This window comes from Coptis chinensis, chromosome 6 (genome assembly GCF_015680905.1).
Source record: "Coptis chinensis isolate HL-2020 chromosome 6, ASM1568090v1, whole genome shotgun sequence".
In the NCBI taxonomy this organism is placed as follows: domain Eukaryota; kingdom Viridiplantae; phylum Streptophyta; class Magnoliopsida; order Ranunculales; family Ranunculaceae; genus Coptis; species Coptis chinensis.
Genome location: NC_141461.1, coordinates 85285823 through 85357911, shown reverse-complemented (window position 1 = coordinate 85357911; position 72089 = coordinate 85285823). Strand labels below are relative to the sequence as shown.

Sequence of the window (72089 nt, the reverse complement as noted above, 5' to 3'; positions counted from 1 at the left end):
ATTTTCCTGTAGAAGGTGAAGTTAAGTCAATTGAGAGTTTTGTATATCACATTAGTGCTTCCGACGATGTCGTCCCTACACTAGTACATATCCTTCTAATGGAAGAAGACAAAGATCACAATTTTGACTCTTTGAACATAACTGAACTAGAGAAAGAATTTTCAACCCTGCCTTCTGACCATAGAAGAGATGGACTAAACCTCACAATAGACGAGATAGATGAATTCCTCAAAGTTGGAGATGAATACCATAATTATATGGATGCGAACAACCTAGATGAGGAATTCGACGAGTTTTTAAGAGCCTGTGATGATCCACCTTCTAAAGCACTACCTAGAGCACCACCCTACCACCATCCACCTGAGTTAATCCCTCATAAAATCCAATCATTCTTCCCACCCTTTTCTTCTAACACTTATCCACATTCCAAGTATTTTCCAAAACCATTCATTTACTCACGATCATTCACTTGGACACTTTCTTATTCAACTAAGTTGCGTCGTAGAAAGTTTTGGAGCTTGATTATGTTTAGTGGTGCATTCCATGTTAACTATTTATGGAAAGATCCACAATTGTTTAGATTATTGATATATGGGAAACTACATGTAAATACATATATATATCACTTTAAGTCTAGGGAATCTGACTTTAAAAGACCCACGTTTTTAAACAAATTTTTACAAACCTGTTTTCAAAAATTTGTTTGGGGGTGGGGTGTTTGGTTTTTCCATGCTTGATCACTAAACTTCATATTCTTATCCCCACCTCGCTCCCTTTAAGAGTAGCTAGATTTCTCCTTGTTTGTTGTTTTGATGTTGTTTTTTATTATTTTTAGTAGATAGGATGTTACGTTGTTAAATTCCGTAGTTAACTTTCAATTTGGTAGTTAAATGTTGTTTGAAATTCAATTTTAATATAATGTTGTTCTTTTCAAATTGTGCATGGATTTTATTGTTAATCCCACCTTCCCGAATTGTTTTATTTTATCATGATTTGTAGAAGATCCTCCATTTTAGAGTTTGTTTTGGAGTGAAGGTTGAGAATATTGTCGTAATTGGCATACCTATGATTAGATGTGGTAGGATGAAATCTAAGAGAGTTTAGAAGTTACTAGTCTAAATCCAGTATAAAAGATATTAGGGTTGTTATAGAATTAAGAATATGAGTTGTTTCCGTTTTCGGGTTCGGAAATTTTATTGTTTCCGGAAATTGCCTTAAAGCTTTTTGGCAACCTACCGATTTGTTTTAACAATTCAAAACCTATAAAAACTTCATTCATTCTACACTCACAACCCACACTACACCTAACTTCCATCTCTCACCTTTCACTCCCCGTTTCCGTTGTTCTTCACCATTTTCACAAATCGGCACCTCATTGAGGACATTTTCTATTTTACACATTTGTCAGAATTTTTGTATGCAGGCGCTCAGGCTTCAAGGTGAGTGACTTGCTCAAACACTGGAATTCCAAAATCATCGAGCGACCCGCACCCCAAGTGGAAGCGCAGGCGCACCTCGTGTGAACACGGAAAATTCGGTTTTCTGGGTTGTTCGGGTGATTTGCAGCTGTTCCAAAGCGTAGTTTTGAGATGACATCTCCTACAATAATACCGGAACAGTCTTTGAAGATTTGTTTCAAAGCACTACTTATGGTGCTTGGTTTTGTGAGGTGATCACACACGTGAAATTTTGGGAACCGCTTATGGTTCTTGCTAGCATTTGTTCTTGGACTTGTCATGCCCATTTGAAATACAAGACCTGATGCTATTGGGTAGATAATATGCATGTCTACACTTATGACTTTTGCATGAGGCTTATGGGGCGGGCATTTTTCGATATCGAGGACCAAGGCGAATATAAGCGTCGCCTTTGGTAGCTTGTCCATGAACATAGGAACTGTTATGTTTTGGATCATGCTAAACATTTTAGGGAATGACATTTTTTTCTTACGTGAATGATGCCACTTGCAGCGTCTTCCTTGCTTTTACGGGGACGTATGTGCCATGACCTTCCGAGAACCTTGATGTCTAGTTTAGCACGAGCCCGTAGCATGAGGCATAAGTATCTTCTTATGCCTGTTTTAGTTTTGTATTATGCTATGTTTCTTCCCTATTTTTGTGCCCGTTCCGCGGATTGGGTTGGGGTCGAAATTGTGAGACCCACCAATTGTATTATCCGATCTTTACGTGTAATGACTTGGCAAGGGTGGAGGATACAACCTCATCAGGTTGCACCTTACACCCCGTCGACCAAGTGGGCTTAACAAGTTAGCATCCGTAGATGATAAAAGGCGGCAAACTTGGCAAATTATAATGGCATGGAAGGATCGCGAAGGAACCTCACTTCTTTATAGAAGAGGAGGATGGCGAGTAAATCTTTGAAGTGGAGGTAAGTTTTAGTTTAGGTTAGTGTGCGCTTATGTCCCAAGCAATTTAATTATGTTACCCCATAATGGGTGGAACTCTTATAGAGTTGCGTCAGTTTTTTATTTCCTATATTAGTATGTTCTAACCTTGTTTTGCAAATGTTTCAGAATTTCCGCGGCGTTTCCATGGTATTTTTCTACCCTCTTTATTTAAATGCTTTGAGGACAAAGCATGCTTCTTGTGGGGGGGCATAGAAACATGTGTAATTAAGGCATCTGTTAGGATATAGATATGTATAATATGCATTTGTTTTCAAGTTAAAAATTTCAAAAATATAAATAAATAAGTTTATGCTATACACTTAGGAATATTGGTATTGTTTTCTTTTATGCTCTTAACAATCTAGAAGTCTCAATAGCTTTTGCATCGAGAATAATTGTTAGAAACTTAGGTTAATATGTAGGTAATTATCTTTGCATCTATCTATAAATATATTACATGAGTATCTATGATTGTTAGCGATAAGTTTTGAAATCTAGGCTAGAGTACTTATTCTACAAATCCTGTGAGAATATAGCCTAAAGCCTTATATGAAATGAAAACATTTGAGAAATGACACAAGGGAGAAGTAAAATCAGGATAGAGAAATCACCGTCCACTTGCTTGATCACTATGCCATATTCTAAGCGAGAATTTAGGCCCTCTTTGGATCGATATAGCCAGAAATTCAAACCTATGAATTATTTTCCGCTAATTAAGCCCCTCGAGCCTTTCTTTAGCCTTCCATAAACCACAATTCCTTTACCCCTGTTACAAAAACAAAACAAAATAAAAAAATTCAACTTACCCAATCTAGAATAAGTCCGAAAATAGAATGAGTGAAGAAAGAAGAAGAGAAAAACACGTGTAAACAAAAATTAGTTAGTTGCTTGAAAAAAAAAAGAAGTTTCCATCCAAGGAAAAAAAAAAAAATATAGAAATAAATAAAAACTCCAAAAATAGAATAAAAGGGAGTCAAAAGCCAAAGAAAAGAAAAACAAAAAATATGGCTAAGGATGGAAACAAAGTATAGAAGCAAAAAAGAAAATAACAAGGTTTTTCTAAGTTACATAATATGAAGACTCTATTATATCGAGTTGTCCTTTTGAATATCCATTTCCTTCCTTCTTAAATCATCTCCTAATCCCCGAACACCTAATAAAGACCTCTAGCTCAATTAGGAATAGGTTAGTGTGATAGTAAGTGGCGGATGTGTTTGATCGACTCCGGCTTCCTTGTTTGTCATTGAGATTGTAAGGTAAAGTGTGCCCACCGCATTAACTGGAGTAAATAAACTTGAAGTGGAAAAATCGAGTGGTTTTGTCTTGACATTTATGTGAGGACCTACTTAAGGGCGCTATTCGAGAGTTTCAGAAACAAACACGCTAGGCATTTCATAGTATTACTCATAGTCTATATATTTGTATCATAGATGATTGATTATTATGCATATATTAGTTTAGGTTTTGACTTGGTTATTCTTATTCAATTCTAGTGAGATGTATAGATAGTTGAGACATGAATGAGGAAACAATAGTTTTCTTTCTTAGTCGTTGTAGTATATATATGAAGTTTGTGAGTACCTTCATCGAAAAACTCTCACGAGGCTATAACTTCGTCTACTAGGGAATTCCTAGTGGTTTTAAGGCCTTGTTGCGTGATATGGTCAATGCAATCTTTCGATTGAAATGAGAGTAGTTAGAACTCCATTTTTGGTCACTTATTCTAATTTCTCATATTTGCTTGAGGACAAGCAAAATGCTGTTTGGGGTGGTTTGATAAGAGCCCAAAACTGTAGTTTTAACCCCTTAACAATCGTACTTTTTAGACCCAATTATGTGAATAATAAGTAAGAGTTAATCCGATTCGTGTTTTATGCATTTAGGGCTTCAAAGTTCATTATGTGCAGAAATGTGCCACTTTTAGCGAGATAAAGGAGCAAAGGTCGGTTGCTAAGGAGTTACGTGATTAAAGGCCAATTTCCAAGAAGACAAAGCCTCTCTAAAGCCCGGTCCAAAAGATGAAAAGTCAAAGTCCACGCGGGCAGAAACAGTGCACAAAGTCAACAGAACTTATGAAGACCATATCTTTGGACTCAGACCTCAGAATTGGGCCTACCTTATGTCAAAACGACTGGCTCGGAAAGGGCTTTCCAATGGTCCAAGCCTTGGCCCAAGAAGAGGAGCAGAAGTGGACAAAAAGTCTATCGAAGTCAACTGCAGCTGAAGAGGCCTTTTTGGACTGAAAGTATTGGGTTTTCGGCCTGATTCTCTGGCCCAAAACATGGCTCCAAGCCCATGCACGATTTTTGGATCTGAACATATAAAAACAAAAGCTTAGTTCTTTGTTAAGGGTAGATAGTTAGGTTAGAAAATAAGTTAGGTTAGGAAGCTAATGTTAATGGAGTTTAGGGTTAGAATAATTTTTAGATCTAGAATTAAATCTCCATTTTAATTAGTTTTCATTTCCCTTGTTTTAATTTAAAGTATTAAAATATTGTTATTGATTCATTAGATAAATTAAGTAGTTTATTATTGATCAAATTCGATTTTGTCATTTATCTATTGCTTAGATCTAATTTCATTTCTTGGTTGTTAGTAATTTCGTAGTTATTGATGTTGGGTTGAATTATTGTTTAGTTAAATTTCATAAAGTTAGAATCTTTAGATTATGTTGTATTCAATTTCATATAGATATGATAGTATAATGATATTAGAAATTTCACATCACACACTACTCTCATTGTTCACCATTGTTCCTTGTGTCGAGTAGTTGAATTCTATTTAAGTCTTGAAGGTTTAAGAGTGGAGCGAATCGACTCTACGATATTACGCCGTTATTGAGAGTAGGAATATTGATATAAACACGTATTTACGTATTATGATTATTTGTGTTTACGCATAGATAGTTAGAATACGTAAAATCACTGTTATCAGTGACGCTCCCAAAATGCTAGCTATCAACCATAGTGACGCCCCCAAAAGGCTAACTATCAACAAAAACGCCCCCAAAAGGCGTACAATCAACTTAACACCAACGCTAGGGTTAAGCTTGATTCAACTGTAATTACCACTCAAATGCTAATTAACAGTCAAATCCAATCCAAGGTACCCCTAAAAAGACCACAAATCAACTTAAGGCCTATGATAGGGTTAAGCTTGATTCAACTGTAATTACCACTCAAAGGCTAATTATCAGTCAAATCCAATCTACGAACTACGATCTATGCACTACGAGATACGACATACGATTTACGATCTACGCGTTATAAGCCACGATCTGCGCACTACAACGTAGGACCTACCATATCAACTCCCAACAAAGCTCTAAGCAACAAACGACATCCAGCCTACACACACAGAAAAATCAATTCGCAACAATCTCCATTTTCAACCAAGTAAGACACGCGGTCTCCTTTATTATCTTTCTTTACACCACTATTCTACAAACAGTGATATAAAGAAAGGGGGCAATGTCAGTACCTTCCACTCTCAACCACTCGTGACAGACCACGTGTTCAGACTACAAGCAGGTCGTGCATACGACCTAAAGTCAGGTCGTCCAAACGACTTAAGAAATGTAACCGATGCAAGGTAGTCAACAGTATCATTAATGACAGATCATTACTTCATAACGGAAGGAGTAAAAGCAATCATCAAGACAACGCAAAAGGAGGATCTACACCTATTAAAGGAGACGTCTTCTCCATTCTCAAGGGAGGCTAACATTCTCTCTATCTCCAACTCAATCACTCAAAATGAACTACATCTAACTTGATTCCAGTTTATCAGAGAACTAGATACGTAAGCAACTCAGAACACCGACCTGAGTTCAGTCAAACATCTTATACAAACCCTATTCTCCGAGATTGTAAGGTCGTGGCTGTTGTACCTCTACACTACCTAAACAGTAAACATAAGAGATTATTGTGACATTAATTTTATTTGCCCAATCAATCAAAATCTTGGGGTAAAGCATTTCTACTGTTTAGATGAACCGGTTATAACTTCTTTCAGGAGAATATGATTATAGTGTATGAAGTATGAACTACACTTACATCTAAAGTTTTGTTACTTACACATGCATTTAATTAGTGAACAAAGCTTAAGGAGTTATTGTGCTTGAAATGAGTTGGTAAGATCCAATGGTTCTGTCACAATGAAGTTGGTGTTTGCTCTTCCGCATCTAATTAACCAATCCCTAAGTGGATCATTGACCTTCTGATAAGCCTTTAGCACAAAGGGCGCAGCTGCAATGTTAACTTCTATAACTTCTATTATTGTGCTTGATGTGGGAAATGGAGGTATGACAACAGACAAAATATGTATCCCATACATCTCTCTCTTTGTCTCTCCATAGGCATTCTTTTTATGGCTTATTTTGACATTCAATGCTTAGGCACCTCTTCTCATTTGAGTGATGTGCTGTAACAAGAAAAACAAACTTTAGAGAGCCTTGGAGTATGGAGATCAGAGTTGTTAACTAAGGTGAGAAGAAGGTATCCAGTTTTGATTTACTTTAGTCGCATTATTTAAATTCTTGTATACTGGAACAGTTTTCGCTTGATGTTGCAAGAAAAGAAGGTTCAAACCAAAGGTGTGATCTTGATGTACAAAAGAAACCCATCATTACTGTCGACAATTTATCGCTTTGTTCTGCTCTATACCGTAGTAACTTGGGATGTGGGAAACGGTGGGTTACTTCCTATATCTCCGTACTTTCTTTTAATTTATATATATTTTATTATATATGATTTTGTATATGACATACTATTATCATATGAATGAATGTTCAGGCACCTCTTCTAATCGGAGTGATGTTCAGAATACCTTAGATATACTTGGGAATAAGGAGGTCATATTTAACCAAGGTGCATAGTTGTATAAGACTTTGATTTAGTTTTGGTCACATTTTCTTAGTTCTACTAAATGTGAACGGTTCCACTTTGTGTTCAAGCATAGAAGAAAAAGATGGAAGGTGTGATTTTGAGGTACAGAAGAATCAATCCACCTTTACCATATAGATCTAATGCTTTGTTATACTCTATATTGGAGCCGACACTTTAACTATAGGAGACTGGCAATACTTCTCTCAAAAGGGTAAGCAAGTTATGGCGTTTTGGGATCTGATGTTTTTGGTGATTTTTGCTGAATTAAGAAAAGGTAAGGAAAGGAGGATGTGAATGCAGGTTATGGCAGAAGTCCAGTTATGTCTAGTCCATGTTGTTTGGTTATTTAAGTACACATTTGGTGCAGAAATATTTGTCAATCTGTTTTCACAAATGGATTTATAAGCTCAAAATGGTTGGAGCGCTCTTAATTGAGAGGTTGATGGATCAAATCCATCTGGATCCAATTAAGAAAGAATTCGATGTTGACAGTGTTAGTAGACACAAGACAAACGAAAAAAGGGTGTTTCTATGCTGTTTTGGTAATTCTTCTATACTTTTATTTTAATTCCTTTTTGAAGGTATTTGCCATTTGCCTATCATACAAAGTTAGGGTGATAGACTCACAGTATGATATTGATGATGTTGGGTTTGTGGAACCGTCGAGTTTTGCTCGGTGTCCGATCATGTTGCCTTCATGTTCTTTTAAGTTTGGAGAAGAGGGCGCGCCACGCGCTCTACTACAACCAAACTAAGGCGCTCCATGCGCTGAAGCTACTGGAGGTTGGACACGAATAGGGCGCGTCCCGCGCTCTCCCCTGCTTTGCCCAAGGCGTGCCACGTGCTGACACTACTGGAGGTTGGCCACGACCAAGGCGCGCCACGCGCTCTCTTCTTCCGGAATTTTGACAATTTCGGCCCAAAGCCCATTTTCTAACCTTTTTCTATGTGTACCTATAAAAAGGAAATAGATTAGGGTTTTGAGACAACTTTGAGATATTCATTTCATGGGAATTGTGGGAGCTCTATTGAGCTATGGTTTGAGTGAGACCTTTTATTCTTGATTCTAGATACCTCTTGTAAACTCTCCAATCTTTACTATAAAGGAAACTCGGCTCTTGTGTTGACGTAGGTAACATTTACCGAACCACCTTAAATCTTTGTGTCTCTTTGCATTTACTTCTTTATTTATTGTTTGCTTGTTATGTGTGATGATAAATTAGTTGTTTTGCTTTGTTGAGTTTGTTGTGATAATTACCAAAGTCTTGGGTGGGTGATTTCCTTGGTGTGATCTCCAAGTTGAAGTCATTTGGGATTGAAAGTAATTAGGTTGAGGTGTGACTTCCTAGTGAAATCTCTCAACAAGTGGTATCGGCGCTTCAGGTTGAATCATTGTATACAAGGTGTGTGAGGAAAGACTCCACCTTTAGCATTGAGAGCTAGGTGTTTGTAGAAATTCCTCTGAGAGGTTCTCCACCGTTGTTTTAGTTCAGTGGAAGTCATGACGACCGACAAAGAAATCTACAAGGTAGAGAAGTTTGATGGTATAAACTTCGGCTATTGGAAGATGCAAATTAAGGACATACTCTATCAAAAGGATTTGTATGAACCTTTGATGGGAGAGAAGCTAGCGAGTTACAAGCAAAGTGAATGAGATTTGCTAGATTGAAAAGCATTGGCAACAATTCGATTGAGTCTCTCAAAGTCGGTGGCCTTCAATATTAAAAATGAGAAGACGGTGGTGTCTCTCATGAAGGCACTCACGTGCATGTATGAGCAACCTTCGGTCGCGAACAAGGTCTATTTGATTACCAAACTCTTCTCTATGAGAATGTCGGAGAATGATTCCTTCAAGGAGCACTTGAATGAATTCAGCCAAACGAAAGACCAATTGGAGTCGGTTGAGATTACATTTAGTGATGAAGTGAGAGCGTTGGCAATAATAGGACAAATGCCTCCAAGTTGGAAGGCTACGGTTGTGGCTATTAGTGGCTCGACGGGAATGAATAAGTTGAAATTCTACGATGTTGTTAGTATGATACTAGCGGAGGAAATTCGAAAGAGTTCGGATGGGGCCTCAACAACAGGTTCGGCTTTGAGTACCGAGAGGGAAGGGATGCACATGCATAAGGGTCGTGGTAGACCGAGAAATAAAAGGGGGAGAATGAACTATCATGCCCCTAGCGATGAGCCTAGAGATGATAGTATCATTGTATATTACAATTGTGATTTGCCTGGCCACTATAGGAACCGATGCCAAGCACCAATGAATGACAACTACAAGAAGAATCAATAAGCTAATGTAGTTGAAGTGGAAGATGATGATTTGATATGTTCGATGGAGAACAATAAGGAGTCTTGGGTTTTAGATTCCGGCGCATCATTCCATGTGACCTCAAGTCTAGAGTTCTTTGAGAACTACACCAAAGGTGACCTTGGAAAGGTCTTTCTTAGTGATGACCAATCTTGTGCCATTGTTGGCAAAGGTGATGTTCGTGTCAAGTTGAAAGATAAGACATGGTTATTGAGGGATGTTCGACACGTTCCGGATTTAAGGAAGATTTTGATTTCGGTGGGTCAATTGGCTAGTGAAGGATTTGTTACAATCTTTACGAGGGATACTTGGAAAGTCTCTAAGAGTTCTCTAATAGTCGCTAAAGGCGACAAGAATGATACTCTCTACATGACCGCACACGGGTTTGGGTCGAATGCCGTGGTAAATGGCAAAGAAGATCCAAATGTTTGGCACCGCAGACTTGGTCACATGAGTGAGAAAGGAATGCAAATCCTTCACTCCACTGGTAAACTCCCGTTAGAGTCGACGGACTTTGACTTCTGCAAGAATTGCATGTTTGAAAAGCAGAGAAGGGTGAGTTTTCAGGAGATAGGTTGAACTCTGAAAGCTAGGAAGCTTGAGTTGATTCATATAGATGTCTGGGGGCCAGCTAATGTCTCTTCACTTGGCGGAAAGTTATATTTTGTGACTTTCATTGATTACCATACTAAGAAGGTGTGGCTCTATTTCTTGAGACACAAGTCTGAGGTATTAGAAGTGTTCAAGACATGGAAGACCATGGTTGAGTATGAGACATGCTTCAAGGTGAAGAAGCTGAGATCCGATAATAGTGGATAGTATGTTGATTCAGGTTTTGAGAAATATTGTGCTAACAGTGGCATCAAGATGGAAAAGACTTTGTGATGGATACTTCAGGAGAATGGGGTCGCAAAGCGGATGATTAGAACACTGAAAAATAGGGCTAGGTGTATGCGTACACTAGTAGGCTTGCCTGAGCAATTCTGGGCAGAGAGTGTTAGCACAGCAACTTACGATCAACCGAGGACCCTCAGTATCTTTGGATTTCAGGATTCCAAAGGAAGTGTGGAGCAGGAAGGATGTGAACCTTTCCCATTTGAGAGTGTTTGGGTGTGAGTCCTATGTGCACACTAGTGACCAAGCTAGGAGTAAGCTTGATGTCAAGTGTACCTTCATTGGATATGGCAATGATGATATTGGTTATCGTTTTTGGGATGACCAAAATTGAAAAGTTATTCGAAGCAGAGATGCCTTGTTTAGTGAGACGGTTTTGTACATGGACAGAAAAGAAGCACAACCTACAGAACAAATGGGTGTTTAGAGTCAAAAAGGAACATGATAGTTCCAAGAGATATATGGCAATGATATTCTCCCCAAATACTTTTCAGTCAGTGTTTAGTATTGTTGTAGCGGAAAGTTTAAATCTACGAGAACAAATGGGTGTTTAGATGTGAAAAGGAACATGCCGCCTCCATTGTGACCATGTTGAAGAGATTTACACGCGACAACTGTTGGGTTTCCTACAAAAGGATAGAAAGAATATGGTGCGCAAGCTGAGAAAGAGCTTGCATGGTTTCCAACAAGCCCCTAGGCGATGGTACATGGTTTGCACGCACCCGGATATATCCCATGCAGTGGGACTTGCTTGGAGGTTTATGGCTAACTTTGGCAAACATCATTGGGAAGCAGTCTAACAAATATTGTGTTATTCATGGAGTACCACGGAGACCTGTCTATGTCATGGTAGGGGTGTTGTGAAGATGAAGTTGAAGTGTTCAACTTCGTTGGGTCTTCTTGCTTGAAGACCATGATGGATGAGCCGAGTGTTTCATTAGTAAATTAGATTTGGATTGAGTTGTTACAATTGAGATATTATGTGCATGTAGAATCTCGAAGGTTCCAAGTGGGAAATTGTTGGGTTTGTGGAACCGTCGAGCTTTGTTCCGGTGTCCGATCATGTTGCCTTCATCTTCTTTTCAGTTTGGAGAAGAGGGCGCACCACACACTCTACTACAGCCAAACTAAGGCACGCCACGCGCTGAAGCTACTGGAGGTTGGACACAAAGAGGGCGCGCCCCGCGCTCTCCCCTGCTTTGCCCAAGGCGCGCCACGCACTCCCTTCTTCCGGAATTTTGACAATTTCGGCCCAAAGCCCATTTTCTCACATTTTTCTATCTGTACCTATATAAAGGAAATAGATTAGGGTTTTGAGACAACTTTGAGAGATTCATTTTATGGGAATTGTGGGAGCTCTATTGAGCTAGGGTTTGAGTGAGGCCTCTTGTTCTTGATTATAGATACCTCTTGTAAACTCTCCAATCTTTACTATAAAGGAAACTCGGCTCTTGTGTTGACGTAGGTAACATTTACCGAACCACCTTAAATCTTTGTGTCTCTTTTTATTTACTTCTTTATTTATTGTTTGCTTGTTATGTGTGATGATAAATTAGTGGTTTTGCTTTGTTGAGTTTGTTGTGATAACTACCAAAGTCTTGGGTAAGTGATTTCCTTGGTGTGATCTCCAAGTTGAAGTCATTTGGGATTGAAAATAACTAGGTTGAAGTGTGACTTCCTAGTGAAATCTCCCAACAGATGATTCTTAATTTTCTTTTTTAGGAGTGAAAATGGGAAGAAGGGGTCAGGTAACATATGAAAGCTGGGTCTGGTCGCACTAATTTTATTCCAGGGTCTGTACTCCTTGTTCCATTACGTTTAATCACCAATTTTCTAATTTGTCAATGTATAGTTCCTTGTTCAATTTATATGCTTATATGAATGTTGCTCGGCCAATTTTATTAGAGAATTGACATCTCCAGTTGGGATATTTGAACTACAGAGGCGGATAATAAGATTAAAACATGCTTGGTATATATAAAAAATCTAAACTAAAATTTGGTGGTTCATGAAGTTCGTAGATAAATGTTAGTTGACATGGGAAGAGATACCATCCTTTTTGCTCAAAGACTTCAAATTAGAAGCTGGGATACTAAGGATATTAAGTTGGTTCTTCCAAGAGCAAGTCAGGAGGAACAAAGGTTGGAAAGAGTAATGCGACGAAATCGACTTGGGGATTCTGTTTAAGGTAACGATTCTAAATCTTTTTTTATTGAACTATGAGATGATGATTTCAGTTTGCTGCATTTATAATTTGATTTACAATCTTTATTATTGAGCTGTGATATTTTCACATCGGAACAACTGAGCAAATGCTCAAGTAAAGTATGGACACTCAGAGTTGAGAGAGAATTTGCATCGATTCTTGGCGTGGCCTATAACTGGTCTGCAAGGGCTTAGCTCTTGGCATAGTAGTACTGGACCCTTCAATCAGGTCAACCAGCTCTGGCCCAAGCCTTTTCCATTCAAAGCACTGGACTAGAGTACCCACAACCAAAGATACTGATTTCACACCCAATCCAGTTTCAATACACCCTCTCCTACCCAATCCAAATGGAAAGAATTTAAATCCCACTCTTTCTCCTTGAATTCCTTCAAACCTCTCGGGCTTGAAACTATTGGGCTCCTCCCATAGTTTGGGGTCTCTGTGAATGGCATATCTAAAACCATTATTGCATAGTGGGCGAAAATGCTCATCTGCGATTTCAAGAGGCCACATCAGCACAATTTTTAAGTAGGTACACAAAGTTAATTAATTGGCAAGCCAATATTTTGATTATTTGTGAGTCGGTCCCTACTACAAAATACATCAGACGTTAGATTTATTAGAGATTGGATAGATATTCTCGAGATACATATAATAAGAACAAAACAATTGCACAGTGGGCGAAAATGCTCATCTGCGATTTTAGGAGGCCACATCAGCACAATTTTTAAGTAGGTACACAAAGTTAATTAATTGGCAAACCAATATTTTGATTATTTGCGAGTCGGTCCCTACTACAAAATACATCAAACGTTGGTTTTATTAGAGATTGGATAGATATTCTTGAGATACATATAATAAGAACAAAACAATTACACGCCCCCAATCTTTAAACCAATTCGCGATAACTACGAATCATTCAAACACAAAATTTGAATCTAAAAAAAAAACCTTCGACTTCAATTAGGAATCCTAAAAACCTCAAAACACATTCAACTACTATTAACAAAAAAAAAAAAATATCCAAAGGCCAAAACCCACGAATTCTCAACCTCAACAAAATGAAGAGTATGAGTCAATTGATTTCCCACCCAACCCCTCTCTTCGTTGCAGAAAACAAATATTTTGTTGGCTTTTATTTCACTTTCACAAATAGGTATTCCTTAATTTTTTTTGACAATCAGTATTTCTATAACTGATGTTTTTTAATCTTTCATCCATGTAGTTAGTAAATAAACCTAAAATTTATCATGCAAGGATGAACTGGCGCCACTGCCAAAACGAATTGAAGTTCCCATAATTTGATGATTGATTGGGTATGCAATTTCCAATTTCAAACTTAATACAATTAGAGGTTTTTTTGGTTTAATTTCTGGAATTACAAAGGGGATGATGCTAAGTGGGATCGGTTTGTTGTTGGGATGCAGTGATGTACCAAAAATGGCGTATGTTATTTTAGAGTTTCTTCCCTTTTCCCCTATGGGGATGGGGATTGCGATGCAGTGTGCAATGTTCCCCATACAATTCCTGCATATGCTTCCAGCATGTTGCATGGTTTGTGAGATATAATTATGTCTCTCAAAGACTAGCTCGCTTCATTGCTCTTAATCTATATATTCATGTTTGGGCAAATCTTCATCAATATATTGTTTGATGCGTAAGCTTCAATACTAAATTATGTTATTAATGTTTGATGCGCAAGCTTCAATACTAAATCATGTTATGGATAGTTAATTTTTTTGCAATAGTAGTTTTTGAAGTTCAAAGTTTGTCCAAGAGCATTATAAAACAAGGTTGTTACTCCAATGATCAAAGACATTTATGTTCTTTTCCTAAAGGCTAAGTTCTTGAGGACCCATGTGCTGATTGATGCCTTGGTCCATTCCTTATTCCTCCATTAATAAGGTTACTTTGGGCCACGATCATTTTATTTAAAACTTGCCTCTATAACTGTTATATATCAGTAGATAACTGATTGCAGTATGTTGGCTATGATACTTCATTGCAGTTTTTATAATGTGAAAATATTACTGAGCCCTGTTCTTAGCAACTGATGATGTTATAGTAAACAATACTTGAAGAGCAATTAAGACACTCTTCTCGCAAAATAGCTAACAGAAAAGAATACTTATTTCATTTGCATTCGGTGTTACCTTTTTATTTGCATTCTTTTGCGACAACATCAAATGCTGTAATATTCTATTCTCTCTCCATCACTTTATTTGATGAAAACAGATTCTTCTTTAGTATTGTATTCTTAATATATATATTCATTGTTCTTTCTATTAACCATTGTAGTCATCTTAAGCGAGTGCTTCATATGCTTGAGTTGTATGGTTACAGGGGGTTGGAACCTTTGTAGGCATCTTGAGCGAGTGCATTATATGCTTGGTTTGTGTGGTTACAGGGGTTGGAAATGCATTACCGATAAACACCATATATCTTAATGCTCAGGTCAGCCTGGGCCGGCCTTCTGTGTGAAGTAGCAAGTTTGATAAATTTTACTTTGCTTTAATAAGGTCTTACAATCCATGTACCTGCTGCTAAGACGTTTCTGTTAGAGTTGCGCAGAATAAAGCCAATACCGAATGCGAGTGTTTGAATGATGAAAGAAGCATCTATATTCAGTTTAAGGAAGGGTGGTTTTGGTGGTTGCCATAATGTGCTGGTAGTATGTTGTTTAAGTGGTTGTGATTGGACAGGAAGGGAAGTTGTATGATGGGTAGTTAGATTTTTAGATGTTTGACTTGATTTAGCAATCTGCATAATGCGGGTGATGTGTGATTTTTTTTTTCAAAAGCAGATTTGCATCTTTCTTTCCATATAAGCCATGTGATATCGACACAGAAGGTACTCCACTCATCAAGGAAGAAGCCCCAATTTGGGGGGGGGGGGGACCCACATCTTTATCCAAGTTTGAGGACTCAGATGACACACTTGATCAAGTTGGAAACTCCACTTAGAGGCATAACAACATGCTCTTGTGAAAGGGCATTCAAAGAGCATATGATGGAGAGTCTTGTTGTGGTAGTTACAGATGGGACACGTTGTGGTCAGGATGTTTATGTGAGTGCCGATTTTTGCTCTTGTCGGTGCGAAATCGTGATAGCATTTCCATGTGAAGTTGAGAGCTCGTGGTGAGCTTTTCATGTGCCAAATCTTAGGCCAAATGGGGTTGTGAGCATGGAGGGGGAGGATCATAATCAAAGAGTTTTTTATAAATAGAGCGGGTTGTAAAGACTCCCTTTTTGGTGAGAGTCCATTGTATCTGATCAGTTAAGTCATTTTGACTTGGGTGAATGGTAGTGATTTGGCGAGTAGTGCGCGCATCAAAAAGAGTGTGAATGAGGGGGACATTCCAAGTTGTGTGGGATGGATGAATGAGGTCTTGAATGCAAGAGGTTGGGAGGTGGATGTTAGTAGCATTTGCCTTTCTGGTGGGAGGCAGACTTGGTATCCAGTTGTCGTCCTAGATTGAGATATTGGAGCCATTACCAATTCTCCAAATGGAGTTTTTTTTAACAAGTTTTAGACCAGTTGTGACACTTTTCCATAGCCAGGAAGATCCTTGCTTTGAGTTAGAGTGCAAAGCATCGATATTAGGAAAATACTTTGCTTTTAGAACCGTAGCCCAGAGGGAGTTGGGCTCTTTTATAAGACGCCAAGCTAATTTTGAGATCATAGCCAAGTTTGCATTCTCGAATTTCCTAATGCCTAATCCCCCGTTACATTTAGCTTTGCAAATAAATTTCCAGCTTTTAAGATAAAGGCCATGGTTTTGATTGTTTGTATCCTCATTTTTCCCTTTCCCCCACCAGAAGTCTCTTTGCAGAGAATCACATTTTTTTGTAATGGTTTTTGGGATTAAGAAGCATGCCATTTGATACGTAAGAATGGCTGAAGTGACAGATTTAATTAAAACAGTTTTGCCTGCTTGAGAAAGGAGTTTACTTTTCCATCCATCAATCCTTGATTCAACCGTTGGAATAAGGGAATCAAACATTTGTATTTTTGTCTTCCCCAAAAAAAGAGGGCAACCAAGATACTTATCATAAGAGGAGATGATGTTCATTCCAAGAATACGGACGGATCGAATCTTTGTGGGCATGGTTGAGATTGGCACTGAAATGGACACCCGATTTTTCAAAATTTATTGTTTGCCCCGTGATTTTAGAAAACTCCTCCAAGGTGTCCATTAACTCGGTTGCCTCTTGATTTGTAGCCCGACAGAACAGGAAACTGTCATCTGCAAACAGAAGGTGAGATATTTCAGGGCTATGACGAGTTGCATGGATGCCATGCAACTTACCTTGTTCTTGTTTGACATTTAATAGGCGAGTCAGAACCTCCATGCAGAGAATAAAGAGGAGGGGAGACAAGGGGTCATTATGTTCATTGGACTAGTGGAGCACTTCTATATATATATTTTATAAGGTTTACGAACTGAGAGTTGCGTCACTTGCTGACTTGCGTGGTATGTAAGCAAGAAGTTTTTGGTAATTACTGTCACCACGTGAGAATCACGTGAACCGCGTAAAAAGTTAGTTGCTTAGGAATAACGCAGGCTATTAAAGGGGATTGCTATACACAGACTCGAATCTCTCTGAGGTAGACCCCATTTAATAAAATTAAAATACCGACTATGTCTCCAAATAATCTCTTAGGACAGACCCCACTTAAAAGTGAAAACACTCAAATTTCAATTTTTGTCTTTTTACTCATGTTTTGTTTTTTGGTCTTTTTACTTTCAAGAAACCTTTTTTAAACCCACACATTTTTTTTTCTCATCCTTCTCCAAATAAACTTAACCCACACATCTCTTCTTTCTCTATACATATTCATTTTTTTTCAAATTCTTTTGTTCTATTTATATTTGCAACTCTAAAACCTCTCTTTTTGTTTTTATCCCTTTTTTTTAATGACATTGAGTAAAATGGAATGGGCATATGATATTTTAATGTGGAAAAGTAACTATTTAATGAAGAGAAGTTTCAATCATGTGACCAAGATGGCGACCAATCAATAAAGAGAAGTTTCAATCAATAAAGAGAGGAGATTGTGTTGGTTCTGCATTAAGAACGGTTTATTAGAACCAATCTTAAAAGAAAATACGTTCAGATGAGGCTAACTTTGTCTACATTGGATGGTTGGACTGGACCGTCTTATAAAGAGAGGAGATTGTGTTGGTTCTGCATTAAAAACGGTTTAGAGGAACTAACCTAAAACGAAAAGACATTCATATTAGACTAACTTTGTATGCATTGGATGGGTAGTTGGCCTGGACTGTCTTATAAAGAGAGGAGATTGTGTTGGTCCTGCATTAAGAACGGTTTATTGGAACCAACCTTAAAAGAAAAGACGTTCAGGTGAGGCTAACTTTGTCTGCATTGGATGGTTGGACTGAACCGTCTTATAAAGAGAGGTTATGTTGGTCATGCATTAAGAACGATTTAGGGGAACTAACCTAAAACGAAAAAACATTCATATTAGACTAACTTTGTCTGCATTTGATAGTTGGACTGGACCGTCTTATAAAGAGAGGAGATTGTGTTGGTCCTGCATTAAGAAAAGTTTAGCGGAACTAACCTAAAACAAAAAGATATTCATATTAGACTAACTTTGTCTGCATTGGATAGTTGGACTGGACTATCTTATAAAGAGAGGAGATTGTGTTGATCCTGTATTAAAACGATATTTTTGGGCTAATATTTGACGTCCATGCCGGCCTAATAGAGCTAACATTATGACCTTCAGTAAGTTGGACCGAAATATTTTGTCAAAATTTCAAATTTTAAATTTTAATGTAACAAACTAACTTAAAAAGAGTAGATGTTCAAATTGGGATATTTTATATCCCTTTTTGTTGGTTGGAATGGACCGTCTTATACATAGATGAGATGTACCGGTCTTGCATTAGAAATGGTTTAATTGAACTAACTTATAAAAACAAAGATGTTCAAGTTAAACTATGCCTTTGTTGGTTGGACTTGACTGTCTTACACTTAGATTAGATTTTGCTGGTCCTAGATTAAGATCGGTTTAACTGAACTAACTTAAAGAGAAAAGACGTTTTAACCAGGCTAGCATTTTCTGCTTTAGTTGGTTGGACTGGACTGGACTGTCTTACACTTAGATTAGATTTTTGCTAGTCTTACATTAAGATCGGTTTAACTTAACTAACTTAAAGTGAAAAGACATTCTAACCAGGCCAGCCTTTGCTGCTTTAGTTGGTTGAACTGGACTGTCTTACACTTAGATTAAATTTTGCTGGTCCTGCATTAAGATCGGTTTAACGGAACTAACTTAAAAGAGAAACGACGTTCTAATCAGGCTAGTCTTTTCTGCTTTAGTTGGTTGAACTGGACTATAAAAAATCCTTATCTTTTCAGTTTACTTACCAAAATTGCTTGGACTTCATTTTGTGACTAGCTTTATTTTTCTTAAGGGAGCACAGATGTTGATAACCAAAATCTGACCCAATCCATTGCAAGTTTGGCTTTATAATTATAGATAATGTATTGTGAATTTTAATGCTATAAAATACACTTGCTAACAGAGACTGAAAGCTAACATTGTTACCAACTGAGTCCAAATAAAGTTCAAATAGTACACCTAGGTGTACACTCGTACCTTCACAACCAGCAATACTAGAGAAAACAACTCAAGTAACAGTCTTCAAGTATAATTATTAGCCGATTTTCTCTCTTACTCTGTTGAGAGTTGAGATAGACACGACATCATTTAGAAGAATGACCTAATCCTTTATATTAAAACTAATAACATTACACCTTTGTGAGAGACAAAAATATAGAATATGGTCAACAAGAAGTCTGCATCAGATGGCTACATATTAAAACTAATAACAAAATCATCCATATCTCCTTTGACAAGCATTTTTTATAACACCAACATTAACACCGTCATTTTTTTCTCTTCTGCCTCATTGCAAGTTGTCATTTTGTCAACTTTGTCGTGTCAATGTCCATGTTATCTCCACTATTTTCACCACTATCTCCACCATTATTTTGACCACCCCCAATATTTTCACCACCACCTCCACTTTGTGAACTTTCTTGAATAATTTGTTTGAATTGGAGAAAGTTGTATATCATCTTCTCATGTGCTCACATCCCATGAACATCTTGGGTTCCTCCTGTGTCCAATGATTCTTTAAGTAACCTTGTCACTTCTGCTACAATAAGTTCCTATAAATTAATTTGAGAGTTAAATGCATATCACAAATATGACTAACATTAGATATATTATATTTTCCATACATAATGAAATCGTATACGAGTATAAATAAAAATATATATACATCTTACCCAATTTACAGGTGGAAGTCTATGAACTTGTGAAAAGTGATTCGGATTCCGCATACGAGGATGGCTAATATTGTTGAACCAATTTATGTATCTATTAACACGATCCGAGGAAGCCACAACACATCCACCACGTTCAATATGGTCTTCTACAACCATTGTTTTTCTATTTTTTCGTATTCGAAGAGATGCCATTTGGGGCACCCTAACTGAAGGCTGTCTAGAGCCAACTTTCACTCTTTTTTTTCGGGGTGGCATGACTATCCCTATAATACATCAATAGCTAACAATAGTCAAATTTCAATTACAACCCAAACTTTATGATGCAAGACAGAAAATGCAAGCTTTTGACTGTGCCATGAAAAACCGATGAGCAATGTAGACATGCTGCATATAGAAACCCAGCTAAACTATAATATTAACAAAGCTAAAATACAATGAATGCATTGTTATACGAGTTTACATATTTAGAGTCAGGATTGGAGGTTATGAACAACAATAATATCAACAAAGCTAAAATGCAGTAAAAAAAATATGTCACTTGCATTGTCACTGTATTTGATTCCTTAAGGAAAAATCATACATAAATGAATCTATGAAGCAAACAAAAGAGAGCAAAATAACCAGTGGTAGGTGATTGTTCTAAACCGCAAATTATCATATTCTTTATTATAATCAAGAAAAACATAACATTTATTAAATGTAAGAACATAAAAGTATAAAACTTTTACATAACCTACTTTAAACACTTAAAAAAACTAGGATAATAAAAAAATATTAATTATTGTGAAAAAAAAAAAAAAAAAAAATTGTTGTGGTGTTCTTGACAATTGTGTGACCAGGGCTATAAAAAAAAAAAACTTGAAGAATGAGGTGGTGTTCTTATTACCTGAAACGGAGAGAAGTGACACAGTTGGTTTTTTGTTTTTAGAGGAGGAAAAAAATGAAAAGAGACAATTTTAAGACAATTTTGGACTTCGGGTTGACAAGGCCTAGGTGGGTGTGGCTGAAGACAATTTTAAGTTTGGGGTCTGCTTTGAGAAAAGAAAAATTGGGGTCTGTAGGTAGTCCTTCTCCCATGTTAAACGGCGTGAGACTTTGTTGGGTCTATAAAAAAAAAAAAAAAAAAAGTTTCAAGCCCAGTCCATAAACACATGAACGCTCCCGAGAAGCTTTTTCTCGTTGTGATTCCCTCGTTTTCATATTTTTTCTAACTGATCAGAATTCAGAAGAACCAGACAATAATCAACCAAGGGGTCTGGAGAACTGTTCCAGGGTTTCCTATATAGGGTTTCTTATTAATTGTGTTTCATTGACTGGTTTTTCTGTTATGATTTTTAGTTATGCGATTAGAGGAGTGTAGATGAGAATTTAAAACTAGGACAAGCCCCTAAAGACCTCAGGTACCAGTGCTTTTCTTGCCGAATACGTGTTTTGCTCTAATTTTGTTTTTCGAAACAATGAAATGAAATCACTGTTTACGGATAAAACATATATGCTCAAAAGATTTAATATTTTATCTGCTAGGCGTCTCCCAAAAGAAACACTATCTCTTATGTTTTTAAAGTGTTCCATTTTTCATGGTTTTCCATAAATTCACGTAGTAGTCCTCAACTGTTACGATTATACTCATGGTTTTTTGGTTCGTATGTCCTATGTTTTAAAATAGAACTTTCCTCTTATTTCAAACGGTGTCTTTAGGTGAATTATTATGATTGGTTTAAACAAATTTCGTGGGATTGAATTTATGCGAAAAGGGTGTGGAGAAATATTACTTGGCAAGTGAAAAGTCGAAACAGACTTTCCTAGTTCATGGAAGGTTTCTCCACTATCAGGTTGGAATTGCTCATTGAAGTTTTCTCATTCATTTGAGCACTCCATTATTTTGTACACTACATGATTTTTGCACACTTTAGCTTGCCATTAGGGTTCCCTCTATGCAAATGGTTCTTTTGACTGAAGAAATTTTATTTGGAGAGTGAAATGTGTCAAAGTAGACTTTCCGTGTTCATGATAGGGTCTATAGTATTTCTTGTTAAACTTCTCATTGATCCCAACATTTTCTGAAGACATGAAAACTAATTGCAAATGTTGATTCAAATTTGTTTTCAGAATTAAAAGAAAATAACATACTTTCTATGTAAATCATTTTCTTTCAAGAAATTCTAGTAGTAGTCCTCAATTCTTTCAATCATCCGCATGGTTTTTGGCTAATGTTTCCTATGTTTTAAAATAGAACTTTCCTTTTATTCCAAACGGTGCCCTTAGGTGAATAGCGAATGCCCATAGTACGTCTAATTTTGATGTAGAAAAAAGTAATGGGAGAAGAAGTCGTGCGAAAGCGAAAGGGGTGTGGAGAAATATTACTTGGCATTTGAAAAGTTGAAACTGTCTTTCCTAGTTCATGGAAGGTGTCTCTACTATTATGTGGAATTGCTCCTTGAAATTCAAGGAGAGATAGAGGAGCAATTGGTTTGTATGATTGGATTTGATGTAAAGCTGGAGAGGAAGCTTAGGTCTATCAGATTTGGAGTTAGTGGTCTTGGTCGTAACATGCCTCAAACGGTGGTATGTACATGCAATGCGGTTTTCAATTATAAATTACATTCTGTTTTCTACACTTGTTTATAAGTTTGTTGGTACAGCTGAATGTGATTCTAGAAACAATCAAGTGTGAGAAATGCTGAGGAGATACTTCTTTGAGAAGCTTATTTGACCATTACATGTTTTTGAAAAACAAGATTTTTGTGATAGGTGCCTTGGAAATTTAGTAGTTGTCTTTCTTATTGGATTGCACAAAATCTTATTCTATTAGTTGTCTTTCTTGAAACCCAATTGTTAACCTATCATATCTAGTTGCGGCCATACCATAACAAATGTCAAACATGTTTTTGATTTTATACTATCTTATGTAATGAGGTTGAAATCTTTCCATATATTTAAGCCTCATTACATGTTTTTAGAATACATATATTTAAACCTCATTACATGTTTCTAGAATACATATATTCTGGGTTTATTGCTCTTTATTGAACTGTGCTTATTTAACACGACGCTGCTCCTATTGGCTGTTACCACAGAAGTTGCTCAGACTCAGAAGTATGCTTACGGGTGATTAATTTGCCTCTTTTTGAATTATTTTCCTAAAGACCTCTATAACATCATAGATTCTAGGCTGCAATGGTAGTGTATATAGTTATCTAACACTAAACGTTTTACATTCTGAATTTTCTAGTTTTCAAAAGTTAGTGTTGTTTGTTTTAACATATTTTTATATATTTCACGATTTATGGGGAATTTTCAATTTTCAATTTTTTTAAAAAAAAAAAAAAAAATGAAGGGTGTAGTAGATATTATGGCAGAAGAGTAACGACTACGTCTCACCTTGTATTTGAGAAATTTCATGTGGTTGGAAGCATTTTGCAAATATATTTCTCCACCCTATACAAATTTTTTGGGAAATTTAAAAGAGGAATGGGCATGGAAAAGTTTCGTGGGCAAGTAAATTATAAACAGAGATGTACAAAGTGAGACTTTTTAAATTCTTCCCTGCTTTCTAACTCTCCCAATTTCTTTACACATCATATTCTTGAAACGTATCGTTATTCTGATTTTCCTTTGTTTTTACAATGATTTTCCTACTCTTCAATTGTAACATGGAGTTACTACACGCTCTTTTGTGTTTACATATGTTAAGTTAGGCGAGTCAATATCTTTGGTACTATCCATCGTAGTCTTAGTTATTATGACCTTGTTTGTTCTACTTCATCAAGTGTTGTCTTGTGGTGGATTTTCCTTTTACGGTATTTTGCTGCAGGCAGCAGGCTATACTACATATTTAGCTGTTTGTGTTGCAGACATCTCTGTACCAGACCCTTGCATGCAATGTTCTTGTGTCAGATCTTGGCTAAACTCCTCACTTGTTCCATTGCTACTTGATTGTGTTCAAGCTCCCATGCGGTCCTCAAGAGTCATGATATAGGTAATATGTTTGAAATGGATTAGATGGTATGCATAAACTTCTGTCACTGATTAATTAAGCACAATTTTTGTGACTGAAGATTTCACACCTTGTTGTAATGTTGTATTTCTCGCAGGAGGTCAATACGGAGGATCTATCGGCAAAGCCCGTCATAGATGTCGACTGTTGCATCTTTCCACTTGCAGTTGTTGAATGTATTGAAGAGATGTACTCCTACCATAGGAAAAATGAGGTAACCAGAAACTCATTAGTATGTTGCTTTCTTGGTCGGAAACACACAACTATATCGAGCTCACATTTTTGAATCCTTTTCCTGCTTTGTTGCAGTATGGTTTTTAGCCCTTCTAATTTTGTTTGCCAGATATAGTGCAGGCCTACTAAAATACAAAGAAACACGATCTCCACATTGTATATCCCTAAAGTCAGGACTTCTAAATCTTATGAATGGCAGCAACTGATTGGTGATCGAACTTCTATTGACATAGGAAACATTATGGTTGGGAATTAATCATACGTGCTTACAGTAATTTTGTTATTGCATTGTTTGATATGCAGATTGGTAAACAATAGTAATTAGTTAAATTCTTATTATGAAACTGCAGATATGGTTGAAATTGCTACCCTGTTCAACCTGATGTTTTGCAGATTTCTGGCTGTGTCCAGCCCATTGGATTGGGAATTTGATATAAATGCAAATCTAATATGAAGGCTATCCTCATTGACTAACTAATTGAGGTATTACTATATTAGAAAAATCTGGGGTCTAATGAACAGTGTTTTAACGTACGTCACAGTGGTATTTTGTCTTTTCACTTTCTGTTTGGGGGACATTTTGGTCTTTTTGGCTGTGTAAGGGTATTTTCCCCAAAACTCTTGAATATTCTCTCTCTGCTCTCGGCCTCTCACTTCGTCTCTCCCATTCTCTCTTCTCAAGCTCTTCGTCTAAGGATAAATATCTCGATTATTTCCTCTTTGATGTGCGCAAGTTCTTCTTCTTTGGTCTCCCTCTCTCGGTGTATGCAATTTCGGTGAGAACTGGACTTGAATAAATTTTGAAGTGTTGAAGGATGGGCTAAGAAGGAACTGGTTATGTGGGATTTGTTTGTTTAGTGGAATCCAAATACAACTATATACTTTCATGTCTGCCCATAGATGACATGTAATTAATTCGTGCAATTTTTTACATGCTATTGTTCAAGGAACATTATTTATTGGTTCTATTGTCATACAGGTAAGCCTTATCTGTATACTTAGACCATTACATACATCATAGAAATGAAAATGATAGTTGAGTTTTTTTTTTACATTGGAATGTTTAAGAATTGTCATGAATTACCAATGTCAGAACCTAATCACTCAAGTAGGAACATTTTGTTTTACATATAATGCCTATTTATATATAATGCTTAGCAAGTTGTTCCGTGAGACTAATCTCTTTATGCTATATATTCACTTATCCAGGAAGTAGATATGACAATTCTGGGACTTTCAAGAGGAGGTTGAGAAGAAACTGATACCATCGAAGATTGAGCTAAGGTAATTTTCTAGAATCTTAACATTCGGTGATTTTTCTAGGACCGTGTATTTAATTGCTATCCCCTACCTTCGTCATTTTTCCGACTTTTCCTTCTTGCGTTTTTTGGGAGAAAATAGTGTTAAACCATCAAGAATTTTAACAGTGTTATCTTTTTTGTTCTATTGTTGTCTATTTAATCTCAGCGTCTGTATTGTTGTCTCAGTTTTAGCTCCATAAATGAATATACTACAAGTATTGTTGTCTCAGTTTTATGATGCCAACTGCAACTGAATCCCTCAACTGACATTCCCTAAATTGTACACATTCGTTGCTTGGTCATTTGAAATGGAATCCATACCTGTCTCTGATGCTATCTTATTACCTGTGAGTGGTCTCCTGGCCCATGTTCAGGGAGGATACAAATCGAAGTGAGTTTATAACATAAACAAGAGTCTTTAAAGTACACTATTAGAATTTAGTTTGAAATTAGTATTGTCAGAAATTCCACTATTAACTTTGTGTCAATAAAGTACAACATATTTCGAACAGTATTGTCAGAACCTCCACTATATAATGAAACAGGTGTTTTATGTATAATTTACAACATACTTCCATTTCAGTTGGACATATGTGGTTCTACATATGAAATCAGTTCATCAAATTTTTTTGATGAAAGCATTTCACCATTTTTTTTAAGGCAGTTGGATATATAATGTGCAGGGAAACTTGGTACCTAAAAGTTCAATATTACTGTCGGAATGAAGGCAAACTGCATTCAACTGCAGTTATGTTAAGCTAGGATCCTCTCAAAACTACTATTTTGTAATGCAATTGTGTGTTTGTTCCGAAAATGATATGTGGTGCTATTTCAGGTTGCTAATCACTACCCGAAGTTTGTCAAGTAGTAAAGAAGATTGGGGCAGTAGCGTGCAGCTAATGTATCTGTCTGTGATGTTTCTATACTTACGTTTATTTTTTGCGTTTTTGTACATGTGAAATCAACTTTGTAATTTTTTGTACATGTGAAATCAACTTTGTAATTTTTTTGTCTTAATGAAAGTATAGTTTACCGAACTTTTACAAAACAATGTGATTAGGCTCCTTGCTCTACAAATCTGTATTATTAATACATGCATCGCATGTGCATGATGCTAGTTGAGGTATATTAAATGCTTCTTGATGTTGCTTAGTAAATACCAAGTGGTCCTTATTAATAAATATCTAGGTATTTGATTTAATTATTTATCCAAGGGTATTATTATATGTAAGAAAAATGCCCGGATGAATTTAAGAGGCCTGATTGATTATAGGAGATGTTACTAATAGAGATAAACATCTTGGGTCTGTTTTAAAACAGAACACTTAGAAATTGGTGAATCTGAGTTTTACGTGGTTACTTGATCCGATTTCCTATGTGTTGCTATGAGGATTTTTCCATTTTTCAACATGCTTTCTTTGTTCCTTTTTATTTTTCATTTTTAAACCTTCATTGTAGGTTTGTAGACGGTTAACGTGACTAACGTTCTTTTGGGGCACGCTGAATGGACTTATAATAAAATCACTTGTAGGGTGGGGGAAGATTTAGAACAGTGCTTGAAGAAGAAGGAATGTAGCCCGGCCCAATTCTGTTTTTCTGTTTGTCGTATTAATCAATTTAAAGATAACGACAGGATAAGTGTTTCAGCACACATTTGTGTTTGTGTTTGTGTTTGTGTTTGTCAGCACACATGTTGGATAGATATCCATCGCCAACAACTATAAATACCTTCCATATGAACTACGCATATGTAGGCAGTTCGCTCAAACGACGAACTCGGTCTTATTTATATTCAATTCCCTTCTCCTCCTAACCTTGTATGTAAAGGTGAACTAAAATGCACCTTTACACCTTTACACTGGTGACTAGATTTCAAGAAGAGATAGAGGAGCAATTGGTTTGATGTAAAGATGGAGAGGAAGCTTAGGTCGAGTGGAATTGAGTCAGCTATCTTGGTCATAACATGCCTCAAATGGTGGAATGATGATTTGTACATGCAATTTAGTCTTAAATTTTAGATTTCACATTCTGTTTTTACACTTAATTATTTCTAGTGGCTGAATTTGGTTCTACAAATAATCAAGTGAGAAATGCTTAGGAGATACTTCTTTAAGGAGCTTACTCGGCCTGACCCCTTAAAACTTCCGATTGTGCTCCTTGCCTTCGTAGTTCCATAGTACAAATATAAACTCAATAAAAGTGGATGACATCAGAATGTGATAGGACAAAGACTGTGAAATGAAAGTTGCTTCAAGTCCATTTTGTACAGTATGTTGCTAACTAGAAGAGTGGAAAAATATAGAATAAGCAGAACATATAGTAACTAGAGGAGTACGGAAAGAATTTTAAAGAAACAAACAGAACTCAGTTATAAGATTTTGGGTGTTATGTTGCTAGGGAAATTTTTTGTGAGTAAGTCCCACTTTGGAGTTATAAAATTTTCATAAGGGAGTAAGTTCCCTCTTCACTTCATTTTCCACGTGAAATTTCTCCATGCCCCTCCCTCTATTAAATTTTCTGCAAAATTTGTAGAGGGTGGAGAATATATATGCAAAATACTTCCTATCAAATGAAATATCTCAAATACAAAAGTGAGACGTAATCGCTAATATTCTCCTATGCTAGTAATCACACCCTGCATTCAGCAATAATAATAATTAACAGTTTTAAAACCATGGGATACACTTCCCCATGCCCCATCCTTTAAAAAATTATGAAATATATGTTAATATGTTTAAACGAACAACTCTAGCTTTGAAAATGAAAAGTAGAATGCAAAACGTATGATTTTATCATTGTTAAAACAATCAATTTTTAGGAAAACTATTGAAGAAAAACAATTGAATTTGGGTATGTTAGATTGCAGGGGAGAAGTTTTGTGAGCAATCCCCACTTTGTAGTAAGCAATTTTGTATGTGGTAGTACATCCCGTCTTTAATTTTCACATGCCCCAGTGAAATTCCTCCATGCCCGTCCCTCTTTTGAAATTTTTCTCCCACAAAATTTCATGAGAGTGGAGGATATATTCAAATAAATTTGACTACCACATGAAAATTAGCAGACAACAAAGAGAGAAATAGCTAGCAGCCATTAATATTCTCCCCATACTATCAAACACACCCTTCAAAACCAAAACCAAAAAACAAAATAGTTTTGAAATCTCGAGATGGAGAGATTGTGTAAGAAAATTTTGAAGTTCCCTAAAAAAACATGTTAAAACAAAGCGATTCAGTTGAGCACTTGAAAGTAAGTAGACAATATGTTACCACGATTATAGTGAGCACTGTAGTGTCTAACAAAGTTCCCAAGATTGATCCGGTTGTCTCAAGGTTTCTAGGTAAAGAATTGTGTGAAACGGCGTAGAGAGCGCCATTGGTCGCTAGAACAGTATAGAAAAAAGACACATATTGAATATGACATTAGGGTTTGAAGAAAGAAAAGGACAGCAGAGTCATTGAAATCGAGATTCTATCCTCGTTGATTGATCCATGATTGTTATTCTTCTTTTTCTGAATTCTCGAGTGTTGTTTTGTTGTAAATTTTAAGCTTAAAAAAAGAATCAAAAAATTTAGGGAGCTAAAAAGGAGAGGCAAAACCTTGGTGAGCTTCGATCCCGAGGCCTTGGCGAACGTTGATGTGTTAATGGACCAGGCTTAGAGCCTACTCCTATTTTTATAGACCCACAACATGGCTTGGATTTTGCTTCTCTTTTACGGCGGTTTAGTACACTGCGTTATTCCTAAGCTAGTATAACCCTTTACGCGGTTCACGTGGTTCTCACGTGACGAAAGCAACTCTTTTCTTTTTCGTAAGTAATAATTAGTAACAAGTATGCAAATCTTGTTACGTATCGGTTTTTTTAAGTCTTGAAATCCGTCTTTCGAGATCGATAGTTAGCATGGTTTATTTGGATTCTAATTGTAAATAGTAATTGTAATTATATAGGAGAGACTCATTTATTTATTTATTTTTAACAAAATAGGAGATAATTATGTTATTTAAGTGATATTAGAGATATTCTTTTAAATTATCAATAATAAAATATGACATGTTTTAATTTCAATATGGGAAATTGGGGCAATTATTTAATTTAAGTGACATTAGAGAAGTGTTTCTAAATTATTAATAAAAAAATAACCTTATTCAAATTATATTAATAAAAGTGGGGCTTCTTCTAAATTTAGTGAGGGAGGTGTTTCTAAATTAAGTAAATATACTCGATATTGGGAAGGGTAGTCCGGAAGACCTGGCTATCATATAGTGTAGATATTAAGAACAAAATAAAATTTGACTCATGTAGTGACTTACCACGCAAGTAACTGATTAGCGAAAAAAATAAAAAATAAAAAAAACACGCAAGTAACTAGTTTAATGATAACGGGCCTCCACAGCAACCTCCAAATTTCGAGTCTCTGAACAAACTAAAATTGTTATTCCTTGATTATTATTTTCGATTTCTCATATTTCGGGAGATAATTGACAACATTGTCGAAAGGAAATTTGTATTGGCTGCAATTTTCTTTCTTTACCACAAGTTCATAACACAATAACTCATGCCATATGGATAGTAGTAATATCACAAGACATCAAAATGTGCGGTATGTGGTTTGTGGCGTAAGTTCCAGATATGAAATCAGCCCACCTGCATACCTTATAAATTTATGATTACCTCGTCCGAACTTTTTGAGATTAATTCCTAGCAGTAGGATTTTTTTTTTATATAATCATTTGTTTACTGGGTAAAGCTGACTAATTTTGTTGCTGAATATACAGCCCAGTGCTACGTACGGTCTTAGCAGAGGAAATAGCAGTTGGACAAAATTATGGATTGAATGCGACTCCACGGTAGTGGTTCTAGCAGTCAAAGAGGGGAAGCTTTCTTGGCAGCTGAAATCAAGATGGCAAAGATCACTATAGAAGCTAGAAAAATAGAAGATTTCCCATACATTGAGGGAAGGAAACTTCAGTGCAAATGCTGAGATGCTGCAGTGTGAGGGACTAATATTTACAGCTAATAAAAATCAGGCGCGCGTCTAGCATAAGAAAAATATCCTACCGACCTCATGTCCTCGTCCTCGAGCTCGCTTCATAAGCAACTCGCCTCATGTAGGCGGTCCATTTCAGCTCGTACTACAAGCAACGACATCATCACCCGATCTAAGATGTTTGTCCTACCAGTTCGCTCCAGAATAACACAGGTCGCCCGGACGAACTCACACAGAACGCTTCATCTCATGACATCATCCATCTTCTAGATGCAATCATTACTAAAGGCATGCTTACACAAGACATTACCGCAAATTACGAACCAATGTAACCACTCCCCATCGTTACAGAATTCCTACTACCACTATCCACACACTCCTTCTCAATCACAACCCTACATCTATGCTTGTCAGTACACGTGTTGTGTGGATCTTCATGTTCAACAACTATAAATACCTCCTACATGAACTACGTCAGACCTGATTCAACTCTCCCCACATAAGTGAGAGCTTGATACGTATGTAGGCAGTTCGCTCAGAAACGAACTCGGTCTTTCCCATCTCCAAACCCATTCTCCTCCTAATCTCATTTGCAAAATATAACTAAATAACACCTTTACATGCAGCAAAGAAAGGTTCACACATGCATTAGTCCTGGTTCTATAATATATGGAGTAACATACTTGTTTAGAATGCCCATACAAGGCATACTATATAACTGATTAGGATTTCTTCACACTCTTTTTGTTTTAAATTCCAATGAATGTAGAACTCATATCTTACTGTAGCATTCTTTATTCTTAATACAAAATCATTACTTGTGTGCAAAAAAAATACTGGGTAAAAGATGATAATATTTATATGTATTATTTGGAAGATTAACCGTAATAGAGGTCTTTCCAAGGCCAAGTAATTCTTTATCCTTTCAATGACCATTTCACCTTCAAGAGAACGCTGCTTGATGTGCTCTTAGAATATTTGATCCCAAGAACACTTCCATTATAAGAGTTGGTGCATATGAGCATACATGTTCTCAACAATTGGTTGTTATTCCTGCATTCAGTCATCTAAAAGTGAGAGCAGTTCCACATGCATTTCTTGGTTCATGTGAATTTTGCTTGGTGGTGTTGGACTCTTGGTTTAAAGTTTAACGAAATTGTACGTTTCCTAATTTTAGCTATTCACCAGTACCGATCCTATATTTCTTTCAACGCCATTCTCCCAAATCCATTCAACCCCATCACATTCGTTCTCTTCACCATGGATTCAGTCGACTGCATACTCATTTTCGTCATTCTCTTGATCACCAAATATCTTTTTCAACGGCTTATTCACCAAAACCTCCTACCAAGACCAGTCACTCTTCCCTTACTAGGCCACCTCCACCTTCTCAAAAAACCTATTCACACAACACTCCAATCTCTATCACTCAAAAATGGTCCAATTATCTTCCTTAAATTCGGCTTTTGCAATGTCCTCACTGTCTCCTCTCCAACTTACGTTGAAGAAATCTTCACAACCAACGATATCAATTTCGCAAACTGTCCTAATTTTGTTGCTGGACAATACTTGGGCCAAAACTACACAGCTCTAGGTTGGGCTCCATATGGGAAGCACTATCGTAATCTTCGTCGTATAGCATCAACTAAAATATTCTCAACCAATCGTCTTATCTTATCGTCTCACCTTTGCAGGGAAGAGATCAAGTGTTCTGTTAAAGAAATGTTTAGTCAAACAAAGCTGGATGAGTGGAAATTTATTGATGTAAGTTCAATGTTATTCGATTTGACTATAAATATTATGATGATGATTGTTGTTGGAAGGCCTTGTTATGGTGAGAATATGGGGATTGAAGAAAAAAGATAATGAGGGAGTTTACTTTTGATCCCAACGTGACAATGAACTTGGGTGTTATTTATCCAATTTTGAGGAGGTTCTTTAGTTTTCTTGGAATGGATAAGAAACTGGTTAAGTTACAGAGAACTAGAGAAGAGTTTTTGCAGGGTTTGTTAGAGGAAAGAAGGATAAAGATAATTGATGGAGAGAAGAATAGGACAACTGTGACTGATGGTTTGTTGTCTTTACAAAAGACGGAACTGAATTACTATTCTGACTATGCCATACAAGGTCTCATGTATGTAAGCATTTCTAGTTCTAGTACATATTTATTTTAAATTAAAATAAGTACGTAAGTAAAATCTCACTTAGAAAATGAATTCAAATTTAATTTTTTGTAGATATCATCTACTCACCATCAACATCATCTCTACAAAATTTTGACTTATTTGGAAATATCTAATTTAGGCAAACGATGATTGCAAAAATACTATTTTCTGGACCGTTAGATTTCTTTTTAAAGATGACAACAATTTTTAGCTAGGTTAAGAACCAAATAAAAAACAACCCACAACTTCACCTACAAAATGATTTAAAACCTAATCTTTTGTGCATGTGATCTACTAACTATAAAGAACATCTCTACGAAAATTCAAATCGTTTGATATCCTAACTTAGATAAAAATTGTTGTCCACTTTTGAAAAAATATCTAACGGTCTAGAAATATCTAGTTTTTGCAATCATCTTTTGCCAATGTTAAAAATTGTCAAATGAGTTGAATTTTTGTAGAGATATTATTTGTGGTCAGTAGATCATATCTACAAAAAATTAGGTTTTAAATCATTTTATAGGTGAAGTTGAGTTGTTTTAGATTTAGTACTTATTTAAGGTCCTTTTAGGAGCAGGCTACGTTGACATCTTATTTTGACACCTTATTTTGACATCCACAATTTACACAGTGAACTAAGGGTTGTTTTTTTTGTAGAGAAGATCTTCTTACCATGGATTGAATCTCCACAAAAATTCGTCTCAATTGGATATGTCTAGCTTATTAAAAATAGTGTTAAAATTGTGAATCGTTATATAAATATCGAACTTAAACACAACTTTTGACAAGGTTAGACATGTTCAAATGTCTTGATATTTTGTGGAGATTCTATCCATGGTAGGAAGATCTTCTCTACCAAAAATCAGCCCTTAGTTCATTATGTAAGTTGTGGATGTCAAAATAAGATGTCAACATAGCCTGACCCTGTATTCGACAGAAAAAAAATATGAAGAAATAAGTTTTAACATTAGTTCAAAATTGATTGCACAATATATATATATATATATATATATATATATATATATATATATATATATATATATATATATATATATATATATATATATATACATTCTCTAAAAAGTAGCTACTTAAATTAACTTAAAATAAGTACGTAAGTAAAACTTCACCTACAAAATGAATCCAAACCTAATTTTTTGTGGATATGATATAATCAATATTAAGATCATCTCCACAAAATTTCAGCTCATTTGAAAACTTTTAACATTAGCAAAAAAAACGATTACAAATACTCGACATTTTTTTACCATTATATTTCTTTTTAAATTTCTTTTTAAAGATGACAGTACAACAATTATTATCTATGTTAGAGGTTTCCAAATGAGCTAAAATTTTGAGAAGATAATCATTATACAAAAAATTAGGTTTGAATTCATTTTGTAGGTAAAATTTTACATACGTACTTATTTTAAGTTAACTTAGAGCATTTCTAGGTGGTGGTAGTATTTTCTTCAAATTGAAGGCGAAATTTGGAGAAATTGGACGCAAATTTTGACCAACTCTAAGTGGTCGCAAATATCATTCGCAAATTTGGAATAGGGGTACCTTGCGCGACATTGATATTGTTACGCAACATTACCACTGTCGCCCCCAAGTTGAAAAAAAAAACTCACGCGGCATTCCCACTGTCACACCAAATTGAAAAAGTAAAAAAAAATAACTCGCGCGACATTAGCAATGGTGCACGACAGTACCACTAGTGCGTGGTGCTGGTCAAAGTAAAAAAAAAAATTGTGGCGACATTACCACTATCCCATCCGCATCCGCATCCGAAATGCCAAATTTGCAAACAAAAATGCAGCTGGACCGGTGATGCGACCGAATTTGCTTCCATCTAGAGTTGGAATTCCAAAAAATTTCAAATTTTGAAAGCAAATTTGAAGAATTTGGGAGGTGATACTACCATCTAGAGATGCTTTTAAGTAGCTACTTTTTAAAGAAGGACTAATATGCTCAAAGAATTTGCGACCGAAGATGCTCTTGAACTAGTGTTAAAACTTCTTTCTTCATATTTTTTTTTCTGGCGAAGTAAAGTATGAGGAAAGGTGAATTTTCTTCATGTCAAAGATATGTAGCTTGTAATTTGACCTCAAGCTCAAGTTAAATCCATTATATGGAAATACCTAGGGGTGCAAACGGATAGGTTTCGGATCTGAATCCGAAAATTTATACCGATATCAGAATCCGAATCCAACAGATATTAAAAATTCAATCTAAATCCGATTTCGGATATCCGAATCGATAAATATCCAATCTGAAAAATAATATTAATTAAAATTTTATTTGCTTTGAATAATTCATTTTACCACTATAAAAACTAGTATAAATATAAATATATTTGTCATTTATTATTATTATTTTGTTATTATAGTTTTATATTATTAGTTTATGATTTTATATAATAAAAAATGAATAAATTAATTATATATAATAATTATTAATTTTTTAAAATCGGATCGGTTATTATCAGATACGAGTATGAATCCGTAAAATTATCCGAATCTGATGTTTGAAATTTTTGAATTCGGATAATATTCAATTTTTTTTAATTAAGATAATATTCAATTTTGTAAATACTTATTCGAACCGGATTCGAATATTTGGATATCCAATTGCACCCCTAGAAATACCTACTGATAAACATAAAAATGATGGTTTACCTACGAAATGAACGATGAAACTCAAAACGTAAGTAAACTAAAACTTATTACGAGTCTATATTTATCAAAGTTTCTACTCTCTTTCTATTGAACAAATATAGTGGAGTAGGAAGTTCGTTCCACTCCTAGTTCTCTAGCATGAAATGATTTCATAGTTAACTAATCGGTCTTAAGTCTAATGAGAGGTTTACGAGGGGAATTCTATACTGCGAGGTGAATTAAATTAACAAGTTACGAATAACGAAATGCTACAGAATACTAAATGTGAATCTAGATAAAGAATTAGAGGGGAATTGATTCCACCTCGAATCCAACTTAATTACCTAGCATAGACTGTTGTAATCCAATTCTTACGTTCTTACGATAAGAATTACTCGTTCTAATCCCTAATTAACATGACATTTCTACCAATTATAACTAGTATGTGAGGTTGTCCACCCATTCTCATGGTGAAACACGACCTTTTAGAATGGAATAGACTCTACAACGATTCTACACTTATACAACTAAGCTTTCATCAAGGCTTCATCAACCCCTCTAATGGAGGTTTAGCCTTGATTCATCAAACCATCATTTCCCATATTATTATAACTAAATATCATATCAAAATTCTAACTTGACTAATTTAACTAATAATACTTCAATCTAATTTAACAACTCAGAAATGATAATCAACAAGAATTAGAACTAGATCTATAATTTGAAATGACAAAATCGAAATTAACAAAATAGCTATTTTATTTATCAAACTAATTAAGAATAATGATTCTAAGAGTTTAATCTAAAACAAGAATTTAATTGAAGATAAACTAAATTAAAAACAATTAAATCTAGATCTCGAATTATCTATATTTTTCGGTCTAATTAGCTACCATTAACAAAGAGCTAAGTTTTGGTTTTTATATGTTCAGATCCAAAAAATCGGGCATGGGCTTGGATCCATGTTTTGGGCCAGAGAATCAGGCCCAAAACCCAATTCTTTCAGTCCAAAAAGGCCTCTTCAGCTGCAGTTGTCTTCAACAGACTTTTCGTCCACTTTTGCTCCTCTGATTGGGTCAAGGTTTAGACCATTGGAAAGCTCTTTCCCGAGCGGTCGTTTTGAAATAAGGTAGGCCCAATTCGAGGTCCGAGTCCAAAGATACGACCCGGAAGTTCTGGCGACTTTGAGTCTTTGTTTACGCCGCGTCGACTTTTCAGCTTTTGACCGGGTTTTAGAAAGGCTTTGTCTTCTTGAATCTTGACCTTTAATCATAGAACTCCTTAGCAACCGACCTTTGCTCCTTTATCTTGCTAAAGTGGCATATTTCTGCACATAATGGACTTTGAAGCCATGAAATGCCTAGCAGGTTCGTTTATGAAAACTCGGAATAGCGTCCTTAAGTAGGTCCTCACATAAATGTCAAGACGAAAACCACTCTGATTTTTCTGCTCAAGTTTCGCTACTCCAGTGTGCAGTGGGCATACTTTACCTTACAATCTCAATGACAACAAGGAAGCCGGAGTCGATCAAACACATCTGCCACTTACTATCATAATAACCTATTCCTAATTGAGCTAGAAGTCTTTATTAGGTGTTGCGGGGATTAGGAGATGGTTTAAGAAGGAAGGAAATGGATATTCAAAAGGACAAGTCTGAGATAATAGAGTCTTCATATTATGTAACTTAGAGAAAACCTTGTTATTTTCTTTTGCTTCTATACTTTGTTTCCATCCTTAGCCATATTTTTCTTTTTCTTTTCTTTGGCTTTTGACTCCCTTTTATTCTATTTTTGGAGTTTTTATTTATTTCTATTTATTTTTTTTCTTTTCCTTGGATGAAAACTTCTTTTCTTTTCTTTTTTCGGAAGGAACTAACTAATTTTTGTTTACACATGTTTTTCTCTTCTTCTTTCTTCACTCATTCTATTCTCAGGCTTATTCTAGATTTGGTAAGTTGAATTTTTTATTTTGTTTTGTTTTTGTAACGGGGTAAAAGAATTGTGGTTTATGGAAGGCTAAAGAAAGGCTTAGAGGGGTGACTAGCGGAAAATAATTCATAGGTTTGAATTTACGGCTATATCGATCCAAAGAGGGCCTAAATTCTTTAGGATATGGCATAGTAATCAAGCAAGTGGGCGTGTGATTTCTCTATCCGGATTTTATTTCTCCCTTGTGTCATTTCTCAATTTGTTAAGCTCATATAAGGTTTTAGGCTATATTCTCACAGGATTTGTAGAATAAGTACTCTAGCCTAGATTTCAGAAACTTCTTGCTAAAAATCATAGATACTCATGTAATATATTTATAGATAGATGCAAAGATTATTACCTACATATTAACCTAAGTTTCTAACAATTATTTCGATGCAAAAGCTCATTGAGACTTCTAGATTGTTAAGGCGTAGAGAAAGAAAAACAATACCAATATTCCTAAGTGTATAACATAAACTTATTTATTTATATTTTTGAAAATTTTAACTTGAAAACAAATGCATGTTATACATATCTATATCCTAACAGATGCCTTAATTACACGCGTGTTTCTATGCCCCCAAACAAGAAGCATGTTTTGTCCTCAAAGCATTTAAATAAAGAGGGTAGAAAAATACCATGGAAACGCGTGAAATTTGGAACATCCGCAAAACAATGTTAGAACATACTAATATAGGAAATAAAAATCGACTCTATAAGACTCTATAAGAGTTCCACCCGTTATGGGGTTACCTTATCAGAAATTAAATTGCTTGGGACATCTCTTCCAAACCTTTATATTCTTTATTGTGTTAATTATTGTAGTTGGAAAAATGGGGGACACTAACTGAAACTAAAACTTACCTTATCTCCCGCCATTAAGCATCCTCCCTCTTCCTCATTAAAGAGATGGGGTTCCTATTATATAAAGGATGGAGAGAGGATCCTCTTAATCTTCAATCCATTATAAATGGAAAAAGCTTCTCTTAATTAGCCTCCATTCCTCATTAAAGAGTGATGTCTTGAATCCAATAGCAAAGCTTGCCGCCATTGCAAGAGTGATGTTTCTCTTCCAAACCTTTATATTCTTTATTGTGTTAATTATTGTAGTTGGAAAAATGGGGTTTCTACACTATTATATAAAGGATGGAGAGAGGACGGTGGTTACACTCTTAATCTTTCAAGTCTTTTTATCTCCCTTTCCCATAAAAAGTGAAATGGAAAAAGTAACCTTCTTCTCTTAATTAGCCAATGTAATTAAGGCATGAGTAAATAGGATATTTACTTAGAAGTAACCCACACATCAATTTAGAAACCAAAAGTCTATAAAGTTTTGACTTATTGACCACTTTATGGAGGATATGATATAGTGGTCTTTGGACTATTATATCATATCTTACATTCTCCCACTTGGTCTATATGACAAAACTAAATAGTGATTTTATTTACAAAATATTTTGTAAAACGACTCGTGTGGGTCGACAATAAAACAACATAATTGCGATCGCGTTTTTGAAAATATATCCAATAGATGCCTTTACATAATTTGGTTATTATAATGTCATAATCAAAACAACTTACTTATGTGAGTCATGGTGGTAGTGTGTCATTGAAATGGCACAGTCCCTTCCATGTACCACAACATGAGTAACTTGAATGACATGAACCATAAGTGAGAAGTGTACGCAAATAATGCCTAAATTATGTCCATCCTGAAGTCCATTCATAAATGTACGTACATATAATGGAAATAGGAAATAACAGAAACAAATTACATGAGATCTCAAAATGTCTATCGTAATGAGAGGTAACTTAATTCATTCAATCCAAATAACCGAAACATAGTCAAGCTTGACAACCAAGACCCATAGTGAAAACGTGTTCCTTAAATGTCTTTGGTGGGAGCCCTTTGGTTAATGGATTAGCAATCATAAGTTTGGTACTTCTTCCTTTACAGAAAGAAACTTCAACTCCATATGTTTAGCACCCTTAGAATATTTGTCATTCTTGGAGAAGAAGACTGCTGCGGCATTATCACAGTAAAGTCTCAGTGGCCTAGAGATAGAGTCGACAACTCTAAGCCCTGAGATAAAATTCTGCAGCCATAAGCCTTGAACTGTGGCCTTAAAGCAAGCCACAAACTCAGCTTCCATGGTGGATGTAGCAATGATAGATTGCTTCACACTTTTCCATGAAATAGCCCCTCCAGCCAACATAAACACATATCCAAATGTGGACTTTCAGCTATCAGGACAACCAGCAAAATCTGAATCTGAGTAACCAATCACCTCAAGATGATCGGTTTTCCTAAATGTGAGTATGTAATCTTTTGTTCCCTTCAAGTACCTTAGAACTTTCTTGGCGAGTTTCCAGTGTTCCATCCCTGGATTACTCTGGTATCTGCCCAGAACACCAACTGCAAAGCTAATGTCTGGTCTGGTGCAGGTCTGTGCATACATTAGGCTTCCTACAACTGAAGCATATGGAATTGCTTCCATTTGCTTACATTCCAATTCATTCTTTGGACATTGCATAAGGCAAAACCTATCCCACTTTTGAATTGGAGATTCCCTAGCTGAACAATTTTCCATAGCGGAATCTTTCCAGAACTTTGTTAATATATGCTTTCTGAGACAATCCTAACCATCCTTGTGAACGGTTTCGAGAAATTTCGATGCCAATCACATAGGCTGCCTCCCCCATATCTTTCATGTCAAAGTTCTTGGCGAGATACTTCTTGGTTTCATGTAATAAACCAAGATCACTACTAGCAAGTAAGATATCATCAACATACAAAATCAGAAAAATAAACTTACTCCCACTGACCTTTAGGTATATACACTTATCAACAGTGTTTTCCTTAAACCCAAAGGAGGGTAATGGTATTATGAAATTTAATATACCATTGTCTAGAAGCTTGTTTAAGTCCATATATTGATTTCTTAAGCTTACAAACTAGATGTTCTTTTCCTTTTTCTACAAAACCTTTAGGCTGATCCATGTAAAGTTCTTCATCTAAATTTCCGTTCAGAAAAGCGGTCTTTACATCCATTTGGTGTAACTCCAAATAGAAATGGGCCACCAATGCCATGATGATTCTAAATGAGTCCTTCTTGGATACAGGTGAGAAGGTCTCTGTGTAATCAACACCTGCTTTTTGAGTGAAACCTTTGGCAACATATCTGGCTTTATGCTTATCGATATTGCCTTTACTATCACGCTTGATCTTAAAGATCCACTTTCCCGTGACTTTCTTGCATCCTTCAGGCAATTCAACAAGTTCCCAGACTTCATTATGTTCCATTGATTTCATCTCATCCTTCATGGCGTCAAACCATTTAGAAGAATCAGTGCATTTAATGGCTTGTTCGTACGAAACCGGTTCATTATCAGTCCCAATGTCATAATCATGTTCTTGTAAATATACCACGTAATCATCCGAAATTGCAGATCTCTGATCTCTATGAGATCTTCGTAATGCAACTCCTTGTGGTTCATTTACAACAGGTTCATTGGTGACATTTTCGTTATGGAGTGGTTGGTCGTTTATTTGTTGTTCATTGTCATTGTTATGATCAACAACATTAGGAACAACTTTTCTAGAAGCTAAAGGTAAAATTACTCGTACCATAGCTTCCTCATTTACCACATTTCCTAATTGTGTCCTATTCTCTTCAATAGTCACATAACGTGGTAATTCACTCCCACTAATTTCACCATCCTCAAAGAATATGGCATTACCGGTTTCCATGGTTCTCGTACTTTGGTTAGGCAAGTAAAAGTCTATACCCTTTGGATTTCTCTGGGTAACCGATGAAGTAACCACTTATTGTCTTGAAATCCAATTTCCTTTCTTGTGGGTTATAAAGTCTAACTTCCGCTGGACATCCCCAAACATGTAGGTGCCTTAAGCTAGGTTTCCTTCCAGTCTATAACTCAAAAGGAGTTTTTGGAACTGACTTATTGGGAACCCTATTTAAAATGTACACAGCGGTCTTTAGAGCTTCAAGCCACAGTGAAACGGGTAAGCTAGAGTTACTTAACATACTCCTAACCATATCCATGAGTGTACGATTACGCCTTTCAGCAACACCATTCTGCTGAGGCGTTCCTGGCATTGTATATTGAGCACATATGCCACGCTTTTCTAGAAATTTAGCAAATGGACCAGGGTGTTGTCCTGACTCATCATAGCGACCATAGTACTCACCACCTCTATCAAACCTTACGATTTTTACCTTTCTATCTAATTGTCTTTCGACCTCAGTAACATACACCTCAAGGGCATCCACTGACTGAGATTTTTCATGCAATAAATAGATATATCCATAACGTGAAAAGTCGTCAATAAAAGTGATAAAGTACTTTTCCCCACTAAGGCATGGAGTGGTAAATGGTCCACAAATGTCAGTGTGAATGATCTCAAGGAGACTTGAGCTTCTTGTGGCCTTTCTTAGTGTGTTTGGTTTGTTTACCCTTAATACAATCCACACACACTCCAAGATCAGTAAAATCTAGATTCTCAAGAATCCCATCTCTTACTAATCTCTGAATTCTTTCTTTGGAGATATGCCCCAATCTTTTATGCCACAAGAAGGAGGACATGTCAGTCATACGACTACGTTTAGTTCCAACTTTAGGATGCAGAATCATAAGGGTCTCGGCAAAGTGGTTATTAAGTTTCATCCTATATAAACCATCACATAATATTCCAGAACCAACTAGACATGAATTCTTAAATAAACTAAAGCATTTGTTACCAAATGAGCAAGAATAACCATCAGCATCAAGTCTAGATACTGAAATAAGGTTTCTGGAAATAGATGGAACATATAAAGTATGAAATAAGTCCAAATGAAAACCACTATCTAAGATAAGTCTAAAGGTCCCAACAGCTTCAACAGGAGCTTTGACTCGATTCCCCATCATAATGAATTGCTCATTTGGGTTTGTGATTCGGGTCGTAATGAATCCCTGCATCGAATTAGAAACATGGACAGTAGCACCAGAATCAGCCCACCAAGTATTAGAAGGAACTTTAGTAAGGTTTGATTCGAAACATACAAAAGAAGACATACCTCTTTTTTCGAACCATTCCCTTCTTTTCTAACAATCTTTTTGAATGTGTCCTTCCTTCTTACAGAATTTGCACTTATTGTCATATTCCTTCTTTTGAACTTAAGGAGCATGAGCAGGTTTATCCTTGTGAGGTGCCTTTTTCTTTCCATTTTGAGGCTTTCTTCCTTTATGTCCTGATCCTGAGGCTTGAGTCATGAGATGAACACTTTACAATCCTTGTTTCTTAAGCCTTGTCTCCTCTTGAACAACCATACTGGTCAGTTCATTCACATTCCATTTCTCCTTAATGGTGTTATAATGGATCTGGAATGGTTCATACTGAGAAGGCAAGGTATTCATAATAAACTGAACAAGGAAAGACTCTTCAACGTTCAACCCTAAGGTTCTCAGTTTTGCAGTTAGGTTCGTCATTTCGGGATGTGATTATACATCCCATTTAACCCCATCATACTTCATAGTGGTCAATTTGGGCCAACAAAGTCCCCGCAAGGGATTTGTGGCCGGGTTTTGAAACGCTTCTTCCACAGATTTTAGGAATTCTTTTCGTTTTTCAGTCTTAGGAAGCTTAAGATTTAATGTTTTCAGCAATCATGGTTTTCATAAATCCAAGACTAAGTCTGTTTGCCCTTTTCCAAGCATCATAAAAGGCCCTATCCTCTTCATTAGTTTCATTTGTGGGTTCAGTGGGCTCTTCATGCTGGAGTGCCAAATTAATGTCCATAAAACCTAATTGGAATTGAATATGTTCATACCAGTCTGAAAAGTTTGACCCATTGAGGATAGGCACAGACAAAGCATGGGGTTGTAATGCATTGGGAACAACAGGTACTGCAACAAAAAAAATAGATGCTCACTACATTTATTAAACTTAACGCTTTGAATTTAACACAATTAATCCATAATTTATGATGAACAAGGTAGTATTATGATATGACCTTTGGGTCTATATCACAATACACAAAAATATTCATTCATGTTATAAAAGCCATAAGTAATAGGACTAATTAATCATGTATGTCAAATTAGATAGGTATGTAACCTTTGGGTATCCAACTCCTATTCTAATTTATAATACACATTAATTATCCTATTTCAATTTCTTAATTTTTTTTTTAATAATTAACCTTTGGGCTAACTATCATATACTTGATAAAGAAATTGCAATGGTAATGCCATTTTTAATTCATGTGTTGGTATACATAATTTTCCAAATATTTCGACCACTTTGGCGGCGTGCAATATTCAAAAAATTATAAATACCAAGAAACGGTAAATGGCATTTAGCATAAATCATGTAGCGGAAATAAATATCATATCATAAATAAATAAATAAACATAAAACGAACAGTTAAGAAGCATGAGATTAGTCCGAAAAATTATTCCAGAAAAAATTCAAAAAACTGTACAAATATATAAACTGTTCATGCGTCAAAACCTCAATACTTAATGAGTCTGGTACGCTAATCCAGTGATATATATCATGGTAGGGGATGTAATAGTCCAACACAAAACCTGATTGTCTTTAAAACATTAGAGTGGGCCTGGTCAGTATCGTTATACACATAAACATGTCCGAAAAGGTATGGTACAATACACTTTACACAGTAAAAAATAGTTGTTAACATGTCCGGCACATAATGTGTAACATTGTGACCGAAAAAAAAAAAAACACAAACAAAAATTACGGTCCTGTGACCCCACTTAGCTTTAATCCAAAAACAGTAGCATAACATGTGTACTATTCCATTGCAAGCTTGAATAGGTTATAACCCTTTATACCCGGCAGCGGCGCCATTTGATATCCGTAAAAATAGTAGAATCCTAAATATTAATGTTAACAACACTAATACGTAATCCTACCGTTCTTACATTTAAATCAATTCTTCTTACTCTCAAAACATAATCATGCAATATAATGAGTAAGGATTCTTTCCACTCTTAACTGTCTAGACTTAAATTGAATTATTCAACTAATCAAACCCAAAAGGAACAATGGTGAGAGTAATGATTTGATGTGAAATTTCTATACTACCATTCCCAACACAAGAACAATAATAAGAACATGTCATTATGGAATAAGTAATTAACTTTATAAATCTAATAGAACAATAAGAACAAGATATGATTGAATGAATAACAACTACTTATTAATCTAATGAACAATAAAAACAATGATTCAATACTCAAGAAATAAACTAATTAATTAATGTAAAACTAAATAATGTAAAACTAGATCTAGAACTAAGGTTTAATGGCTACTTTTCTTATCCTAACCTAATTTATTTTCTAACCTAACTATCTACCATTAACAAAGAGTCAAGATTTTGTTTTTATACTTTCAGATCCAAAAATCATGCATGGGCTTGGAGCCATGTTTTGGGCCGGAAAATCGGGCCCAAAACCCAATTTCTTTAGTCCAAAATGGGCTCTTCAGCTGCAATTGGCTTCGACAAATGTTTCTTCCACTTTTGCTCCTCTGATTGGGTCAAGGCTTGGACCATTGAAAAGTTCTTTCCGAGCCGGTCGTTTTGACATAAGATACTCCCAATTCCGAAGTCTGAGTCCAAAGATACGGCCTTTGGAAGTTCTGTTGATTTGTGCACTATTTCTACCGTGTTGACTTTTCAGCTTTTGACCGGGCTTTACAAAGGCTTTGTCTCCTGGCCTTTATTCACAGAACTCCTTAACAACCGACCTTTGCTCCTTTATCTCGCTAAAGTGGTACATTTCTGCACATAATGGACTTTGAAGCCTGAAATGCATAAAAACACATAATCAGTATTAACTCTTAATTATTACTCACATAATTGGTCTAAAAGTATGATGGTTAAGGGGTTAAAACTACAGTTTTGGGCTCTTATCAAACCACCCCCAAACAGCATTTTGTTTGTCCTCAAGCAAAGTTGAGAAATTAGAATAAGTGACCAAAAATGGAGTTCTATCTACTCTCGTTTATTTGAGCGCGATTGCATTGACCATATGCAACGACAAGGCCTTAAACCACTAGGAATTCCCTAGTGGACGAGTTATAGCCTCGTGAGAGTTTTCGATGAAGGTACTTACAAACTTCATCTATACTACAACGACTAAGAAATAAAACTATTGTTTCCTTATTTATGTCTTAATTATCTATACATCTCACTAGCAATGAATCTGAGAATAATCATGTCGAAACCTAAGCTAATATATGCATAATAATCAATCATCTACTGAATAAACATATATACAATGAGTAATGCTATGAAATGCAAGAATGTGTCCGTCCGTTTTCTGAAACTTTGTAATAGCATCCTTAAGTAGGTTCTCACATAAAAGTCAATACAAAAATCACTATGATTTTTCCACTCAAGTTTTGCTACTCCAGTGTGCAGTGGGCATACTTTACCTTACAATCTCAATGACACACAAGGAAGCCAAAGTTGATCAAACACATCTGCCACTTACTATCCCACTAACCTATTCCTAATTGAGCTAGAGGTCTTCATTAGGTGTTGCGTGGATTAGGAGATGGTTTAAGAATGAAGGAAACGGATATTCAAAAAGACAAGTTTAAGATAATAGGGTCTTCATATTACGTAACTAGAGAAAACCTTGTTCTTTTGCTTCTACACTTTGTTTCCATATTAAGCCTTTTTCTTTTGGCTTTTCGACTCCTTTTATTCTATTTTTGGAGTTTTTATTTTATTTTTATTTTTATTTTTCTTTTCTTTTCTTTGGATGGAAACTTCTTTTCTTTTTCTTTTCTGAAGCAACTAACTAATTTCTGTTTACACAGGTTTTCCTCTTCTCTTTTCTTCACTTATCCTATTCTCAGACTTATTCTAAAATGGGTAGGTTGATTTTTTTTTTTTTTTATATTTTTTATATTTTGTTTTGTTTTTGTAATAGGGTAAAGGAATTGTGGTTTATGGAAGGGCTAATGAAAGGCTCAGTGGGGCGACTAGCGGAAAATATACTTAGGTCATAATTTCTAGCGATATCGATCCAAAAAGGGCCTAAATTCTCTCTTAAGACATGGTATAGTGGTCAAGCAAGTAGTCGTGTGATTTCTCTATTCGGAATATACTTATCCCTTGTGTCATTTCTCAAATGTTTCACTCATATAAGGCTTTAGGCTATATTCTCACAGGATTTGTAGAATAAGTACTCTAGCCTAGATTTCAGAAACTTACTACCAAACAATTATAGATACTCATGTAATATATTTATAGATAGATGCAAAGATTATTACCTACATATTAACCTAAGTTTCTAAAAACTATTCTAATGCAAAAGCTACGTGAGACTTCTAGATTATTAAGAGCATAGAGAAAGAAACAATACCAATATTCCTAAGTGTATAGCATAAAAATTTTATTTTTATTTTTATTTTTATTTTTATTATTTTTAAGACAAATAATACGTAATATACAACCTAATATGTGCTTAACATTTACATCGTGTTTCTATACCACCCCCAAACAATTTGGGAGAAGGGGTTCATGAAACAATTCAATAACACAATTAAATTATGTAACTAACTAATTTTTATAATTTTTAACAAATACATCCTAAAAGTGTCTAATTTTTGTAAATGTTTCTATCCCACCCCCAAACAATCGAACGCTTTGTTCTCAAAGTGTAAAGAGATAAGGAAAGAATTTACCATAGAAACGTGGCAAAAATTGGTAGTACCTATAATAGAAATATTGTAAAGATGATATGATAATATGAAGCACAATTAAACCGGGTAGTGCGTACTAACTAACACAAACTCTCTTGGAGTAAACATGCCAGGGCTTAGGGTGGCAACAAAATTTGAAATGAATACCAAAATACGCCACCCCCACACAAAATTGGAAAACTCTTTTTAAGTTTGAAAATTTTGTTTGGCCTATACTCCAAAAAGTTGGTATTGTATGAAAACTTGGGTCTTTTAAAGTCAGATTCCCTAAACTTAAAGTGATATATATGTATTAACATGCAGTTTCCCATATATCAATAATCTAAACAATTGTGGATCTTTTTGTAAATAGTTAACACGGAATGCACCATCAAACAAAATTAAGCACCAAGATTTCCTATGACGTAGCTTAGTGGAATGAGAGCAAAGCCTTATAGATCTAAAACCTAATCGAGCATACAGTTTCTTCTTTGTCCTCCTACGAAGGGGATGCCAAGTAAATGAGCGTGAGAAAATTGATGGTTGTGGAAGATCGTGGGATGTGGATAATTTTGAGAAGGAAAAAATGGAAAAAATGAAAAAAGTGGTGGTTTCTCCTTGGGTGTTACTTCTTCACCGGTTGGTTTTAGATAGTTATGAAGCATAGGAGAAACACCAAGGTCAAGTACAAACTCAATGGTTCTTTGAAAAGGTAGGGGGTGAGGAACATTCGTGATGGAAGGTGAATGAGTGACATGAGGATGTGAGGTGGGTGAATGGTGTTCAACTAGTGTTCTTAGTTCTATATCATCAGAGGCCTTGAGATATGCAAGACATTCCTCAATATGTGGGTAAGAAGAATCACTGGGATAGAGGGTGAAAAATTCTTCTTCCGTCATGGCGTCAAGAGATGAATGGATGTCAATAGGAGAGAACTCGCGAGGCGGCAAAGAAGGGTTGCAAAAGAGTCGAAGGAAATCCTCCTTGATGTTATCTACGTCTAGGGAGTAGAAATTGTGATCCTTGTCTTTTTCCATAAGAGGGGTATCTACTAGTGTGGGGACTAAAGTGTCAGCCGCACTAATGTGAGGTACAAAACTCTCAATGGACTTCACTTCCCCTTCTACAGGCAAACCTAGTTGTCCCTATTTTTGTCTAAACATGTTAACTTATACAGAAATATTTCCAAAAGAAAGAGTCATTGAGCCATCCCGAAAATTGATTTGGGCATTGGCGGTTGCCAAGAAAGGACGCCCTAAGATGATGGGAATGGAATCATGAGCAACTTCTATGTCAAAAATAACAAAGTCGGCTGGATAGTAAAAATCCTGAACTTTAATGAGAATATTTTCAACTACACCCTTGGGATACTTAATAGAACGATGAAATTAACTGCAAAGTCATTTTGGTTGGTTGAAGTTTTGTTAGACCTAGTTGTTTATATAAATAAAAAGGGAGTAAGTTAACACTTTCGCCCTAGGTCTAATAAAAGCAGTTGTTATGAAGGTATCACCTAAGGTGCATTGTCTGATGGGGCGACTAGGGTCCTTGTACTTAACAATTCCGTTATGTTAGGATAAAGAGGGATATTGTTAGGTTAAGAATGCTTCGTGGGGTATGTTGGTTTTCCTCTTCTTGGTGCACAACTCTTTTAAAACTTAGGGTGTCCAGGTAGACTTTTTATAGCTTCTAGAAAAGGTAGGTTTATAGTCAAATTTTTAAACACTTCCCTAATCTCATCAAAATTGTCGGCCTTTTGAGCTGAAGGGATAAAAGTATTATTAGTCTTTGCTTTATCTCTAGCCATTTTCCATCTAGGTGTCCATATTGGAACCTCTAGAGGTGTAGGGTCTTCACTTTCTATTATTGGGTCTTGTAATGTTTTCCCATTTGGTTGTGGTTTAACTGGTAATTCTACAGTTGTAGGGTCTTCAGTTTCTATTATAGTATTTGGTATGGTATCATTTTTAGTTTGCGGGTAATCTTTAGGCATAGTCACTTGGTTATCAACTACTCGCCCTAAACGAAGGGTAGTGAGTGCATGTAGGTCCCCTTGGTTTATATTACCATTATAGTAAATACTGTTTATTTCAAAGGCGGTGTTTGTTGATTTAGGATTAAAGTAATCGCTTGACTTGGAAACACCCGGTTTGGTTATTATTTTGGTTAGAAGACATGTCAATAACCTTTTGGAACAAAGGCGCATCATTTGCATCGTTTGTTTCATCATATTAGAGTTTTGATCATCTTTGATCTTTCATCAAGTTGGAGTTTTGTTGCATAATTTGATTTTGTTTCTCCAACAAGGTCACTACTACTTTGTCTGTAGATGGTTGTATTGGAATTAAAGCTTGTTGAGCGTTCATGTCTTGATGTTGATAGTTATGGGTTATGGGTACTAAACCTCTATTCTGTCACCTAAGTTCCCTTGTCCTTGATGTTGAGTTAACTGGTTGAAGTGTGATGGTTGTGGTGGTGTTTGTGCATAGACAAGAGGACAATAGAAGTCGGAATGCTCAAGACTACAACAGACATTACAACGAGTAGAGTTAATGTTCATGACTGGAGTGGGTTGTTGTTGAACAGAGATGGCATCTACCTTTTTAGTGAGGGCATCGATAAGAGTTTTAAGCTCGGGATCATATTTAACCTCAAGAGAAGAAGGAGGGAGCGGGAGGAATCGTTACCTCCCCAATTGTTGTTCTTCTTAGATTGATCTTCTAAGAATTTATAAGCCTCCAAGGCTCCTTTACTAAGAAAACTACCCCCAATCATGATATCTAGAACCTCCTTATGATAATGTGAAAGCCCCTTGAAGAAAGCACGAACAAGCGTGTCTTTTCGCAAGATTATGATCGCGGGCATTCAATGAGAAGATCGATTGAAATGATTCCAGGCCTCACGAAAAGGATTCATGAGGATTCGGCTGAAGAAATGAATCTTGTGAAACATTTCATCTGTCTTGATGGTGGGTAAAAACTGTTCCATGAACAATTGAAGCGAGGTTGAGCCCATGAGTCCACGAGTTTGGCATTTGGGCGATTAACCAAGACGCGCCTTATCGGCTAAGGTGAAAGGGAATACCCTCGGTTTAATTTGTTCCGCACCAACCGTGGGATGGTGGAATGTTGTTAGGACTTGTTCAATCCTACGCGATGTAGCCGATAAGGTTTTTCATGGTCTAAACCATGAAAAGCGGGTAACAAATTAAAATATTTGGGGGATTCGGAAATCCCCAATGGGGTCCGCTAGAGCAATGCAAGATTTGGGGCTATCGCCAAGGCTTTGTAGAAGTCGAGAGGAGTCTCTCTTTCTTCAGCCATTATATCGGTGGTGGTGTGTGTGAAATTCTTAGATAGGTGTGTGATATTTATGTCTACGAAAAACAAGCCCGATTATACTAGAATTAAAACTCCTCGACAAAATAAGCGAGGAGTGGAAAAAAGGAATACCTGATTGCGTCCTTGCTTCGGCTTATAAATAGCGTCTTGTTCACGCGTGTTCAGTGTATATAACAAGATAGAACACGAAAAACTTGAAAATTGAAAATTTGAATCAAACCGCGAAATCCGGCAAAATCACCGAGGTGGCGAAAGCGCTTCACTTGAAGCGCAGCGCTTCGGCAAATTTGAGTTCGGTGTTTTGAGCTGGTGGTCGCCGGTATGGGCACAGGTCGCGCTCAACTTCCAGTGTTTTGAGCGCAGGTGCGCCTCAGGGTTTTCGAATATCCAGTGTTTTGAGCGCGGGTCGCGCTCGGTATGGGCGCAGGTCGTGCTTCAGGATTTTCGAGTTTTAGGCCTTTTATCGTACTCCAAAATATTTGAAATTTTTACAGTAATTTTCTAAGACGTCTATCAAGTAGCCTGTAAAATTTTAGATCAATCGGAACTATGAAAGTCCCTCTACTGCCCTACAAAGTTTGCAAAATAGTTTTTGGACACAATACAAACAACCGAATGGTTAACCCATAAAAACAAAGCCAAAAATTTCCAAATTTTTACTGGAGACTCCTGACAGATCCTACTTGTTCCTGTAAAAACTTTAGAGCAATTGGAGTTCTACAACCTCTCCTTATTGGCTGGTGTTCCAGATATTAAGTGTTTGCAACACTGCAGAAACACACTGGAAACACTCTACTATTTAGGAGGTCAAAACAAATAAAAAACTCGTCAAATTTTTACTACAAACTCCTGACTTAGGATAGATACTCCTGTAAAAATTATAGAATTTTTAGAACTCCCTAAGTAACCTTACTCGTCTATTTTTCAAGAACATACGGTGTGAAAACTGAAATGCAGCACTGTAAAGATCGTATTTTTTTCACAAGGTAAACCAACTTTGAAAAATCTTAAAATATTTCAGTAAATCAACAACACATTAAATATTATGTGTGAAAATTTTCAGAATTTTCAAAAATTTAGAAATACCTTCACCGCAGTGTTTTTCTCCGTGAATCCGCAGCCCCTATGCCTAAAACAGTGAACAGTTCCGAAAATTCAAGAAATAAGAATGAAAAATTAAAAGGGTGGGTGGGTAGAGAATGGAGGATTGCATCTTGGATTCAAGCAATTGAATTCTTGTCTTGAACGAGATTAAGATGGCAGCGGTGCCATTTGATATTCGTAAAAATTTGATATCCATTGAGAAACGGTGCTTTGCAAGGGTGGAGGATACAACCTCATTAGGTTGCACCCTACACCCCGTCAAACCAAGTGGCGCTTAATAGGTTAGCAATAATAGATGATAAATGGTGGGAAGCCTGGCAAATTATCATGGCATGGCAGGACCCGAAGGAACCTCACTTCTTTATAGAAGAAGAGGATGAGGAGGATGATGAATAAAGCGGGAGATAAGGTAAGTTTTAATTCTAGTTAGTGTCTGCTTATGTCCCAAGCAATTTGATTCTTGTTAACCCCATAATGGGTGGAACTCTTATAGAGTTGCGTCAGTTTTTTATTTCCTATATTAGTACGTTATAACCTTGTTTTGCAGATGTTCCGGAATTTCACGCGTTTCCATGGTATTTTTCTACCCTCTTTATTTAAATGCTTCGAGGACAAACCATGCTTCTTGTTTTGGGGGCATAGAAACACGTGTAATTAAGGTATCTGTTAGGATATAAATATGTATAATATGCATTTGTTTTCTAATTCAAATTTCAAAAATTCAAAAATATAAATAAATAAGTTCATGCTATACACTTAGGAATATTGGTATTGTTTTCCTTCTCTATGCTCTTAATAATTTAGAAGTCTCACGTAGCTTTTGCATTAGAATAATTTTTAGAAACTTAGGTTAATATGTAGGTAATAATCTTTGCATCTATCTATAAATATATTACATGAGTATCTATGATTGTTAGCGATAAGTTTAGAAATCTAGGCTAGAGTACTTATTTTACAAAATCTGTGAGAATATAGCCTAAAGCCTTATATGGCGAAACATTTGAGAAATGACACAAAGGGAGAAGTAAAATCGGATAGAGATATCACACGTCCACTTGCTTGATCACTAAACCATATCTAGCGAGAATTTAGGCCCTCTTTGGATCGATATAGCAGAAATTCAAACATATGAATTATTTTCCGCTAGTCGGCCCCTTTGAGCCTTTCTTTAGCCTTTCATAAACCACAAATCCTTTACCCTATTACAAAACAAAAAAAATAAAAAATTCAATCTACCCAATTTAGATAAGTCCGAGAATAGAATGAGGAAGAAAAAGAAGAAAGAAAAACCCGTGTAAACAAAAAGTTAGTTAATTGCTTCCGAAAATAAAGAAAAGAAGTTTCCATCCAAAGAACAGAAAAATAAAAATAGAAATAAAATAAAAACTCAAAAAAAAAATAGAATAAAAGGAGTCACAAGCCAAAGAAAAAGAAAAAAATATATATGGCTAAGGATGGAAACAAAGTGTGGAAGCAAAAGTAAATAACAAGGTTTTCTTTAGTAATATGAAGACTCTATTATCTCAGACTTGTCCTTTTTGAATATCCATTTCCTTCCTTCTTAAACCATCTCCTAATCCCCGCAACACCTAATAAAGACCTCTAGCTCAATTAGGAATAGGTTAGTGTGATAGTAAGTGGCAGATGTGTTTGATCGACTCGGCTCCTTGTTGTCATTGAGATTGTAAGGTAAAGTGTGCCTTTGCACACCGGAGTAAATGAAACTTGAGTGGGAAAATCAGAGTGTTGTATCTTGACTATTATTGTGAGAACCTACTTAAGGACGCTTATTTCGAAGTTGAGAGCTTGAAACTGCTAGGCATTTCATAGTATTATTCATTGTTATATATGTTTATTGTAGATGATTGATTATTATGCATATATTAGCTTAGGTTTCGACTTGATTACTCTATATGCATTGCTAGTGAGAGGTATAGTTAATTTAGAGCATGAATAAGGAAACAATAGTTTTATTTCTTAGTCGATTTGTAGTATAGAAGAAGTTTGTGAGTACCTTCACTGGAAAACTCTCATGCTATAACTCATCCACTAGGGAATTCCTAGTGGTTTAAGGCCTTGTTGTATATGGTCAATGCAATCGCACTCAGTGAAACGAGAGTAGATAGAACTCCATTTTTGGTCACTTATTCTAATTTCTCATCTTTGCTTGAGGACAAGCAAAATGTTGTTTAGGGGTGGTTTGATAAGAGCCCAAAACTGTAGTTTTAACCTTGTAACAGTCATACTTTTAGACCAATTATGTGAGTAATAATTAAAAGTTAATACTGATTACGTGTTTTTATGCATTTCAGGCTTCAAAGTCTATTATGTACAGAAATGTGCCACTTTAGTGAGATAAAGGAGCAAAGGATGGTTGCAAAGGAATCCTGTGATTAAAGGTCAAGATTCAAGAAGACAAAGCCTTTCTAAAGCCCGGTCAAAAGCTGAAAAGTCGACGCGGGCAAGAACAGCACTCAAAGTCAGCAGAACTTCCGAAGGCCGTATCTTTGGACTCAGACCTCGGAATTGGGCCTACATTATATCAAAGCAACCGGCTCAGAAAGAGCTTTCCAATGGTTTAAGCCTTGACCCAATCAAAGGAGCAGAAGTGGACGAAAATTCTGTTGAAGCCAACTGCAGTTGAAGAAGCCTTTTTGGACTGAAAGAATTGGGTTTTGGGCCTGATTCTCTGGCCCAAAACATGGCTCCAAGCCCATGCACGATTTTTGGATCTGAAAGTATAAAAACAAAAGCTTAGCTCTTTGTTAAGAGTAGATAGGGTAGATAGTTAATGGTAGCTAATTAGACCTAAAAATATAGATAATTCTAGATCTAGATTTAATTGTTTTTAATTTAGTTTATCTTCTATTAAATTCTTGTTTTAGATTAAACTCTTAGAATCATTGTTCTTAATTAGTTTGATAAATAAAATAGCTATTTTGTCAATTTCGATTTTGTTATTTCAAATTATAGATCTAGTTTTAATTCTTGTTGATTATCATTTCTGAGTTGTTAAATTAGATTGAAGTATTGTTAGTTAAATTAGTCAAGTTAGAATTTTGATATGATGTTTAGTTATAATAATATGGGAAATGATGGTTTGATGAATCAAGGCTAAACCTCCATTAGAGGGGTTAATGAAGCCTTGATGAAAGCTTAGTTGTATAAGTGTAGAATCGTTGTAAAGTCTATTCCATTCTAGAAGGTCGTGTTTCGCCATGAGAATGGGTGAACGACCTCACATGCTAGTTATAATTGGTAGAAATGCCATGTTAATTAGGGATTAGAACGAGTAATTCTTACCGTAAGAACGTAAGAATTGGATTACAACAGTCTATGCTAGGTGATTAAGTTGGATTCGAGGTGGAATCAATTCCCCTCTAATTCTTTATCTAGATTCACATTCAGTATTCCGTAGCATTTTGTTATTCGTAACTTGTTAATTTAATTCACCTCGTAGTATAGAATTCCCCTCGTAAACCTCTCATTAGACTTAAGACCGATTAGTTAACTATGAAATCATTTCATGCTAGAGAACTAGGAGTGGAACGAACTTCCTACTCCACTATATCTGTTCAATAGAAAGAGAGTAGAAACTTTGATAAATATAGACTCGTAATAAGTTTTAGTTTACTTACGTTTTGAGTTTCATCGTTCATTTAGGTAGGTAAACCATCATTTTATGTTTATCAAATGGCGCCGCTGCCATCTTAGTTTCACTTTAGCATTGTTTTCATAGTATAATTAATCATTTTTAAGTCCCATTAAACCCACCCACCCTTGTTTGATTCATACTGTGGTTGTCCGTTTCATCATTGAAAAGTTCCGTGAAAAATTACACGGGCCGACCGCCAAAAGCGAAGCGCACCTGCTACCAAACGCTGGAACCTTGGAGCTTAACCGCCCCATATCGAGCTCGACCCGCCCTAAAACACTGTAACTTGAAGTTACACGGAGCGCGACCGCGCCCAAAGCGAGCGCACCCGCGCCCTAAGCTAAATTTTTCCGGATTTCTACAGGTTTGTTTGAACCGATTTTTAAGTTTTTGGTGTGTTCTAACTTGTTATATACTTGAACACGCCAAACAAGGCGCTATTCATAAGTGAAGCAAGGGCCGCAATCAGGTATTCCTTTCTTCCATACCTCGATCTCGGTTAGAGGTTTATACTAATATATCAAGATTGTTTGGAGGGTTGTCGTGTTTAGACTTAGACTTGCATGAGATTAAAGGTGCGGTGGGAGAAAACACCGAGCGTAATTAACAGCGTCAACAAACAAGTCTATCGAGTATACCAATCACTACACCTCTAGCTATTATTCCACCCACCACACCTAACATAATGGTGAAGAAAAGAGACTCCTCTCTCCGACTTTTTACAAAGCCCTTGGCGATAGCCCTAAATCTTGCATCGTTTTAGCGGGACCTAGTGGGGGATTTTCGAATTCCCCCAAACATATTTAATTTGTTACCCGTTTTCCATGGTTTAGACCATGAAAAACCTTATCAACACATGCGTAGGATTGAACAAGTCCTTACAACATTCCATCATCCTACGGTTGGTGCGGAACAAATTAAACTGAGGGTATTTCCCTTCACCTTAGCCAATAACGCAGCGTCTTGGTTAACTACCCAAGTGCCTAACTCTGTGGACTCGTGGGCTAAACTTGTTCAGCTGTTTATGGAACATTTTTACCAACCCCTAAAGACGGATGAGATGCTTTCCAAGATTCATTTTTTTCGACAGAATCCTCATGAATCATTTTCTGAGGCTTGGAATCGTTTCACCGATCTGCTTATAGAGTGTCCACACCATAACCTAGCAAAAGACACGTTAGTTCGTGCCTTTTTCAAAGGACTTCAACACCACCATAAAGAAGTCCTTGACATAATGAATGGGGGTAGTTTCCTAAGTAAAGGAGCCTCGGAGGCTTACAAATTTTTAGAAGATCAAACTAAACCTTAATAATAACGGGGGGGTAGTGATGATATCCCCGCTCTGCTAGTTCTTCTTCAATGATTAAGGCCGCCGGTATGTTTGAGATGAAACCCGATCCAGAACTTTTAAAAATTTAATCGAATCTCTAACTAAAAGGTTGAGGCTATTTACGTTCAACAAAAGCCTATCCCCATCATGAATGTAAACTCCAACCCATGTAATTTCTGTTTGAGTCACGAGCACCACGACTCTTATTGTCCTCGCTTTATGAACAACAACAATCGAGCAAGATAATGTTTGCTCCATTAACAACTATCCTATTCCTAATGCCCCATGGAGATAACATCCCAACTTTAGTTGGCAAAACAATCAACAAGTTACACCTCCAGGGTTTAATAACCAAAATGTTAGGCAAGCAAACAACTATAACCAAGCTCCACCTAGACAAGGACAAGGTCAGGGGAATTATAATAATTATAACAACCAAAGCTTAAACCACCGACAAGGTCTAGCACAAGGTCGGGGTAATTATGATAGTTATAATACCAATAGAGGTATCGTTAGGTTAACAATAGTAACTATCACAACCCACCCATAAATAATCAACGTGAGATAGTTTCGGTCGCACCTGCGTGACTACTACACCTACACAACCGGATCGTATCGGCCTTTATACAGGTTACCCAACAACTTTTCCAATCAATGACTCAATCAAACCAACAGATCTTACAATCCATAAATCGGGGCATACAACGGTTAGCCCAAGAGAAAGCCCAACCAAAAGGAGTGTTTCGGGGAAAAGCGATACCAAATCCTAAAATAGCAAACCACGACCTTTGAGGTAAGCGGTAATACTAGTGCGGAAACTACAATCGTAGGTGACCTAAATTCCATCACCACTCTCGATTGCGGAAGAGTGGTTGATAACAAAGTAATTATGCCTATAGTTACCCCATCAGTACTCCCTACACCGGATATCGAACTAGATACCGAAATAGAAACTGAAGAGCCTACCACTGTAGAGGTACCAGTTAAACAACAAACTAAGAAACAGAAAGCCAAGGTTACACATCAAGTCGAGCCATACGCGAAATATAGAGCAAAACCACCGTTCCCTAAAAAATTAGCCATGCTAACCAGGGATACAAACTTTGAGGAGATTAGGAACGTTTTCAAGAATCTAACGATAAACCTTCCTTTTCTCGAAGCTATTAAAAAGCTTCCTAACCACGCTAAGTTTTTTAAAGAGTTGTGCACTACTAGGCATAAGACCAACATTCCTAAAGACGCCTTTCTAATTGAACAGTTCCCAACTTTATCCGAAACTAATGGAATTGTTAAGTATAAGGACCCTGGTCGTCCTACTGTAAAATGCACCTTAGGAGATTCCCACAACGGCGACCGCTTTATTAGACACGGGGGGAGTGTTAACTTACTCCCGTATTATTTGTATAAACAAATAGGTCTACATGGGAAATGCAACCTACAAAAATAACGTTGCAGTTAAGCGGAGAGGTCAATTAAGTATCCTAAGGGTGTAGTGGAAAAGCGTGCTTGTTAAGGTTCAGGATTTCTACTACTCCCTGCGATTTTGTTATCCTCGATACAGAAGTCGCTAACGACTCTCTGTACCGATCATCTTAGGCGTCCCTTCTTGGCAGCTGCCAACGGCGGCTTATAAATTGCCACGATGGTAAGATGTCCTTATCTTTTGGTCATCTTCTTGTTGAGGTAAATGTTTTTAAAATGATGAAAGCGATTACGGATTCGATCTATAGATGGGGAGGTTAGCATGATCGAGAGCTTAGCTCGAGATTATCTTAACAACACTTTTCCCGAAAACAATATGTACAAATTCCTTTCTTTTGGAACTTCAGATTTTGTAAATGACTCCTACTTAGAAGAAGTCAACACCATCCTTGAGTCCACACCAATTGTAAAACCGCCAGTCGCTCCATATACGGAGTATGAAGACTTGCTACCTAAGCAAGTATTCATTATGCAAGATGAGGACCCTGACGAAACATCTATTGATTTTCCTCCCACCCCAGTGCTTAAACCTCTTCCCCCGGAGTTAAAATATATTCAACTTGATCCGGATGGTAGTCATCTGGTAATTTTATCTTCTCTGTTATCTAAGAATGAAGAGACACGTTTAATCTGGGTGATTAGGGAACATCGGTCTGCGATTGGTTGGTCCCTAGCCGACATTAAGGGAATTGACCCTAATGTTTGCACTCATCGTATCCATTTGGAGGATAACGCGAAGACTTCTCGCGAACCTCGATTCGCTTGAACCCCGCCATGAAAGAGGTGGTTAGGGAAGAAGTCTTACGATTACTTTCGATCGCGGGCATCATATACCCAATCTCGATAGCGAATGGGTAAGCCCCATTCATGTAGTTCCTAAGAAATCGGGGAGTTACCATGGTGCGTAACGAAAGGGTGACTATGTTGTCACACAATGTCCTATGAAATGGAGGATCTGTATTGATTCTGAGGGCGTTTAAATGCTATGACACGATAAGATCACTTTCCTTTACCTTTTATAGATCAAATGCTTTCGAACACCTAGCTGGTCATGCTTTTATTGTTTTCACGGATGGCTACTCGGGCTATTTTCAGATTATTATTGATATTGATGACCAAGAAAAGACTACCTTCACATGTCCCTTTGGAGCGTATGCCTATAAAAGCGAATGCCTTTTGGCCTTTGTAATGCTCAAGGTACCTTCCGGTGATTGTATGCTTCATATATTTAGTGACATGGTAGAGCGCTTTATGGAAGTTTTCATGGATGATTTTTCTATCTATGGAGATTCCTTCACAGACTGTTTGTCTAACCTATCTAAGATTTTGACACGGTGTGAAGAAAAGAGCCTCATTTTAAACTGGGAAAAGTGTCATTTCATGGTGAAAAAGGGCATAGTACTAGGTCACATTGTATCTAGTGATGGCATCGAAGTAGATAAGGCCAAACTAGATAAGATAGCGACTCTACCTAAACCACGGGCTGTCCGTGATATTAGAGCCTTTCTAGGCCATGCAGGTTTTTGTAGGCGTTTTATTAAAAACTTCTCGAAAATAGCTAGGCCTTTAACTAATCTGCTTTTGAAGGATGCAATCTTTGATTTTAATTTTAACTGTAAGCAGGCTTTTGAAACTTTAAAAGCCGCCCTAACCTCTGCACCAATTATACAACCTCCCGATTGGTCTAAACCTTTTGAACTCATGTGTGATGCTAGTGACTATGCAATTGGTGCAGTCTTGGGACAAAAACTAGATAATAAGTCCACTGTTATTTATTATGCTAGTAAAACCTTAAACGATGCTCAACGGAATTATTCAACTACCGAAAAAGAATTCTTAGCTGGCATTTATGCTTTAGATAAGTTTCGTTCTTATTTGGTTGGTTCTAAAACTTTAGTTTACACGGACCATGCAGGCCTTAAGTACCTTCTTGCAAAGAAGGATGTTAAGCAGAGATTAATCCGATGGATCCTTCTCCTGCAAGAGTTCACATTAGAAATAAAGGACAAAAGAGGGGTCGAAAATGTAGTTGCCGACCACTTATCTAGACTCACAAACGACGATAATAGTGATTCTAAATCCATACCGGACTCCTTTCCTGATGAGCATCTGTATGCTATTTTTTCAGCACCATGGTATGCTGACATTGTAAATTATTTAGCGGCTAATGTTATGCCTTATAATTGGTCAAGAAATGAGCGTAAGAAGTTCTTGGCCGAGTTAAGTTTATACCATTGGGATGAGCCCTACCTTTTTAAGTATAATGCGGATCAGATTATTCGTCGTTGTATTCCCCAATGGGAATATAATGAAGTTCTATCGTTACGCCATGACAAAAAGAAGTGTGGTGGCCATTTTAGTGGGAAAAAACAGCCGCTAAAGTTCTTCAATGTGGATTTTATTGGCCTACCCTTTTTAAGGATGCCCAAGTCCATTGCAAGGCGTGTATTCGTTGCCAACAACTTGGGCGAATCCACGAGCGTAATATGATGCCATTAAATCCAATCTTGATAGTAGAAATTTTTGGCGTTTGGGGCATTGATTTCATGGGTCCCTTCCCTGTTTCCCACGGTTTCATTTATATTCTAGTTGCCGTGTGGACTACGTGTCTAAATGGATAGAGGCCCCGGCTTGCCGTAGCAATGACCATAAGGCAGAGTTATATTTTTATTAAAGAATATATTTTTCGCGGGTTTGGCATTTCCTAAAGCCATCATTAGTGATGGTGGAACACATTTTACAATGAGTTGTTGCATCCCTAGTGAAAAGTATGGAGTTACACACAAAGTAGCAACTCCTTATCATCCACAAACTAGCGGACAAGTAGAAGTTTCTAATAGGGAAATCAAAAAGATTTTAGAAACAATTGTGAAACCCCGATAGGAAAGACGGGTGGAGGCGTCATCGGATGCCTTATGGATAGTATGGGGACGACTTTCAAAACTCCTATAGGTATGTCTCCCTTTAGACTTGTATTTGGAAAACCATGTCATTTGCTCGTTGAATTAGAGCACCGTGCTCTGTGGGCTATAAAAGCCTTAACTTCAATATTGATGAGGCGGGTGTCAAGCGCGAAGTTGCAATTGAATGAGCTTGAAGAAATCCGTGGCGATTCTTATGATCTCATAAAAAGGATTATAAAGCTAACATGAAGCGTGTTCATGATAAACAAATCTTGCGCCAAAGAGTTTGTGGTTGGTCAAAAGGTTTTGCTTTACAACTCCGCCTCTACATATTTTCCAGGGAAACTAAAAACCCGTTGGTGCGGTCCTTTTAAGTTCTTGAAGTCACCCCTTACGCAGGGCAATCACCTTGGTAAATCCAAGGGCAACGGTACCTTTCAAGTTAATGGTCAACGGTTAAAACATTTTCCACGAACTTCGTCCCCACGATGTAGGAAGTCCTTTTACACGGGACCACGTCTATGAGGATTGACCTTTGTTATTTGGTGTACTTCCTTTCACTTACATATAGTGGTAAGTGCACCATTCAGGTAACCGGGCCCTCCCTATAGAGTGTGTGGCTGTAAGTACCGGATCCTAAGTCCACGTTTCACATAATTCACGTTTTCCACTTTTGCATGTTTTCTCGGTTTTGAGTCATGTTCTTCTATGGGGTGAATTATGTATTTATTGTTTTTCGTGTTTCTTATAATAAACTAATAAAAAATGAAAAAAATAAAAATAAAATAAAAATTCTAAAATCATAGAAATAGCAATCCAACAAGTCTTGGGAATCGACTTTAAACGACCCACGTTAAAACAAATTTCGTGTTAAAAAATTTGTTTGGGGGTGGGTAGTCGGTCTTTCCATCCAGATTGCTCGAACTTTCCATTTGTGTTGCTTAGGCCCATTAGTTGTAGTTCAATTGGGTTGACGTAATCTAAAACTTAGATTTCCTTCATTCGCATAACTTACGTCACAAACGCACTTCGAGGCATTTTTCTACCTTCTTATACGTCATCCATGGTGGGAATTGAGTGTTTTATGGATCATTGGATTGGAAATTCTCTACTGATCATTTCCATAACTCATTCGCCAAAATCAGACCAGTAACGAAGCGGCAAATTGAATTTGAAATTGCGCGAAATACCGAAAAAGTTCGGAATTCAAATTGGGTTTGGGCCCAAACTCGCGTGCATTGGCAGCGCACCCTGCGCCCCCCTTTGTTTTCACGAACAGTATCGCGTTCTAACCCACCACCGCCATTAACAAGGTTTTCAACCTAAAAAAAAAAAAAAAAAAAACAGGAAGGAAACCTAACTAAACCCACGGCAAGCAGTTAAACCAAACTGACATCTTCTCCAAACCATTACTACCACCAACCCCAACAATTTTAAAACTTCGAAAATAGCCACCAATTCAAGCTTCAACCTGCCACCATACCCACCATCGCCACCACCGTAGTTTTTAGTTGTTTTACATCAAACTCGCCTCCTTCACCGTCTACAAAACCATTGGTTGTTTAAAAAAAAAAAAAAAAAAAAACCTTCAATGGCGCTACGACGAAGAATTGTCGCCGAGCGCGTGTTTCGCGTCGACCGTTTTTCGCCATTTTACGGAGGAGATGATTAGGAGAAATTGGAATGGATTTGTGGTACTTTCGGAGGAGTTCTATCACTACGATTTGGTAAAACAGTTTTATAAGAAGCGAGAATTGGGGGGATAGGATTTTCATTAAGGTGCTTGAGGAGCGAGGAGGGAAGTAACGAGCCGGTTGTTATTTGAGTCTGTTAGGAATTACGCTGAAAGCAACCTAGAAAACGACCATTTAGGAATCGATATATACCGGAGTTCCCGCTTTGATGAAAGATCTTTGTCGTGGAGGGTGAATACAATCTGAGTTCTCATTCGTTCGCCCGATCGACCACGAAGAACCAATCTGGGTAGCTTTCGGTGGATTGGTAGGAACGCCCTCGGGAAAGACAAAGTCGATGATATCGGTCCGCAATGTGCGACGTTCTCCGGATTTTGCAAAAGCGAATAAGTATAATTTCTGCATCCCTCGATTTAATATTTAATGTGATTAGAGGAGTGGGGAAAGAGCATAAGCCTCTTCCCGTATTGATCACTAAGATCATGCTCTCATTTAGAGCTGTCACAAAATCTGCTCCTATTAAGATCAAATTGCATTCTAATGCAAGTATCTATACGGATTGCATCCAAGAAACTTGGCCGTTGTCTGAAGGAAATGTGGTTGAGTCGGAGGATGAAAGGGAGGATATGACATGTCTGGATGACGATGCATTAGATAGTTGTAGTTCTAATTTAGAACGCATGCAAGTGTTGTAAACTGCCTTGCGTTGCATTTATGGTATTTGTGAAAATATCCGAGATAGACAAATTGTAGTTCGAAATAAGCAAACGAACCTTCAGACGAGACTTGAAATGCTCGAAAGGGGTCAGGACGATATCTTGTCTAACTTGGAGACTATCCACCAGCATCACCAAGCCTAGTATGCAGTACTCAGGACTAGGGGTGGGCAATGGGCCGGGTCAGGCTAGCCCGGCCCTAAACATTTAAAGCCCTTAAGATATTTAGGTCGGCCCGGCCCTAAAAAGTCGACATAGGGGCGGTCGGGCCGGGTCACAAGTCTAAACCTCAAGCCACGACCGCCCCCAGCCCTCTTTAAAGGCTTTTTAGGATCTGGGCTTTAGGGCGGGCCTATATATATATATATATATTTTTACTACATCAGTTTTAAAACTCATTTATATTACAAAATGTACAATAATCTACAAACTCAAAGTCCAACCAATCTAGTAATAATCGTATAAGTCCAAAAATTTAAAATGCACATCCACAATTTAATGAACTCAAGTACATACGAGAGTTCGAATTTATTCTTCCTTGTACTCAAACCTCACTAAAATTACATTTAACATTGAAATACATAGACAAATAATTATATTATCATTTTAAAAGGAAGAAGTAATATATATAAAGAAGAAACATAATAGTTTTGGTTAAGGGTCATGGAAGTTGTTAAACTATTTGTAATATCATAAATTATTTCTATAATAGATTCAAACAAATATAATATTACCTTTATTCTAATTTAAAAGTGATTCAAGCTTTGTATATGGAAATGAAAATATTGGCTTTTGAACAAGTGATGGAGAAAGGTTTGAGATTACAAATGTCATTTTTCTGACAAAGGTTGTTTTTTGGTTTCTATGTTACAAAATGTACGCTCCAGAGTTTGCTTTAATGGTGTGGAAGGAAATCTTTAGTTTTAGACTTGGCTTGGATGTGAATAAAAATATAATTTATAAGAAATAAGTGAGAAAAGAAATTGAGAATAATAAGTTATGGACTTTGACTTGATGATCAAAGGAATAAAGTCTTATTTTTTATTAGGCTAGTGCTCATTGTTCTTCATGGCTGCTAAGTTGATAAGTTTTTGTTATATAAAACAAGTTATTGGAAGTACCCTTGGGTGTAAGTGATAAATTACAAAGGACAATGTTATTTTAATTGAAAATATTTAACAAAGAGTTGGACAATTATGGTATGTGTATTTATAGTGAAAGTATGAAACAGGGCCGGTTAGGGCTTGGTTAGGGCTTGGTTAGGGTCGGGCCTATGTTTTAGAATCTTAGCCCTAGCCCTGCCCTAGAAGGCATTAGGGTCGGGCCGGCCCGGCCCTAAACTCTGTGAGGGCTTTAGTTGTGAGGGCTTTATAGGGCTTAGGGTCGGGTCGGTCGGGGCGGGTTAAGGGTCGTTAGGGCCAAATTCCCACCCCTACCGGGGTGAGATGGAAGCCGGCGTTTGTTGAGAATAGAGATCTTCTGGCGCATGCCACCCGTGGAGGATTCTGTTTCAGCCGAGTCTGAGAGGCATGAGCGTCGTCACCGAAGGACAGATGGCTCAAGCCATTCTCCATCCCAGGACCAATCTCCATCTCAGGGTCCATCTTCATCACATGGCTAGGTGTTCACCATCAGTTTGTGTTCGCTGTTATTTCATTATTTTGATTGTTTTATTAGTTGGATTTTAATTCAGTTGTTAAATTTAAATATTAATGTGTTTATTTTATGATGTTTGGATTTAAATTTTATTTTTAATATAATTGGTTATTTTCGAATTGTGCATGTTTTTATCTTTAATCCCACCTTCCCGAATTGTTTGGGGGTGGTAATATTTATACCGAGCATAATTCGTTATATGATCATCTTCTGTAAGGTTGTCTTGGAGTAAAGGTTGAGAATTTGGCCGATATCGGCATATCTATGAATATGTGTGGTGATAGCATGAAACCTAGGAGAGTTTAGAAGTTACTATCTAAATCCAGTATAAAAGATACCAGGGTTGTTAGAAAATCAAGAATATGGGTTGTTTCCGTTTTTGGGTTTTGAATTTTTCTATTTCCGGAAATTGCCTTAAAACAATTTGGCAACTTGGCGATTCGTTTTGGAAGCTCAGAACCTATTTAAACTCCCTTCATTCTACACTCACAAACCACACTACACCCCACCATCATCCCTTACCTTTCACTCCAAGCTTTTCCTTCTTTTTCCTTTAAACTTCGCTTTAGCACTTACGGCGCTGCGCCCTAGACACTTTCAAAATTTTTTTTTCGAGGCGACCCGCCCGGTTGAGGCGACTTCGTGCCCAAACACTGTAACTTCAAAAAAACTTGCGACCAGCGCTACCGCCCTCCGTACACACGGAAATTTCCAATTTTATGAGGGCATTCCAGGATTTTTAGTGCGGTTCACAAGAGTAGTTGAGATGACATCTCCTATAGTCATACGAGCGGTCTTTCGAAGGCGTGTTGGGATCCGAGACCTATGGACATTGGTTCCGACCACGGGATCCTGCTGATTAGGATGGCCATCCATCGCGGTAAGTGATGACGATTCATATTCAAAGACGACTTCTTTGCTTATTTCTACGACCACGTTAGATTCTATTGTAATAAGGATGGAAAACTAGAATTCTCCGTCGTAGTTGATGACACGACACTAGAATTCAATAAAAATGTGGTCGCTTTAGTTTCAAGATTACCAATACCTGATCCTGTTCACACATGGGCATATATGACCGATAATGCATACCTTTATAATTATACATATTTCCATGAGTATTATGGGGGAGGGGTATTTCGAGTAATGGACCAGGGGCGATATAGTATTGCCCTTGGTAGCATGTCCCTAAACGTAGGCACCATTATGTTATTCATCCAAACGTAGGCACCATTATGTTATTCATCCTGATGAATATTTTGGGGGAATGGCAGTTCATTTCTGCAAACAGTACTGCTGGTGACATTTTCCTCACTTTAGCTGAGGGACGTCACCGATATGACATTCCCCGAGCTTTAGTCGCTAGTCTTAAGAGCCCAAAGCATGAAGTAAGTATATCTTCTTATGCCTGTTTTGGTAAGCCGCATCATCGTAGTTGTTTACACGTGATTACGTGCACAATTCACAGATTGGAAAAGGGTTGAAGTCATGAGACCCACCAATTCGGTGGTTTCGCTCATTCTGCGAATAAAGACTTGGCGGGATGGCAGGTGCAACCTCATTTGGTAAGCCCGTACATTCCATCGGACATAATAATAACTTAATAATAGGTTAGCATTAGTAGATGATAAATGGCCGCAAGCTTGGCAAGTTATAATAGATTGGCAGGATGCGAAGGAACCTCATCTTTTTAATGAGGAAGAGGATGCTTAAGCGGGAGATAAGGTAAGTTTTAGTTTCAGTTAGTGTCTGCTTATGTCCCAAGCAATTTAATTCTGTTAACCCCATAATGGGTGGAACTCTTATATAGTTGCGTCAATATTTTTATTTCCTATATTAGTATGTTCTAACCTTGTTTTGCAGATGTTCCAGAATTTCACGCGTTTCCATGGTATTTTTCTACCCTCTTTATTTAAATGCTTTGAGGACAAAGCATGCTTCTTGTTTGGGGGGATAGAAACACGTGTAATTAAGGCATCTGTTAGGATATATATATGTATAACATGCATTTGTTTTCAAGTTAAAATTTTCAAAAATATAAATAAATAAGTTTATGCTATACACTTAGGAATATTTGTATTGTTTTCTTTCTCTACGCTCTTAACAATCTAGAAGTCTCACATAGCTTTTGCATCAGAATAATTGTTAGAAACTTAGGTTAATATGTAGGTAATAATCTTTGCATCTATCTATAAATATATTACATGAGTATCTATGATTGTTAGCGATAAGTTCTGAAATCTAGGCTAGAGTACTTATTCTACAAATCCTGTGAGAATATAGCCTAAAGCCTTATATGAAATGAAACAATTGAGAAATGACACATGGGAGAAGTAAAATCCGGATAGAGAAATCACCGTCCACTTGCTTGATCACTATGCCATATCTAAGTGAGAATTTAGGCCCTCTTTTGGATCGATATAGCCGAAATTCAAACCTATGAATTATTTTCCGCTAATTAAGCCCCTCGAGCCTTTCTTTAGCCTTCCATAAAACACAATTCCTTTACCCCTGTTACAAAAACAAAACAAAATAAAAAATTCAACTTACCCAATCTAAAATAAGCCTGAGAATAGAATGAGTGAAGAAAAAGAAGAAGAAAAACACGTGTAAACAAAAATTAGTTAGTTAGTTGAAAAAAAAAAAAAAAAAGTTTCCATCCAAGGAAAAGAAAAAAAAAAAAAAAAACTCCAAAAAAAAATCAAAAATAGAATAAAAAAGTCAAAAGCCAAAGAAAAAAAAAAAAAATATGGCTAAGGATGGAAACAAAGTATAGAAGCAAAAGAAAATAACAAGGTTTTCTCTAAGTTACATAATATGAAGACTCTATTATCTCGGACTTGTCCTTTTGAATATCCATTTCCTTCCTTCTTAAACCATCTCCTAATCCCGCAACACCTAATAAAGACATCTAGCTCAATTAGGAATAGGTTAGTGTGATAGTAAGTGGCGGATGTGTTTGATCGACTCAAAACTTCCTTGTTGTCATTGAGATTGTAAGGTAAAAGTGTGCTTATTTGCATTAACCGGAGTATGAAACTTGAGCGGAAAAATCAGAGTGGTTTTGTATTGACATTTATGTGAGGACCTACTTAAGGGCGCTATTCGAGGAGTTTTCATAAAAACGAACACGCTAGGCATTTCATGGTATTTCTCATAGTATATATATTTGTATCATAGATGATTGATTATTATGCATATATTAGCTTAGGTTTTGACTTGGTTATTCTTATTCATTTGCTAGTGAGATGTATAGATAGTTGAGACATGAATGAGGAAACAATAGTTTTATTTCTTAGTCGTTGTAGTATAGATGAAGTTTGTGAGTACCTTCCCTGGAAAACTCTCATGAGGCTATAACTTCGTCCACTAGGGAATTCCTAGTGGTTTAAGGCCTTGTTGCATATGGGTCAATGCAATCGCGCTCAGTAAAGCGAGTAGATAGAACTCCATTTTTGGTCACTTATTCTAATTTCTCATCTTTGCTTGAGGACAAGCAAAATGCTGTTTGGGGTGGTTTGATAAGAGCCCAAAACTGTAGTTTTAACCGTAACAGATTATACTTTTAGACTAATTATGTGAGTAATAATTAAGAGTTATATCGATTCGTGTTTTATGCATTCAGGGCTTCAAAGTCCATTATGCAGAAATGTGCCACTTTAGTGAGATAAAGGAGCAAAAGGGCGGTTGCTAAGGAGTTATGTGATTAAAGGCCAAGATTCAAGAAGACAAAGCCTTTCTAAAGCCCGGTCAAATCTTTGAAAAAAGTTGGCCGAGGCGGAAAACAACACTCAAAGTCAGCAGAATTTCCATAGGCCGTATCTTTGGACTCAGACCTCAGAATTGGGCCTACCTTATGTCAAAATGACCGGCTCGGAAAGAGCTTTCCAATGGTCTAAGCCTTGACCCAATCAGAGGAGCAGAAGTGGACGAAAAGTCTGTTGAACCCAACTTCAGCTGAAGAGGCCTTTTGTCCACTTCTGCTCCTCTGATTGGGTCAAGGATTAGACCATTGGAAAGCTCTTTCCGAGCTGGTCGTTTTGACATAAGGTAGGCCCAATTCGAGGTCTGAGTCAAAAAGATACGCCGGAAGTTCTGGCGACTTTGTGTCTTTGTTTCGCCGCGTCGACTTTTCAACTTTGACGGGCTTTAGAAAGGCTTTGTCTTTGAATCTTGGCCTTTAATCACAGAACTCCTTAGCAACCAACGACCTTTGCTCCTTTATCTCGCTAAAGTGGCACATTTCTCGCACATAATGGACTTTGAAGCCCTGAATGCATAAAAAACAAATCGATATTAAATGTTAATTATTACTCACATAATGGTCTAAAATATATGCGATGGGGTTAAAAACACTGATTTTAGCTCTTATCACCTACGAAAGTCTAACCTTTTGAACACCATCAACGTAACCACGAATTGCTATTAAAAAGATATATATTGGTATTTGGATACATTTGAAAGTTATTTACAATAAACTTATTATCAAATTAATCACTATCAATTTGACCTTGAATTGCTTTTGTTAGGTAATATTCACGGCAGGAGCCTACACGTCATATGTGACGATGGAATGGGCAATGTCACTCTTACTAAATCATCCAGAAGTGCTGGAGAAATCAAGAGCTGAGATCAACTCGCACATAGAGAATGGTTGCTTGATAGACGACTTGGATCTCGCCAACCTCCCCTACCTACACTACATCCTAAATGAGACCCTTCGATTATTTCCAACTGTGCCACTACTAGCTGCGCATTCTTCAGCAGAAGAGTGCACCATTGGTGGATACAAAATTCCACGCGGTACTATGCTAATGGTAAATGCATACGCCATTCACAGAGACCCCAAACTATGGGAGGAGCCCAATAGTTTTAAGCCCAAGAGGTTTGAAGGAATCCAAGGAGAAGGAGTGGGATTCAAATATCCCAGCTGGAGATGTCAATTCTCTAATAAAATTGGGCGAGCAACATTCATAGAAGCATATAAATTGAACAAAGAACTATACATTGACAAATTAGAAAATTGGTGATTAAACGTAATGGAACAAGGAGTACAAACCCTGGAATAAAATTAGTGCGACCAGACCCAGCTTTCATATGTTACCCGACCCCTTCTTCCCATTGTCGCTCCTAAAGAAGAAAATTAAGAATCATATGTTGGGAGATTTCACTAGGAAGTCACACCTCAACCTAGTTACTTTCAATCCCAAATGATTTCAACTTAGAGATCACACTAAGGAAATCACCCTCCCAAGACTTTGGTAGTTATCACAACAAACTCAACAAAGCAAAACCACTAATTTATCATCACACATAACAAACAAACAATCAATAAGAAAGTAAATGCAAAGAGACACAAAGATTTAAGGTAGTTTGGTAAATGTTACCTACGTCCACACAAGAGCCGAGTTTCAATTATAGTAAAGATTGGAGAGTTTACAAGAGGGATCTAGAATCAAGAACAGGAGGCCTCACTCAAACCCTAGCTCAATAGAGCTCCCACAATTCCCATAAAATGAATCTCTCAAAGTTGTCTCAAAACCCTAATCTATTTCCTTTATATAGGTACACATAGAAAAAGGTGAGAAAATGGGCTTTGGGCCAGAATTGTCAAAATTCCGAAAGAAAAGATCGTGTGGCGTGCCTTGGGCAAGGCATGGGAGAGCACGTGGCGCGACTTGGTCGTGGCCAACCTCGATGAAGTGTGTCGACGTGGCGTGCCTTGCCAAAGGGGGAGGAGGCGGGGCACCCTCTTCATGTCCAACCTCGGTAGCCCTTCAAAGCGTGGCGCTTTCTTCTCCAAACTGAAAAGAACGTGAAGGCAACATGATCGGACACCGGAGCAAAGCTCGACGGTTCCACAAACCCAACAATCTCCCACTTGTAACCTTCGAGATTCTACATGTACATCACATCTCAATTGTAACAACTCAATCCAAATCCAATTTATTAATGAAACACTCAGCTCATCCATTATGGTCTTCAAGCAAGAAGACCCGACGAAGTTGAACACTTCAACTTCATCTTCATAACACCCCTACCATGACATAAACATGTCTCCGTAGTACTCCATGAATAACACAATATCCATTTCACTGCTTCCCAATGATGTTTGCTAAAGTTAGCCATAAACCTCCAAGCAACTCCCACTGCATGGGATATATCCGGGTGCGTGCAAACCATGTACCATCACCAAGGGGCTTGTTGGAAACCTTGTAAGCTCTTTCTCAGCTTGTGCACCATATTCTCTCTATTCTTCTGTAGGAAACCCAACAGTTGTCGCGTGTAAATCTCCTAAACATGGTCATAATGAAGGCGAGCGTTTTCACATCTAATTGCTTAAGATTTAAACCTTCCACTATAACAATACTAAACACTGACTGGAAAGTATTTGGGGAGAATATCATTCCCATATATCTCTTGGAACCATCATGTTCCTTCTTGACTCTAAACACCCATTTGTTCTGTAGAGTCATGTCCTTGGGTACTTTGGCCAACTCCCAAGTGACACTAGAGACAAGGGACTTCATCTTATCATGCATAACAAGCTCCCACTTGCTAGTATCACCAACCTCCAATGTCGCATCATAGCAATGAAGTTCACCATCATCAGTAAATAAATAGGTGGAGAGAGGATACTTCATGCTCGATACAGTTTGCCTGGATAACCTTCTTAGTGCACGAGGTGGAGATGGACTTGGTGGTGTAGTCTCTTCATCCGAGTCACTACTATCATCATCTGACTGTGGAACTTCCACAACACTACGACTCATATCAGAGCCTTCCAGCTCAACATACCGTGTCACTATCGTCAGAATCGCTCCACAGTGCATGCTTCTTTTTTACGTCCATGTACAAAACCGTCTCACTGAACAAGGCATCTCTGCTTCGAATAATTTTTCGATTTTAGTCATCCCAAAAATGATAACCAAGATCATCATTGCCATATCCAATGAAGGTACACTTAACATCAAGCTTACTCCTAGCTTGGTCACTAGTGTCCACATAGGACTCACACACAAACACTCTCAAATGGGAAAGGTTCACATCCTTCCTGCTCCACACTTCCTCTGGAATCCTGAAATCCAAAGATACTGACGGTCCTCGGTTGATCAGTTAAGCTGCTATGCTAACCAATGTTAT

General features: G+C 36.9%; 1 long non-coding RNA gene and 1 pseudogene across 12 annotated transcripts; both read left to right on the top strand.

Moving 5' to 3' along the window:
* Window positions 1–21113: 21113 nt before the first annotated feature.
* LOC147495009 (uncharacterized) lies at window positions 21114–27111 on the top strand. 11 transcript variants are annotated; one of them, XR_015200356.1, is made up of 6 exons: window positions 21116–22597; window positions 23887–24011; window positions 24127–24243; window positions 24373–24746; window positions 25473–25547; window positions 26400–26612. It is a non-coding gene; the product is annotated as an uncharacterized LOC147495009 (long non-coding RNA). The 11 variants fall into 11 exon arrangements; XR_015200354.1 differs by having other exon boundaries at window positions 21114–22597; window positions 23847–24011; window positions 24127–24746; XR_015200353.1 differs by having other exon boundaries at window positions 21115–22597; window positions 23872–24011; window positions 24127–24746.
* A 4426-nt stretch (window positions 27112–31537) lies between these two features.
* Window positions 31538–69976, top strand: LOC147495008 ((+)-piperitol/(+)-sesamin synthase CYP81Q2 pseudogene; annotated as a pseudogene). Its single transcript, XR_015199544.1, has 2 exons — window positions 31538–32687; window positions 69476–69976. The product of XR_015199544.1 is annotated as a (+)-piperitol/(+)-sesamin synthase CYP81Q2 pseudogene (transcript).
* The last annotated feature ends 2113 nt before the right edge of the window (window positions 69977–72089 follow it).